Raw genomic sequence first — 72089 nt, 5'->3', positions numbered from 1 at the left:
ATCGTCCCTTCGAATGCTAAGGTATCCTTACAAATGTTGCCTTCCATGACCAAACGATGACCCTACGATGTCCCTTTACATCCAAAGGGATAAGACTACTTACTTCTCAGTAGTAAGGACAATTTTACCCTCATAAGGATAGGAAATGCCCATAAAGACCTTGGGTAGGTATAATTCCTAAATGCTTGCTCACAGCTTAAACTACTTTTCACACCTCACACTTTTCAAAACCTCTATTAGAAAATCACCACTTGGTATACATTCGTACTAGAATCATTGTCAAGTTATATTTTTCTAAACAACTTTCAAAATTAAACGAGATAAATACTTTGTATATATTCGTACAAGAATCATTACAAAGTTAAACTCTCTTTTCAAAACATTTTCTAAACAGCTCTCACACACTTTTTCAGACAAGAAAAACATAAGTGATCAAGCAATTAAGAGCCCATGGATAACCATGGATACAAAGGGTGCTAACACCTTCCCTTTGTATAATGTACCTCCCGAACCCAAAATCTAATTAAGGTCTTTCCTGTTCTTTTCCACCTTTCCTTATGGGATAAAAAAAAAGCCGGTGGCGACTCTTGCTATCCGCGACATTTGCTTTCCAAAGCAAAAACACACCAAAAGTCCAGTTCACCGTATGACAGAACTGGCGACTCTGTTAGGGACTTATAAAGAGAGGTTACCTTAAAAAACAAGATCACTTATTCAAATTGTCTAATTTACTTTTAAGGGATTGCTTGGGTACTCTATGCTTGAGTGAAAGGTCCTACACCCGGATCTAGTGTACCTTAGGTAAGTAGCAATAGATCATCGCGACTATCCGGCGTATACTGGAATGGTTAAAATGATGGCTACGGTTAATGTGACACTTTGGATGTCCTGATGTTCCTCATGTTTACTTGAGGAAAAATTTGGTGTCCGCGTGGTGTCATCAAAGCATTAACCAGACCTTTAGAACCCTAATTGACTCATCCTAGCCATTAGAAAGTAGTGAGATAACTGACTTCGGTTCCGACTGGGGTTGGTTGAGACTCGATACTACACTCTTTGAGATTGGACTTTAGGGAAGCTCCGGTCAACCACTTGGTGTTGCAATGAAGTGGACTTAAAGGAAGGTCAATGATTTGAGATCCTTCTAGAACCCGGTTACTATTCTAGGACAGGTTGAACCAACCAAACTTCAGTGGGGAGGGTATTTACCTATGGAACTCATGCAAGCCTTAAAACCTAAGAATGATTGTTGTGTGACTTGTTTGTGCTTGTTATTTATTTAACATCATAACATCATAACATCATAACATTGTACTAACCATTTCAAGGACTTAGGGATTTAGCTTTGCTCTGTTAAACAGGTTATGGCTTCCAGGAAGACCATCCGGATCAATCTTGTAGTGATCTCTCCTCAACTCAAGGATTTAGTGTCAGAACTTCCCGATCACGCTCAGTTCATCAAGAGACATGGTTCCCTCCTCAATTTGGTTACTACTGGTTTCAAAGAAGATATGATGAGAGTTCTATTCCAGTTCTTCGATCCTAAACATCATTGCTTCACCTTCCCGGATTATCAGTTGGTGCCCACGTTAGAAGAGTTCTCCAGGCTGCTTGGGATACCTATCCTTGATCAAACACCTTTCAGTGGTTTGGAAAAGATTCCGAAGCCTGAAGAAGTGGTCGCGGCTTTACACATGACAAAGTCCGCTATTGAAACCAACTGGGTAACAAGAAGTGGAATTAAGGGTTTACTTGCCAAATTTCTGATAAATAAGGCCCGAGAATTCCTAAAAGTTATGAATGTCCATGCTTTCGAAGATGTTCTAGCATTACTAATCTATGGTTTGGTGCTATTTCCTAATCCCGACCAATTCGTAGACATGAATGCTATTAAGATATTTCTCACTCATAACCCTGTGCCCACCTTGCTTGGAGACATTTTGCATTCCCTTCACACTCGTACTATGAAGAGGCAAGGGACTCTCATGTGTTGCATACCTTTATTGTCTAGGTGGTTTATTTCACACCTTCCTCAATCAGTCTTGAAGAATGAGCAAAATCTGAAATGGTCTCAAAGGATAATGTCGCTCTCCCATTCAGACATCCGTTGGTGTCCTCATCTCAAAGAAAATGTTATCATCATTGACCGTTGTGGAGAATTCTCTAACGTACCACTCCTGGGGATAAGAGGAGGTATTACTTATAACCCAACTTTAGCCTTACGCCAGTTTGGTTATGCTCGAAGAGATGGTCCACATGAAATAATTATTCAAGGCACTATGTTTGACTATGACAACGAATCCCAAGGTCTCCGTCAAAGGTTTGTACGAGCTTGGGGCATGGTGAAAAGAAGCGTTTTAGGACAGAAAAACTCCATTCCTATGGAACCTTATCTCAGATGGGTACGCGCAAGAGCTCGTGAACTTGGCATGCCATATCTTGCAGTCGAACTGTTGATTGTTGAGCCAGAAGTTGAAGGAGGTGTTTCTCAGATCATTCCTTATCCAGATATGCCTACCAATGTTAAAGAATTGAAGAGATCCTGGATCCAGTTAAGAGAGGAAAGGGATACTTTTGAGACTCAGTTCGTTGCAGAAAGGAAGAAAGTATTAGAGCTCACCAGCCAGCTTAATGAGGAACGAAGACTCAATGCATATCTTCGCCCAAAAAGAAGCCGTCCCTGGGACACTTGAGCTTTCATTGTATTTTTATTATTTCCTTTTGTAATGAACATTGGTTAAAGAAATTATTAATAAAAGTTTCCCTCTTCTTGGTGGTTTACGCAAAGTTAAATTCCAAAAGTCCTTGAAAACATTTCATACATTACATAGCATGACATAACATTGCATAACATTGCATAACAGGTATTCTAAAAGATCAATATTCTCACGGTCTTCCTATTGCAAACAGAAAAATGGCCCTCGAACAAACTGTCAAGGATCTCCAGGCTCAAAATGCTCAATTCCAGGAGATGATCTTGAGCTTATCCAAGGGACAGGAGGAACTGAAGGCTCTCTTGCTCGAGCAGAAGAAGGACAAGAAACCTGTGAGTTACATTAACCCGGGAAGAAGGCTTAAAGGACAGGCTGCAGGAGTCAAGATTAGAATTCCGAAGGATCAAGAAGAGGGGACAGATTCAGAAGAGGAGAATGCTGATCCTTTCAGCTAGGAGGATGACAATGAAGATTATGAGAATGAACAGTACTCTCCAAAAGATGATAAGTATAAATTGCTGGAAGAACGCATGCTAGCTATGGAGGGTCAGAAGGCGCCCGGTCTGGATTTCGAAAGCTTGGGACTGGTCTCTGATGTGGTCATTCCTCGCAAATTCAAGATCCCCACTTTCACTAAGTATGATGGTGCGTCTTGTCCTCAGATGCATCTGAGAGCTTATGTGAGAAAGATTCAGCCGTATACCACTGATAGGAAACTATGGATCCATTTCTTCCAAGAGAGTCTGTCTGGCACACAGTTAGAGTGGTACTACCAGCTCGAGAGCTCTAACATCCGCACCTGGACTGATTTAGCGACAGCTTTCTACAAGCACTACCAGTATAATTCTGAATTGGCGCCTACTCGGCTACAGTTGCAGAGTATGACTATGGGATCTAAAGAAAGCTTCAAAGAATATGCTCAAAAATGGAGAGATTTGGCTGGCAGAGTCAAACCCCCTATGACTGATCGAGAATTAGTAGACATGTTCATGGGCACACTGACTGGCCCATTCTACAGCCATCTATTGGGAAGTTCCTCATCGGGTTTCACTGAACTTATATTGACAGGTGAACGTGGAGAGCGGCATTCGAAGTGGAAAGATACAGGCGGCTACCTCTGCAAGCAGCAAAAAGTCCTATCAGGGGAAGAATGAATCAAATGCTGTGTACGGTCAAAGGAGTCATAACAAGAAAAATCGTGACCATGCCATTGGAGCAGTTACGATTGCAGCACCGCCATCTCAAAACTTCCAGCACAGGCAAGACAGGCCAAGAAGGCAGTTTACCAAGATCAATATGACTTTAGCGCAAGCACTGCAGGGTATGCTAAAGGCGAATTTAATTACCCTCAGAGGCCCTCCTGCAAATGTCAACACTACTTCTCCTCGTTATAATCCCAATGCCAGGTGTGCATATCACTCCGATAGCCCCGGGCATGATACAAACGATTGTTGGTTGTTGAAGAATAAAATTCAGGATATGATCGACGCTGGGGAAATTGAATTTGATCCTCCGGAGACTCCTAATGTCATCACTGCTCCTATGCCTAACCATGACAAGACTGTTAATTTTGTGGATGACAATTCTCACATTGCTAATGTAGCCGACTTAGTGTCTCCTCTCCTGACCATCAAGAAGAATTTATTGCAAGCTGGTTTATTTCCAGGTTGCGCTGAAAGTTGTGATCTCTGTATACTTCGACCCGATGATTGCCCGAAGTTGAGAGATGGTATTCAACGGCTGATGGACGATCGTACAATTCTCTTCGAAAAGATTCCTAAGGTAGGAAACCCTATTGAAGAAATATCCGTGATTGCTAGGTCCAAAGTCCCAGTGAAGATTACCGCTACTAGAGTGCCTGTGAAGATTACTGCTGAGCCCAAGGTAGCTCCCCTGATCATTACTGCACCTGGCCCAGTACCGTATTCCTCAAGCAAAGCCATCCCGTGGAATTATGGAGGTGATGTTTACATCCATGGCGTAAAGCAGGTTGGTAATTCTGCTAATCCTAATGACATTGTTGGGACTAGTAGAATTACCCGAAGTGGAAGGATCTTTTCTCCAGAAATCTCACCTCCCGCCCCTGAAACCCGAGGAAAGGAACCAGTCAACCCTTCTCAGTCAGGGACACCCGTCGAAGTTACTACTGAAGATGTTGCCAAACAAGAAATGAAAGAAATGCTGAAAATCATCCGCAAGAGTGATTTTGATGTGGTAGAACAGCTGGGGCATACCCCGTCTAAGATCTCGATGTTATCCTTGTTGTTATCTTCTGAATCTCATGCCAATGCACTGATAAAATTCTTGAAGACTGCTCATGTACCTCAAGAAACATCCGTTGATCAGTTCGAAAATTATGTTGCTCATCTGGCTGTTGACAATGGCCTAGGCTTTTCTGATGCTGACCTGACACCAGCAGGAAAGAATCACAATAAAGCTCTGCATATCTCCATTGAGTGTAAGGGGATCACCTTGTCTCATGTGTTGATCGATAATGGCTCTTCTTTGAATGTGCTACCGAAAGCCGTGCTCGATAAACTTGACTGTAAAAGCATTGAACTGAAGCCTAGTGACATTGTGGTGCGTGCTTACGATGGTGCGAAGAGTGTTGTCCATGGTGAAGTGGTTCTCCCTATCAAGATAGGACCTCAAGTCTTCAACACTATCTTTCACGTAATGAACATTCGTTCGGCCTATTCCTGCTTGCTGGGACGCCCTTGGATTCATGGGGCAAGTGTTGTAGCCTCGTCTCTCCATCAAAAGCTGAGGTATCCAATAGAGGGCAAGATTGTCACTGTGTGTGGAGAAGAAGAATATATGGTCAGTAGTGTGCAGGCCTTCAGATACGTCGATATGGATGGCGAATTCTTCGAGACTCCTTCTCAGTCATTTGAAGTGGTTCCTCCGCCCAGTCATGTCCTTAAGCCAACTCCCCTTGTGCCCAAGGTTATTCGTGCTCCCCCTGCTATGATTTCTCTGAAAGACGCTCGAGCCGTGGTTGAAGATGGTGGTCGTACTGGCTGGGGTCAACTGATCGATGTACCGTACAAGTCTGATAAGTCTGGCCTGGGGTTTAACTCTGAAAAGATAGTCAAAGATCAGATTAATGCTGTAGAAGATGCTGATAGCGATTGTGACTTGGATAGCTGGATTTTCCCAACAATTGGTGACGGACTCAATAATTGGAAGGCTGAAGACACTATCCCGATTTCCTTTAGTCAGGAGTAATTGTTATTATCTATTTTAGTGTTGTAAATTTTTAAATTGAACTTCTTAAAGCATTGTGTCTATGCCCGGGGCACAATAGCTAATTTGTTAAGGGTTTTGTCATTTTCATAAGCATATTCACATTCAATAAATCAATGGACGTTTTGCATTCAAATATTGCGCTCTTTATCTTTCCTGTCATCTTTCGAACAAGCTATGTTTTCTTACACACACTCACGTAACGAATTGCAGCTCCATATCCACTCTGGATCCTGTTGATAATAGTTCTGCTACTGTTAATTATGACTTTGAAAATCCGATCTACCAAACCGAGGATGGAAGTGAGGAAGATTGTGAAGTACCTGAAGAGCTTGCTAGACTGGTACTGCAAGAAGAAAAGACTATACAGCCGCATGAAGAATCAATCGAAATTGTAAATCTGGGTACTGAAGTGGACAAGAAAGAAGTCAAAATAGGAGCAGGCTTGGGAAACAGTGTCAAGGAAAGATTGATTTAGATGTTACATGACTATATTGAGATTTTTGCTTGGTCTTATGAAGACATTCCAGGACTGGATACTGATATAGTAGTACATCGTTTGCCGATGAAGGAAGATTGTCATCCTGTTAAGCAAAAGGTTCGTCGCATGCGTCCCGAGATGTCCGAGAAAATCAAAGCCGAAGTTATGAAACAGTTCAATGCCGATTTTCTAGCCGTTACTTCTTATCCCCAATGGGTTGCTAATGTGGTACCAGTGCCGAAGAAGGATGGTAAGGTGCGAATGTGTGTCGATTACAGGGATTTGAATAAAGCGAGTCCCAAAGATGACTTTCCACTTCCGCACATCGATGTTCTGGTAGATAACACCGCTCAACACAAAGTATTCTCCTTCATGGATGGATTCTCAGGTTATAACCAGATTAAGATGGCACCTGAAGACAGGGAAAAAACTACGTTTGTGACGCAATGGGGCACTTTCTGTTACAAAGTAATGCCATTCGGTTTAAAGAATGCCGGGGCAACGTACCAGCGTGCTATGGTGGTTTTATTCCATGATATGATTCATCATGAAATAGAAGTATATGTGGATGACATGATAGCCAGATCTCATACTGAAGAAGAACATCTCGACCATTTGTACAAATTGTTTGAGAGGTTGAAGAAATACAAGCTGAGATTGAACCCGAACAAATGCACCTTTGGAGTAAGATCCGGTAAACTCTTGGGATTTATTGTCAGTGGCAGAGGAATTGGGGTTGACCCGGCCAAGGTGAGAGCTATTCAAGAAATGCCAGTTCCCGGTACAGATAAAGAAGTCAGAGGTTTCTTGGGACGTTTGAATTACATTGCCCGGTTTATCTCCCATTTGACCGCTACCTGCAAACCCATCTTCAAGTTACTGAGGAAAAATCAAGAGATGATATGGAATGATGAATGTCAAGAAGCTTTTGACAAAATCAAGAAGTACCTCCAAGAACCTCCAATTCTGATGCCACCAGTTGAAGGAAGACCTCTAATTATGTATTTGACCGTGTTAGAAAATTCAATGGGGTGTGTGTTGGGGCAACATGACGAGTCTGGTCGAAAAGAGCATGCCATATACTACCTTAGCAAAAAGTTTACCGACTGTGAAACAAGATACTCACTGCTCGAGAGAACTTGTTGTGCTTTGGCCTGGGCTGCTCGCCGAATAAGACAGTATATGTTGAATCATACCACTTTATTGATTTCTAAGATGGATCCTATCAAATACATATTTGAGAAACCTGCCCTCTCCGGAAGAATAGCAAGATGGCAGATGATTTTAACAGAGTATGATATCCAATATACTACCCAGAAAGCAATCAAAGGAAGCGTGCTAGCTGATCATTTGGCTCATCAAGCAGTGGATGATTATCAATCTATGAATTTTGAGTTCCCAGATGAGGATGTCATGCTTGTTACTGATTATGAAGAACCTGAACTGGATGAAGGACCCGAACTGGGATCCCGATGGACTATGGTTTTTGATGGATCTTCTAATGCTTTGGGCAGTGGTGTTGGTGTTGTAATCATTTCCCCCAAGGGTTGCCATACTCCTTTCACTGCTAGACTATGCTTTGATTGTACCAATAACATGGCTGAGTATGAAGCCTGTATTTTGGGACTCAGAGCTGCTATAGACCTAAGAATCAAGTTTTTAAGCGTATACGGAGACTCAGCCTTAGTAATCAGTCAGATCAAAGGAGAATGGGACACTAAACATCTGAATCTCATCCCTTATCGAGAGCGGGTGTTGACATTAATCCCATACTTTGAAAAGATTACATTCGAACATATTCCACGAGAAGAGAATCAGTTGGCAGACGCGTTGTCTACCATGTCATCTATGTTCAGAGTTAGATGGGACAATGAAGCTCCCACGATCACTATTGAAAGATTAGATGAACTAGCATACTGTTATGAACTTAACGCTGATGAAGTAGAAGAGAAACCTTGGTTCCACGAAGTAAAAAGATATTTAGAAGCTCAGGAATACCCTGAAGGGGCATCCATCAATGATAGAAAATTTCTGAGGAAGTTCTCCGCTAAATTCTTTCTGAGTAATGGAGTATTATACAAACGTAATCTTGATTTGACTCTGCTGCGCTGTGTGGATAAAAAAGAATCAGAAAAGATTATGGGAGACATGCATGACGGTATTTTTGGGACTCATTCTAGTGGACATACAATGGCCAAGAAGATTCTGAGATCAGGGTATTATTGGTCTACCATGGAAGCTGATTGCCACCATCACTCCAGAACTTGTCACAAGTGTCAGATCTATGCGGATAAAGTACATGTGCCTCCTGCCCCATTAAACGTGTTGACAGCCCCTTGGCCCTTTGCAATGTGGGGCATTGATATGATCGGAGAAATTAAACCTACTGCTTCTAATGGACATCGTTTCATCCTTGTTGCTATTGATTACTTTACAAAGTGGGTAGAAGCCACCTCATTTGCTTCTGTCACCAAGAATGTGGTGGCACGATTCATCAAGAATAATCTCATTTGTCGATACGGCATTCCTGAAAGAGTTATCACTGACAATGGCACTAATTTGAACAACAAGCTGATTACTGAACTCTGCACGCAGTTCAAAATAAAACACCATAACTCTTCTCCGTACCGGCCAAAGATGAACGGCGCCGTGGAGGCTGCTAATAAGAATATTAAGAAGATTATACAAAAGATGACAGTGACGTACAAAGACTGGCATGAAATGTTACCATTTGCTCTTCATGGTTATCGCACTTCAGTACCCACTTCGACAGGGGCAACTCCTTTCTCTTTAGTCTACGGAATGGAAGCCGTCTTACCTGTGGAAGTTCAGATTCCCTCTCTAAGGATCATGAAAGAGGCAGGTTTAGACGAGGATGAATGGATTCAGACTCGACTCGATCAGATGAATTTGATTGATGAAAAGAGACTTGCGGCTGTTTGTCATGGGCAGATATATCAGAAGCGCATGACCCAGGCATTCAACAAAAAGGTCAAGAGACAGGTGTATCAAATCAGCGACTTGGTGATCAAGCGTATCATTCTGCCACAAAGTGATCCCAGGGGCAAATGGACTCCCACATACGAAGGGCCATTTGTAGTTAAGAAGGTATTCTCTGGTGGACCCATGATACTTGCTACGATGGATGGCGAAGACTTCCCACATCCCGTGAACGCAGACATAGTTAAAAAATACTATGCATAAAAGAGACCCGCTAGGTCGACGTACCTAGGCAAAAGTAAGGGCATCCCGGCGAACCAAAAGGGTTCGGGCAAAAATTAGGGATAAACATCTAAAAATGTACACCCGGCAAGTCGAAAACCTGAAAAGGCGGCTCGGGCAAAAAAGGGTATCCTGGTGGACTGAAAACCTGAAAAGGCGGTCCAGGCAAAAATTAGGGATTAAAAGCGTATGACTATGTCCCGTTCTCAGACAACTTCACCCAAGTCAAAGGGACTGAACAAGCCAATCACTTCTAATCCGACAGTAGGAGATGAGATGCTTGAAGACGTAATGACAGTGGCATAATTAAAACCAATAGGACTTTTTTCTTCATAGCTTTTCTTTGGTGTCTCGACGATTTCCTCTTACTAGGATTTCTGTCTCCTTGTACACAAATTGCCTGTTTATAGGCCCTCTTTCAAAATCAATATAATTTTATTTCCAAAAAGATGCTTTTGTTTTACTTTTTCTGTTTTGTTTGCGTAAACGTCCATTGATTTAATTTGAATTAATATATGCATTTGAATATGATCGATGTTTACCAAAAATGCATGTATAAAATAGAAATAACGATTACTACAAGACTTCAGGATCGAGGAAAAGGTCTAACCATGCTTTCCAATGAATCCGTTGCTAATTCTATTCCCCAGCAAAGCCAGTTATTCCCCAGAAGCAATTGGCATTACTAGACAAATTGGTCATCTCTTCCACCCCCAGCCAGGCTTCTGTTGAACATTTCTACCATCAGACCGAAATCCAATACCCCCGACTGAGAAAGGGTCATCAATACAAATATCTTCAACCAGGATATGGGGATTTATTTTCCCCTGGCAAAATTCTCAGACGCATAATTCATTCCATGCATCATTTCACATCACATACATGCATACAATGTTCGCAGTTATTTTCAAAAGCATAAAACATCTCATGCATCATGACATGGCATGAAGCTAACTTTTCTTTTCAGGTTAATTATCCTCCTGATATAGTCAAAATAAAAGATCCATTCAGACGGACATCCTTATCAATTACATTCAAGATTCAAATACAGCTTTCAGATATACTCCATATGAACATTCATTCTGGCAAGCATTCTGGCATCTTCCTATTGATGGCATCTTTAAGCCCATCCCAGACATTTACTGCAAATACAACTTTCTTTATCAGATACAGCCTAACGTACGGTTCATTCTGATTCAGCCCAACATATGACTCCTCCAACTCAGATACGATCTAACGTACGATCCATTCTGATCCTTTCTTCGTCAGATACAGCCTAACGTACGGCTCATTCTGCAACTCCAATACGGTCTAGCGTACGACCCATTTGGACCTTCAAATCCTCAGATACTGCCTAGCGTACGGTACATTTCGGGGTGTAGTCTAGCGTACGACTACTTTCTTCTTCAGATACAGCCTAACGTACGGCTCATTCTGCAACTCCAATACGGTCTAACGTACGACCCATTTGGATCTTCAAATCCTCAGATACTGCCTAGCGTACGATACATTCCGGGGTGTAGTCTAGCGTACGACTACTTTCTTCTTCAGATACAGCCTAACGTACGGCTCATTCTGCAACTCCAATACGGTCTAACGTACGACCCATTTGGATCTTCAAATCCTCAGATACTGCCTAGCATACGGTACATTCCGGGGTGTAGTCTAGCGTACGACTACTTTCTTCTTCAGATACAGCCTAACGTACGGCTCATTCTGCAACTCCAATACGGTCTAACGTACGACCCATTTGGATCTTCAACTCAGATACGATCTAGCGTATGATCCATTCTGATTCTACCTTCGTCAGATACATCCTAACGTACGACTCATTCTGCAACTCAGATACGATCTAGCGTACGATCCATTCTGATCTTTCATCCCCAGCGAAGTCACCCGCCTAATGGATAACTCATTCTGCTACTCAGATACGATCTAGCATATGGTCCATTCTGATCCTTTATCCCCAGCAGCGTATGATCCATTCTGATCTTTCATCATCAAACTTCCTGGATGGCATCTTTAAGCCCATCTCCATCGGAAATAACTTCTGATTAACAAGTGCAAATTTTTGGGGCATTCTTGTGTTCAATAATCTTCCACCTCCAGACCACGAATGGCGTACATACCATTCTAAATCTCTCGGTTCAAGAATATTGAACAGGGGCAGCTGTCATACCCCAAAATTTTCCCGTTGATATTACAAGGCATTTCTAAGGCACTCCAACTTATTTTTCAAGGCATTGATCTTAAAAGAACAAGGACCCAACACACAGATGATAAAATCCAGAAAATGGCCTAAACTGGTTTGCTCGCTAGGCGAGCAATTCCTTCGCCTAGCGAACCCTTCGCTACGCCACTCGCCTAGCGAAGCTTGCGAATACCAGAAAATTCTGGGCTTCATTCTGAGCCCATTAGGTCATAAAAAGAGCATTATAAATACCACAACTTCAGTCAGAAAGGGGGAGAACGAAAACAGGAGATAGAAAGAAGGCACAGCAAACCCTGGAGGCTAACCCAGAGAATTCAGAGCAACCCTAAAGGAAACCCTGAGGGAAACTCATCTGCACCAAGGTTACCTCCGCCCAACTCAACCCGACTTGCCAATTCAAGGTTGCAATTCAATTGCAAACAGGTTTGCATTACTATTACCGCTTTATGTTCTTAATATGCATGTGGCATCATGATTGAATTTATAAAAATATCTTAAGTTTTGCATGTGAATTTAAGTATCATGAATATCTTGAATGTTTAACCATGTAATCTCTGTAATGGATGCCATAGGATGTGAAGCTTGCTGAAATTATACTGTTATCAAAACCAGAACCCGCAACCGCTCGCTAGCCCATCGCTAAGCGAGCATGTAGCGAGTATTCGCTAAGCCTTCGCTAGGCGAGGCAGGAGCGAACGTGACAGTCGCTGACTTTTCTGTTCTGATTTTTGCTCATCTGACATGTTTTATCATAGCCATGCATTGTTTACCTGACCCTATTACTGTTGTGATTTCTTTTGTGGTGTAATTCTCGATTGCACCCTGATTTGGTATTCTGACCTGTTTGCTGAATTTTGTAAGGGTTCATATACTCCCGGAAAAGGTAGCTTGCTAGGTATTCCACTTTATTTGTGGGATACCCTTGTGGAGATTCATCCTAATTACTTAATTGATTTTAATGTGGAGATTCATCCTAATTACTTAATTGATTATAATATGGACCTAATTACCTAATTGATTACAACTACCTAATTGATTACAAAATATTGCCTTTGAATATGTGATCTTGGACCTCTCTTTGTTGCCTCACGATATTACGGTATTACGGTCATGTCCCGCGAATGTGGGGATACACTTAGCAAAGACCCTTCGATTAAATCATCATGTTCCTATAAAATAAACCATTGTGCCTCGGATGTTGCCTGCGAATATACGATTTTGTCCCTCGATGACCCTTTGTTGTAACCGACGGTTAAATGATGATCGTCCCTTCGAATGCTAAGGTATCCTTACAAATGTTGCCTTCCATGACCAAACGATGACCCTACGATGTCCCTTTACATCCAAAGGGATAAGACTACTTACTTCTCAGTAGTAAGGACAGTTTTACCCTCATAAGGATAGGAAATGTCCATAAAGACCTTGGGTAGGTATAACTCCTAAATGCTTGCTCACAGCTTAAACTACTTTTCACACCTCACACTTTTCAAAACCTCTATTAGAAAATCACCACTTGGTATACATTCGTACTAGAATCATTGTCAAGTTATATTTTTCTAAACAACTTTCAAAATTAAACGAGATAAATACTTTGTATATATTTGTACAAGAATCATTACAAAGTTAAACTCTCTTTTCAAAACATTTTCTAAACAGCTCTCACACACTTTTTCAGACAAGAAAAACATAAGTGATCAAGCAATTAAGAGCCCATGGATAACCATGGATACAAAGGGTGCTAACACCTTCCCTTTGTATAATGTACCTCCCGAACCCAAAATCTAATTAAGGTCTTTCCTGTTCTTTTCCACCTTTCCTTATGGGATAAAAGAAAAGTCGGTGGCGACTCTTGCTATCCGCGACATTTGCTTTCCAAAGCAAAAACACACCAAAAGTCCAGTTCACCGTATGACAGGTTGTCCTCGGAGTTTTTGAGTATTTGATGTGCGACGTATTCGTCGATCTTTGGTGGAAATGCACAAGACCCTGTATACGATTAGTGATTATGAACACGACCACAACAATTGTACAATCTACAGTGTGAACCCCCGTGGGTGTTTGGTTGTCAAGAGAGATATCCAGAAGTTGATGGATGATAATGTAATCTAGATTCAACAGTCAAGGGATATAGATGATGTCAACGTAATAGTGCCAGTGTTCAAGACCCTTGAGCGGGTGGTAATTCAGTTTAATAGTTGCAGTAACAACATCAACAGATTGGTATCGCCGTTAGTGATACGGTTAACGGGTCCAGTCCCGTATGCATCCGATAGAGTTGTTCCGTATCAGTATAATGCAACAATGATGGAGAACAGTCAAGAGGTCCTGTTGCCTACGACTAATTCTGTTGTGAACATTGTCGATATAGCGAAGGTGACCCGTAGCGGTCGTGTATTTGGTCTTGTTTTCCCGAGAGATGTAGAGGATGTTGGTAAGAAGGTGGAAGTCCCTGGAGCAAATCCGGATAGTTCTCCAAAGTGTCAGTCTGGTGAATCCATCAGTTTGAATCCTAATGATGATGATGAGGTGCTTCGTTTGATTAAGAAAAGTAAATTCAATGTGGTGGTGCAGCTACTCTAGACTCCTTCCAAAATTTCAGTGTTGTCTTTGCTTATGAATTCTGAAGCGCACAGAGAAGCATTACAAAAGGTATTGGAGCAAGCTTATGTTGAACATGATGTAATAGTAGATCAGTTTGATCACATTGTGGCTAACATCACTTCTTGCAACAATCTGAGCTTTTGTGATGAATAACTTCCCGAGAAAGGCATAAATCATAACCTAGCATTGCACATATCAATGAATTGCAAGGAGCATGCGTTGTCAAATGTGTTGGTTGATACGGTTCTTCATTGAATGTACACCCGAAGTCAACTCTGTCCAGATTGTCGTATCAAGGAGCTCCGATAAGATACAGTGGCATGATCGTCAAAGCTTTTGATGGTACTCGCAAGACTGTTATTGGTGAGGTGGACCTTCCAGTGAAGATAGGTCCGAGTGATTTCCAAATTACTTTCCAAGTAATGGATATCCACCCGGCCTATAGCTGCTTGTTAGGAAGGCCATGGATACATGAGGCAGGGGCTGTAACATCCACTCTGCATCAAAAGTTAAAATTCATGAAGAATGGTAAGCTCGTCATCGTGGATGGAGAGAAAGCTCCGTTAGTAAGTCATATGTCGTCTTTCTCGTATGTTGAAGCTGAGGATGAGATTGGAACTCCGTTCCAAGCTCTATCCATTGCTGAAGAAAAGAGAGATGAGGCACCTATGTCCTCCTTTAAAGACGCTCAGAAGATTGTTGAAGACGGTAATTCTGATTAGTGGGGCCGGATGGTAGAGGTCGCCGAGAACAAGAGCTGAGCCGGTTTGGGATTTCAGTAAGGATCTTCTGATGTTAAAGTTGAAGATGTGCAACCTAGTTTCCGTAGTGGAGGGTTCATTCATGGTAATGAACAACACTCAGCTACTGTGATTGAGGATGATGAAGGGGAAGACTTCACCAATTTTGTGACGCATAGAAAAGCTTGCAATAATTGGATCGTTGTCGATGTTCCTGTTATTGTTCATCGCTCTAAGTAATTGTTTTATTATTTTTGAAAATCCTTGTCCTATGCCTAAGGGAGAAGTGAACATTGTCAAACATCTTTCAATTTGATCATTAATAAAATGCAACTCTATTCATCCACATCTATGATGTTTTTATTTTTACTTTTTGCCTTTCTGAAAATGGTAATCACAAAAAAACATAAATAAACAATAATTGCCCATCTGCATAATATTTGGTCGTAATTCACTTCTCTAAAATCAAAATATCAAATCATTGTGCAGGTTGGTTTCTAAACCCATTGAATACAATGATCCTACTCGTTCTCCAAACTTTGAATTCCCTGTGTTTAAGGCTGAGGAAGAAGATGATAAAGAAGTGTCTGGTGAATTGACTCGTCTACTTGAGCATGAGGAAAAATCATTCAGTCGTTCGAAGAGCAGATTGAGTTAGTCAACTTGGGTTCCGAAGATGATGTGAAGGAAGTTAAGATTAGGTCTCAATTGCGTCCAGAGGTTAAGAAGGGGTTAATTGATCTTCTTCGAGAGTATTCAGATGTGTTTGCCTGGTCCTATCAAGACATGCCTGGTTTGGATTCTGAGATTATGGAGCATAGATTGCCGTTGAAGCCAGAATGCCCGCCAGTCAAGCAGAAATTGAGGAGAACTCATCCTGATATGACAATGAAGATCAAAGAAGAAGTGCAGAAGCAGATCGACACCGGTTTCCTTGTTACTGCTGAGTATCCTCAGTGGGTGGCCAACATTCTGCATGTTCCAAAGAAAGATGGAAAATTCTGCATGTGTGTTAATTATAGAGATTTGAACAAAGCTAGTTCGAAAGATGATTTTCCTCTGCCACACATTGATATGTTGGTAGAAAATACAACTAACTTCAAAGTCTTTTCATTTATGGATGGATTTTCCAGATATAATACGATCAAGATGGCACCTGAGGATATGGAGAAAACCATATTCATTACACCCTGGGGAACATTCTGTTATAGAGTGATGCCTTTCGGTCTAAAAAATGCTGGTGCAACTTACCATAGAGCTATGACCACTCTTTTTCATGATATGATGTATAAAGAGATCGAAGTCTATGTTGATGACATGATTGCTAAATCCAGTGATAAAGAAGAACATGTCGAGCATTTATTGAAGCTATTCCAGCGTTTAAGGAAGTATAAACTCTACTTGAATCCCAATAAATGTACTTTTGGTGTTCGTTCTAGTAAGTTGTTGGGCTTTATTGTCTGCGAGAAGGGTATTGAGGTTGATCCTACCAAGGTCAAAGCAATACAAGAGATCCCTGCGCCCAAAACTGAGAAGCAAGTCAGAGGTTTCTCGGTCGCTTGAATTATATCTCAAGATTCATTTCGCACATGACAGCCATATGCACGCCTAAATTTAAGCTTCTTCAGAAAGATCAGTCTTGTGATTGGACCGAAGATTGCCAGAAAGCTTTTGATAGTATCAAAGAATATCTTCTTGCGCCTCCGATTCTATCTTCGCCTGTTGAAGGAAGACCTTTGATCATGTATCTGACTGTGCTTGAAGATAGTATGGGTTGTGATCTAGGTCAGCAAGATGAAACTGGAAAGAAAGAGTATGATATTTACTACCTGAGTAAGAAATTCACTGACTGTGAGACTCGGTATTCTATGCTTTAGAAGACTTGTTGCGCATTGGCTTGGGTTGCTAAGCGTCTGCGTTAGTATATGTTGAATCATACCACTTAGTTGATATCCAAAATGGATCCAATCAAGTATATTTTTGAGAAGCCTGCTTTAACTGGGAGGATTGCCCATTGGCAGATGTTGTTATCAGAGTATGATATTGAGTACCGATCTCAAAAAGCAATTAAGGGTAGTCTCTTGGCTGACCATTTGGCTCACCAACCGATTGAAGATTATCAGTCAGTGCAATATGATTTTCCTGATGAAGAGATCTTATACTTGAAGATGAAAGATTGTGATGAACCATTGCTTGAAGAAGGGCCAGAACCTGGTTCCCGTTGGGGCATGGTATTTGATGGAGTTATTAATCAGTATGGTAATGGCATTGGGGCAATGATTATTACTCCTCAAGACCCTCATTTTCCGTTTACAGCTAGATTGACTTTCAAGTGTACAAATAATATGGCTGGGTATGAAGCTTTCATTATGGGGCTTGAAGAGGCCATTGATCTCAGAATCAAGTACTTGGATGTTTATGGAGATTCGACTTTGGTTGTGAATCAGATCAAAGGTGAATGGGAGACGAATCAACCCGGTTTGATACCATATAGAGATTATGCGAGGAGGATTTCAACTTTCTTTATAAAGGTTGAATTTCATCATATCCCTCGAGATGAAAACCGGATGGCAGATGGTCTTGCAACGTTGGCTTCAATGATTGTGGTGAAGTATTGGAATGAAGTTCCCAATTTGACTGTGATGCGTCTTGATAGGCCAGCTCACATGTTTGCTGTCGAAGAAATCAAAGATGAGAAGTTGTGGTATTTTGATGTTAAACGTTTCCTCCAAAGTCAGATTTACCCGCCTGGGGCATCTTTGAAAGATAAGAAGACTTTGAGGAGATTAGCTGGCAATTTCTACCTAAATGGTGATGTGCTGTATAAGAGAAATTTCGATATGGTTCTGCTCAGATGCATGGATAGACACGAAGCAGACTTATTAATGACTGAAGTCCATGAAGGTTCCTTTGGTACTCATTCCAATGGACACGCTATGGCTAAGAAGATGTTGAGAGTAGGTTACTATTGGCTGACAATGGAATCTGACTGTTGCAAGTTTCTGAAGAAATGCCACAAGTGTCAAATTTATGTAGATAAGATTCATGTCCTCCGACATTGTTGAACGTCATTTCCTCTCCATGGCCCTTCTCCATGTGGGGAATTGACATGATTGGCATGATTGAGCCCAAAGCTTCGAACGAACATCGTTTCATTTTGGTGGTTATTGACTACTTCACAAAGTGGGTTGAAGAGGCATCGTATGTGAATGTAACTAAGCAAGTTGTTGTGAGGTTTATCAAGAATCAAATTATATACCGGTATGGTGTGTCAAGTAAGATCGTTACTAATAATGGATCGAACTTGAATAACAATATGGTGGAAGCTCTTTGTAAAGACTTCAAGATTGCACACAATGATTATTCTCCCTACAAACCTAAGATGAATGGGGATGTTGAAGCTGCAAATAAGAACATTAAGAAGATCATACAGAAGATGGTTGTGACGTACAAGGATTGGCATGAGATGCTCCCATTTGCTTTGCATGGGTACCGTACATCTATCCGCACTTTAACAGGGGCAACCGCTTTCTGACTTGTTTATGGCATGGAGGTTGTGCTCCCGGTAGAGGTTGAGATCCCATCACTACGTGTGCTGATGGAAGCCAAGTTGATTGAAGCTGAATGGTGTCAGACCAGGTATGACCAGCTGAATTCGATTGAAGAGAAGAGGTTAACTGCCATGTGTCATGGTCAGTTATATCAGCAAAGAATGAAGAAAGCATTTGATAAGAAGGTCATACCTCGTGTGTTCAGAGAAGGTGACCTTGTGCTCAAGAAGATTCTATCATTCAAACCAGATTCTAGGGGCAAATGGACTCCTAATTATGAAGGCCCATACGTTGTTAAGAGAGCATTCTTAGGCGGAGCTTTGATTCTTACAACTATGGATGGTGACGAGTTCACTCGTCCTGTGAATGCTGATGCAGTCAAGAAATACTTCGCCTAAAAAGAAAAGAACAACTCGCTAAGTTGAAAACCCAAAAGGGCGGCTTAGGCAAAAATGAGCGTCTCAGTGGATTGAAAACCCGAAAGGGCGATCCAGGCAAAAGTTAGAGACATAAAACAGAAAAATTATCCCAATAAATTGATTACCCCACCTTGGGGCAATTTATGTAAAAATTAGGGATTATGGCAAGTAACTACAAGTTGTTGATCTTCAGTCTTGAAAACTTTCTTGAGCACAATGTTCGGTTCTGATTCATCTTCAACCAAAGCCAAGAGCACAGTGGATATTGAAGGCGGTAGAAGGATTAGTGATCATTGTATTCAATGTAGCCCTTTTCCATGTAAATTACCATTTTTCAACTTTTGTAAAGATCTATGGAGTCTTGTCATTTAGAGACTACCATCCTATTAAATAAAGTTGAGCTTTTATCCAATTGTTTCTACTCTTATTTATTCAACTAAATAGAATTAAATTTTATTGTGATCATTTTGAAATTAAGGTTTTAAAATAAAAATCATGTTTTCTTAAATAATAAAGGCAATTACTTTAAGAGCAATCAATTTCATTTAAAGGATGCCCATAGCGGTCTAAGGACAGGTAAGCCCTAAAATGCGAAGCATTGTTGGTTTTCCCCAAGCAGTTGGTGTGATCTCTATTTCTTTGTCAGCAACTTTTCAACATCTCCAGCCGAGTTTTGTTTGTTTCCCCAGCTGAGTTCGTAATTGCCTCCCTCGAGTTGTAGGTGCGTTATTGCAACAGGTTGCATAGATTCAACAAATTTTGTTTCCCCTCAAGTCGCCGGCGGAATTACCCCTATTAGCCCCGATTCTTGAGCAGTATTTTTTATCCTCTGCAAGGTTGTCTCCCATTTGATATGGTGTTGACCTAAAATTCCCCGCAGGATTGATGGTGCAGATTTTCGGCAAACCTTCTCCTTCTCTCCATCCAGGTTTGAGCCTTTGGGATAGATGATTCTCGTTCATCCTTTACACCCATTTTCTCTCCAGCAATTGTTTTCCTTCCCGTGAGGATTGGATGAGTATTGTAACGGTGATGCAGACCAGTGACATTTGTATCTTTTGTGATTGTTTTGTCAACATAATCATCATATATACATATACATATACATCCATTTCATCATTACATTAATAATGCACTTTGTAATTCATTATTTCTCTGATCCTCTGGTACAGTGATATCTTTTCCCCCCACGCAAATTTGGTACGTCTGTTCTCTTTCAATTATAGAGTGTCAGCCCCTTAAGTAAAAAGAATTTAACCTCTCTCATTCCCCACTGAGTTACTTCCTCGCGGATGATCATTATTTCAGTTTCCTCCCCAGTTGATTATCTGGATGGAATCACTCCCCCTGAGTTATATCCTCACTAGGTTGAGTCTTTGATTGATTGTTTCTTTCTAGATCTTAGCTAGATAGATGATTTTGGTCCCCTGAGAGTCTATTACCCAGTAACTAGTAGTATTCTTCTCAATTTGCAAGTATTTCACTTCTGCCCCAATATCCGGTAAAAGTAACCCTTTTCTCCCCAGCGGATTCGTTTTCACGTTCTCTATGAAGTTTATCCTTGATATTTTCATCCTAACCGATGACAAATACTCTTTCCCTTCTGAGTTTATCCTTGTTATGTTCATCTTAACCGATGATGGATATTCTAATTTTGATATTCTACCCAGTAAAAAGGTAGTTGTAATCCCTACTTTGTTCCCCAGAAGGTTAATCATTGATATGTTCATCCTAATCGGTGACAAATTTCCTTTTCTTTACGGTTTTCTGCCCAGTAACCGATAGTTGTAAATCTTGCTTCCCCTTTTGTAGAGTCTATCCTTGATATGTTCATCTTAACGATGACGAATATTCTCTTTCCGGTATTCTATCCAGTAACTGATAGATGCAATCCCTTTGTCTCCCCTCGGAGTCTATCCTTGATATGATCATCTTAGCCGATGATGGATATTCTCTTTTTGGTTTTCTATCCAGTAGCCGATAGATACAATTCCTACTTTTTCAGGCAGTTTATCCTTGATATGTTCATCTTTATCGGTGACGGATATCCTTCCTAATATCCCCAGGTGAGTCTATCCTTGATATGTTCACTTTAATCAGTGATAGATATTCTCTTTCTTTGCGGTCTTCTGCCAAGTAACCGGTAGTTGTAAATCCTATTTGGCTTTTCCCCAGCAGGTTATTCTTACCCAGTAACTGGTAATGAATGCACTTCATTTTGCCCTCAGCGAGTCATCCTTGATATGTTTACCCTAACCGGTAATGGATGACCTCCTTGTCAGATTTTGTTATCCCCTTACCCAGTAACCGGTAGTGGATAATATACTTCTGTTACTCTTGTGTTTAAGATAATTTCTTCCCCAGTTGAGTCTGAGTGCGTATTTCCTCAATGAGATCGCCATTTCCTGTTTGGTTCGAGTGTTTCAACTTTGTTCTGATCTACCCGTTACTCCTGCAGATGTTCCTTTTATCCCCCAGCAGTTTTAAAGTTGTAGCCTGGCCTACGCACAACCCTTTTTATCCTCTAGAGTCTCTGTCTCCCTAGTGAGTTTTCCTTGTGAAATGCATTATGCTCCTGCAGCCTTTCAGTCTCTCCGATTTCTTTTCCTTTGTGGAAACATTTCCCCCACTAAGACTACTTTTAACATTTCATATCATATGCATCATGAGGTATCTTAGGGACCAAAAATTTGCTTCTATGTTGTTATTTAAGTCCATTCTACTGAGTCGATACGAAGATTTTAACCTTCATCTCCCCAGCTAGAACGTCCTTAAATAAGGGCTGCTGTAAGACCCTAATTTTGACCCTAAAATCCCTCATGATTGTATCATACTTTGTTTTTAATTCTTTACTAACCAAAATACCAAAAATATGCCATTGTATAGTTTAACTCTTTTGTAGGTAGTGTGTATGCTCACCTATGCTCTATCAAGCTCATATATAGGGTTTAAGACCCTTAATCCAAGGAGCTTAATCAAGAAATGGTTTACGATGGCTCTAAGTATCATATATGGATCCCTATGATCTTCACATGTTATTTTGATCAAGAAATCATCAAGAGTTTGGAGTTTGTTTGCCTTGGAAACGCTAATTCATCTGGGTATCTTGTGTGACTTCTTCAACAAGTTTCTTCAACATTTGATCAAATATTTCAAGGGATACCTCTCATTTAATCATCTTATTCATATATGATCCTCCATGATTCCCAAAAGTCAAGAGAATGTCAAGCTAGCAAGTTGGTTCATGGTGGTTGACTAGAGGAATTGAATTGGTCAAAACTGGGGTTCCTTAGACCCTATCTCCTACAATTTTTATCATATGAAAATGATTCCAAGAGTAAAGTTACTCTAAATGACATTCCAAACAACTTTAATGTTGAGGTCAAGAGCTATTTTTGCTTGGAAAGTTATTTTTTATGGTGAAAGATTATAGGTCATTTTGTCTAAACCCTAATTTGGAGGTCAACTTCCCAAGACCATAACTTGCTCATTTTTAATGAGATGAAAGCCATTCAAATTTCATGATAAAATTTAAGATGTCTACTTCAACCTTTATGTTTGGAGGAAGTGCAAATTCAACTTGAAAATACATGTGCTAAGAGGAAACATTATAGGTCATTTTGGGCCAATACCATTGAACAAGTGATTTTCCTCAACTTCTAAAATGCATAACTCCTTCATGCTAAATCCAAATGAGGTCAAATTTAATACCAAATTTAAGTGGTATGAAAGAGCTACAACTTTGATGAAGGAACATTTCTCATTTGAAGTCCATAGAAAAAGTTACTCAAGATGGAAGAAGTGAACATATGACTTGATACTTAGATTTTTTTTTTGATATGTTTGATTTTCCAAAATTCCACCTCAAAATTCATCATGATACAAGCTTCAAATGAAAACGTGTTCAACATGGAAGTTGTTCCTCTTGATCTAACCTTTCCAAAAAGTTCAAGATCATGTCATTTGGACAAGGTATGAATAACTTGCGCATGGCTTAAAGTTGAAGGACCATTTGGAGGATTTGAAGTTCCATTTTTTATACACAAATGCATGGCTTGTTAACATGATTTCAGCATTGCTTACTGTCGCACCTCAAAAATGATGATAATGCGATCCCTCGCGATAGGACGCGGAAAAAATGTTCGAAACAGAGTCGCCACCGAACTTTATTCATTCCAATGAAGGAATAGGAAAATATCGAGAAAACCTTTAAAGATAAGAATAATGGTCGTCGCAACCATATTCGGGTTCGGGAGTCGATTACGCAAGGGGAAGGTATTAGCACCCCTTACGTCCGTTGTACTCAACGGGAACCTTTTAGTCTGATTTTGCTATTTGACTGTTAATTGACTGTTTATCTGCTTGCTTCGAGTGATCAGAATTGATGATAGATATGGATGAAGACCTCGGGAAGGGGGAAAATGGGAGGTTTTTTATTAGTATGCTCGCGAAGATACAACAATCTCCTGCCTACGTATCCTTATGGTGCAATAAGGAAATCAGAGCATTCGTAGTTCGGGCAACTACGAATATTTGGTGGGTTTTGTTTTGATGAACGACTGTGTAAGTCGGCGTTCTAACGGCTAAACGCTGGCATGTCTACTCTCGGGGGAGGCTCTAGCACTGGTTTGTTGTGCGCATTAGAAAGGATTGACAGTGTTCTTTTTGAAGGGTTTTGGTCACGCGGGGTGACAAGTTGAATTGATGTGTTTGGGTTTGATTGGTTGGTTTCGATCGCTCGGGGGCGAGAAATTAGGTTGATTTGTTTAAGGTGTTTTTGGAGAACGACGAAAGGTTGAGCAATGTGGTGTACACCAATCGTCCAATTCTTTCGAGGAATAACAAGGCGTCCGCCTTCTATTCCTTTTTCGTTCAAATTATTTTGAAAGTTTGTTTGCGGATGTTAAATATGCACGGTAGTGAGGCGTACGCCTCCTACTTGCTTATTCAAGGAATAACGAGGCGTACGCCACCTATTCCCTTATCCAAGTTTATTTAGCGTGTTTTAGTCGGAAGTCGATAATTTGTGCAATATGGCGTACGCCAATTATTCAAATAATCGAGAGATTGTGAGGCGTACGCCTCCCATCTCTTATCACCCGAGGTTTAAATTGTAAAATATGTGTCTAGATGTTTGTATGTGATTTACGAAGACAAGTTTGAATTTGAATTGGTAGGTTTGGATTTGTCGATGATTTGAGCTTATTTAATTGTGGTTTAAATTGATGACGAAGATTCGAGCAATGTGGCGTACGCCAATTATTCGAATGATCGAAAGATAGTGAGGCGTACGCCTCCTATCCTCTTTTCATCTGGAATATGGAATAAAAAGGATTTGGAATTTGTAGAAATGATTTGGAAGATTTGATTTGAAATTTAATCGGGTGACAAGAACTTGCGCAATATGGCGTACGCCAATTATTCAAGTGCTTGAGAAATAGTGAAGCGTACGCTCCCTATCTCCTTTTCAACCCAAATTCTTTAGAAGTTATATTTGATTTGAAAAATGATTTGAATTATTTGAATTTGAAAAGTGATTTGAAATTGTGAGTTTTAAGATTTGATCGGGTGACAAGAACTCGCGCAATATGGCGTACGCCAATTATTCGAGTACTTGAGAAATAATGAAGCGTACGCTTCCTATCTCCTTTTCATCCCAAATTTTATGTTTAATGGAAAATTCTTTTGGAATTGAGTTGGTTTGGAAAAGTGATTTGAATTTGTGTTTATAAATGAAAATGAATTTTTATTTAGTGTATTATTTCATCTACTCGATTATTCAATAACCAAGTAGGTTTCATTGTAAGAAAGCCCAAGAGTAAGCTATGTGAGGTTGGTGGCGATGCGAAGAGCAATCGACTTACAAGGGTATTTTTAAAATGGGCTCGATATTAAATCGAGAATTATTGTTTGTGCTTTTTGAAATTGGTTTGTGTTGGATGATGAAATGAAATTGAAAGTCAAATTGAAAGTGGTTTATGAAAAAAAAATGGTTTGATGAGAAAAATCCTTCAATTATTAACTCATTAAAATTTGGTTAGTCTAATTAATTGAAATGAATTCTTTAAACAAAAGTCTAATTAATTATAATTTTAAACAAATAAGAATAATAACAAGGTTGATTTATTTAATTTTAAATTGATGGTGTTCGAACCGGTTTACGCTAAATAGAGCGAGCCAAAATCCTCAATGGCAATCAAATGGAGAACGTGCAAACGGTATACAAATAATTTTCTGAAACATCTTTTTTTTGAAATTCACAGCAGCATCCTGGCATATGCTCACTCATACGTTTATCAACTTCATTCAAACACACATAAACTTAATCTTAACAAAATTGATTCAATCTAAAATCCATCCTAGTATTAATAAAAACCTTTAATACCACAGTAAAGCCTATTCTCATTAAACTCTGTATAATAATGAAACAAACCAAACTCAATGAGAAAGCCAACCGGAAATTTGATTTACAGCATGAATTGGCTTTAACGGCAACACATCATTAAGCACATAATCAACAAGCAACACCAATATCAACAATTTGAATGACAATAAAGTGGACAATTGGAAATTAAGGACATATTCGAAACAAGATTTATGACTTTAAACGTACAGCATCAAACAGCGGGATTAAATCATGTTTATCCAAAACACTAGAAGAAAATAATGCCGTCTACAAATAACTCAGAACATACCAACACAACCTGTTTTGGAATCAAAATCCGAATGGTAATCACCACAAACAGTATAACATCAAGGCAATTGAAATGCACACCGTTATCGTAACCGACCGACACACAAAATTTATCTACTCATTCTACTTTGTGCAACAGAATTTTAAACAAAAATATTTCCACAATGTGATGTCTACACCCTATCCAAATATCAGATTACAACAGCGGTGTTTCAATAACACATAAGCAGGAATTCAACAAAAGAAACGCAACTTATTTAAATTAAGAACCAGCCATAACGATGTACTCATCACAGTAAGCAAGTCTAGAGATAGCGTTACCAAAAAAAATGTAGATTCTTCACTGCTACAGGTTACTGACGCGTTTGGCGGTGCTTCCGTTTTGCTATCAATGGGATTATCGAAATGAAGACAGAAACGTCATGTGGTTATTGAACCTTTTTGGTGCTTCCTCCTTCGTCTCCGCGACAAGCACTTCGGTAGCCTATGAACCTCATGGAGGAATTTCTCAAACTCGCGACCTGCACGGAAACAGTCAATAATCTGACGAACTTCTCGATTTCGATTTCATCGAAGCAAAGTTCGAATTGAAGGATGGATTTGCTCGTTATTAGGTGTACAGATCGGTAAAGCTTTAAGTCTATGGAGATTTAGTGGTTAACGACGTTGGATGAAGGTGATTTTGACGGTGGATGTGGTGGTGGTCGCGATTTCGACGGTGTTTGAGGGACGATGGTTGAGAGAGATGGAGCGGCGAAGGTTTTGGGTGGGTTGCAAGCTCGCGGCTTTTGGTGTCGACGGCGGCGGTGGCTTGGTAACGGTTTGAGAGACGATTGAAGATGAACAGTGACGAGGGTTTGTGTGCGGTGGTAACGAACGAAGGTTAACGGATGTTGGTGAGGGTTTCGGTGAGCGGAGGTGAGTTTGGGAGAGGGTTTAGCGGCGCGAAGGAGGTTTTGAAGGGTGGAGGCGATGAAGAGCGGCGAGTGTGGGGCGAGAGAGGAAGGGGATTGTGTGAGCTCAGAGTTGAGAGGAATTTGAGAGATTGTTCTTTGGTCTGAGGGAGCGGAAAAAATGAGAGAGAGATGTGAGAGTGAACAGTGAATTGTTTTTGTAGGTGAGAGCAGAGAGAGAATCAAATGGTGAGGTGTCAGTGTGTGAGTGGAATGAGACGTTGGGAGTGGATTTTGTTGAGGGATTTTTCAGAGTTTGTTGGGAGTGGAGCAGGGACAATGGAGAGAGACGTTGGGAGATTTTGTTTTTTATGGAAGGGTATCCAATGTTAACATATAATATACATAATTATTAAATAAATAAAACTAATTAATATTTTAAAAATTCTAACTAACTATTATTAAAAATTAACTAAAAAAAAAAACTAACTAACGCTTAAACTAATTAACACTAAAAAACTAATTAACTGTTAAAAAGAAAAAATCTAACTAATATTTGAAAACTAACTAATATTTAGAAAAACTAATTAATATTAAAAAAAATACTCTAACTAATATTTTACAAAATCTAACTAATATAAAAAACTAATTAATATTTAAAAACTAAAATTAACTGCTATTTGAGAAAAAATCTAACTAATATAAAAAACTAATTGTTTAAATTAACTAAAATTTAAATATTTGACCAGTTAAAAAATAGAAATTGAGTACAAAAAGAACTGGTCACACTAAAATTGTCAAGACAAACCATACTTATTAAAAATACAGTATTTTCCTCAAATTCGACGATTCAACCGATTTTTCTGTATCTTCAAAGAAGTCCAATCTGACTGACATTTTAGGTGTTTATTCATGATGCAAATGTATGTCATGCTATGCGTATGATGCAAAAATGAAACTGAAATTAATTTTGAAAAAATTAAAGTAAGCCCGGACAAAATTGGGGTACGACAGCTGCCCCTATTTAATTATCTTGAATTAGAAGGTAAGAATGACAATGTCATCATACATTCGTGGTGGAAGGTAATTAAATACGAAAGGATCCGAATTTTGTCCTTTGGAATGCAATGGAGAGATGCAAATGAAAATGCAATGGATTCTAACAGCACCAAGGTAATAGGGGTAGAATGCCAAATCAATGCCAACCCTCGAGTCAACACTCAAATCTTGCCCAGGTCGTTTCTGATGTAAAGACAAAGGTGGACGTGCTTTTCTGACACCAAAAGGATGACAGTGGAGTTAGTTGCTATCACCAAAAGGATGACAGTAATTCACCACGATTGTCAAGATTGTCATCATCAAAAGGATGATGGATAGGCTGAGCTTCCGAGGTAGTCATCACCAAAAGGATGATGGTTACAGTGGCCACAACAAAGATCGCTATCACCAAAAGGATGAGGGTTATTTTGATACAGTTTCCCATTACCAGAGAGTGTAATATCAAGGCTATCACCAAAAGGATTATAGTTGACTCATCAACTTCAAAGATCACCATCACCAAAAGGATGAGGGTAAGATCCAACAACAAAACTTGTTACCACCAAAAGGATGATAATAAGTCCAATAACTTCCATGATCACCATCACCAAAAGGATGAAGGTATAGTCGCACAACAAACTTGTTATCACCAAAAGGATGATAATAAGTCGGAACTCAATGATCACCATCACCAAAAGGATGAAGGTGTAATTAAAAACACAACTTGTTATCGCCAAAAGGACGATAATAAGCACTCAACGCAATTGATCTCCATCACCAAAAGGATGAGGGTAAGATCAAGACAAACTTGTTATCACCAAAAGGATGATAAGAAGCACACACGCAATTGATCACCATCACCAAAAGGATGAAGGTAGGATCAAGACAAACTTGTTATCACCAAAAGGATAATAAGAAGCACACACGCAATTGATCACCATCACCAAAAGGATGAAGGTAGGATCAAGACAAACTTGTTATCACCAAAAGGATGATAAGAAGCCAACAATCACCATCACCAAAAGGATGAAGGTATTGTCAAACGACAAAACTTGTTACCACCAAAAGGATGATAATAAGCACACACACAATTGATCACCATCACCAAAAGGATGAGGGTAAGATCAAAACACAAACTTGTTATCACCAAAAGGATGATAAGAAGCACACACGCAATTGATCACCATCACTAAAAGGATGAAGGTATGATCAAGACAAACTTGTTATCACCAAAAGGATGATAAGAAGCACACAACTCAAATGGTCACCGTCACCAAAAGGATGAAGGTAAGACCAATCAACAAAACTTGTTATCACCAAAAGGATGATAATAAGTCAATAGTCACCATCACCAAAAGGATGAAGGTACTACAAACAACAGAACTCGTTATCACCAAAAGGATGATAATGAATCCACAATCACCATCACCAAAAGGATGAAGGTGAGATCATAACTTCAAAACTTGTTACCACCAAAAGGATGATAATAAGTTATAATAACTTCACATATTGCTGACTCCAAAAGGATAACAGTGGGATTGGACTTTCCAAATGTCACCATCACCAAAAGGATGATGGCTTAAACCAAGCTCCATAATCTCTATCACCAAAAGGATGATATTAGATTGAACTGGACGTCATCACCAAAAGGATGATGTTTGAACCAGAATGACAAGGATTGCTTATCACCATAAGGATCGCCGACACCAAAAGGATGACGGTAGGCTGTAATAATTGCAGAGGTCATCATTCACCAAAAGGATGAAAGTTGGACCAAAACTCCAAGGATCTTCGACACCAAAAGGATGACAGTAAGATCACAAATGTCAAGGATTTACCACTACCAAAAGGATAACGGTTATCGTAAACAGGGTGATGATTAATATTATTCCTCAATGGACTTTCATCAAAAGGATGATAGTGAGAAAAATATTGGAAAAGTAAGGCTACTGTCAAAGTTCAGTAAACCTGACTTGTTGGGTAGTATTGGAATATTGTTGGGTAAGACTTGTTTGGGGTGTCGACAACAAAAGGTTGCAGAACAAATATTCTCTGGGGAGATGTAGTTCTTATCAACAAAAGATTACAGGAAGCGACTTGTTGAGGGATGCTCAACGCGACACAAGGTAAGTGTTTGGAGAAACATTGTATGACTTAGCTGAGGATAACATTTTATCAACAAAAGGTTGAAGGATGTAACTCAATGGGGAACGCCCAACAATACGAGGTAGGGACTCACTCAGAGGAAGTGACAATGACTCAACTGAGGGTTGGCCTGGACGCCTACGACTAAACCTTGGATTTTGATTTGTGTTATGTACATGAATGATATGTATGTGTTATGTATGAGGTGATGCATGTGATGCATGTGATGCATGTTTGAATGCAAAGGATGATCGATTTGTTTGGGATTGGCCCCCCCTCTCAAAGGCAGTGTATCTTCTGGAAACCAGTGTTGGTTGTATTTGTTTTTGTGAAGGTACCACCAAGGTGGGCTTTGGGTTTTCTGGTAGTTGTCAATGTGGGTTGGACCACTGATTGGTGGAAAGGATCTGACTTCCCGACACTCGGTAGTTGATGATGTGATGAACACGTAATAGATGCGGATACTCTTGGTGCCCCAAGTTTGATCTCTTGTTGATATGTTGTGAATTCGTCTTTGAGAAGATCCCGACTTCTTCTTTTGATGCGTTTGGCCAGCCCATAACTGAGCATAGCGACGTGACCAACGCATGATGGTTGTGCTTTTGACGTTCCCCAAGGATTCTTGTCAAGGTATGATGTTGCCCTGGTATGAACTTTCGACACTTTGATTGTGAATTCAAGCAATTACTACTGTCTGACGCAATCTGCTTGACTGACTTGAAAATATGAAGGGAATTTGCCCCTTGCAACTTGTCTTGCCCCTGACTGTAGGGTGTTCAAAGGATTTCTCCTTGCAAGGAAACCTTAGGAGTGATTATCCCATGACATGGTCTGAGTTTGTTTTCTGATGTCCAAATCTGGCTATGGTCTGCCCCTGATTAGCCTTTGGGGACTTGCCTCAGACGGACTGAGTACTGAAGTGTTTTTTCCTCCTTGATCAACTGATGCTTGGAGATTTGTCTTATACTGACTGCTTCTTATGTCAACATAATCAAAAGATGCTATGCCCCTGATTCATAGGATGGTCTTGATTCGTGTTAGCACCAATGATCAAGTGCCCCTTGAATTACCCCTTGTTGGAATTTACTCGATGTCAAGTACTTACTGACAATTAAGAATTGTTATCCAAGAAATGGTGATTTTAATGCAACAGTTATGCAAGTTTTGAAAAACAATCATTCATTTGGAATGTTGTGGTAGTGTGTGACGAGTGGACCAAGAGTCCAAACGCGGTGCTAATTCAGCTATCGTGTGAGTGACACGGTGAGAATAGAATATTAGCAAATATCTAGGAGTCAGTTTACTCAACCTTGCTATAGTATGCTTTCAGAATGAACCCTACTTCAATTGGGTCTTTTGAGGGTTGTAACGTGGCTTGGTTCATGGTTATTGAAAGAAAAGGATATAAGGCTCAAAGTTTATTTTAACCCACCCCTTCTTCATGATGATCTCCAATCCTATGTTCAGTTAACTCACACACATTCGTCTTTTGCAGGTGTAAGGATAAAGATGGTGATTCAAGGTCTCTTGGAATGGCAGCCACCTTATTTCGTTTTTTTTTTTGGGATGTCAGTGACCCTTTGATTTTGTTATGGTGGTCACTGAATCTTGTTTTGTTTTATTGGAGACTTTCATTGTCTCTTTTGATTCTTGTTTTGATCCCTAACTTTTGCATGGACCGCTTTGTTTGAAGCTTTGATCCATCGGGATTTCCCCTGTTTTTGCCTAAGTCTCTTTTCAGGGTGTTGGACTTAGCGGGCTCTTTCTTTGACTTTTTTTTTGAAATCGTGACTGCCAAGTCATTGGTCATTGAAGATCAACCGACATACAATTTGGATTTGTATGGTTCCTTAGACACTTCAGGATGTGTGCGAAGAATGTCATGTGGTTGATCCTTGTATGGGATATTTCATCTTTGTAATTCGAAAGTGTAGTCAAGTCAACTGAACACTACCCTGCCCCAGGTTAAGCATAAGGGTTTGTAGATCCGAAAGAAACTCCTACTTCTAGGCTCGAAGTGGTTGACTAGGGATTAACTCCTTATCTCTCCAGTGTTTGGGGATTTGAAACAATGCCTTTACATCATCAGTAGGATTTTATCTGAAAGCATACGATCATCAATTATGAGTATTTGTTTTCGTCATCCTCCTTCCAACATTTACTAACGATAGTGTGATGAAGCAAGTGAGGTGGAGAAGTATGTGTTTGTGATTTGCAAATGTGATAATATGAGTGAATATGAAAGATTGATTCAAATCATGCATAATCATCCCATTAATAAGACCAAATACAAAATAACAATGTTTTAAAGCATACAGTACTTAAACATGCAAGATCAAATTATAAGAATGTGAAAATGGTAAAATTGGCATAATGATTGCCTTCATTCAAATGAACAAGCCTTCATCTTGATTGCTCTGCTAATCAGGTTGGTGAGGAACATTATCTTCGAGCTTCACTCGACTCTGCATGCGCTGGCATGGGGTTCGTTGCAACGTTTGGCCTCACTGGCGTGAATGTAAGTGCCTTACTATCAATCAGGTCCTGGACCTTGTGCTTGAAGGCCTTACAGTTCTCTATTGTGTGTCCTGGAGTACCCATGTGATACTCGCAGTGGGCATTGGCGTCGTAGCCTGGAGGATATGGTGGAGTTGCAGGTGTTATCTCCTTCAGAACAACCGATCCATCCCTTAGCAGGTATGGAAGGATCTTGCTGTATGACACTGGCAAAGGATCGAAATGTCTTTCAGGCCTCCTTGTCCTTTGCTGGTTAGGCTGACGTTGTGGAGCACGTTGCTGTTGATTTTGATGCGGATAAGCTGGTTGTTGATAAGGCTGTTGATATTGTTGTTGATGGGGTTGCTGATATGGTGGCTGATATGGTGTCTGGATGACCGCAGAAACCTGATCGTAAGGCATAGGAGCATATGGACGTGTCCTATATCCTCCTCCTCTCATTACAGCATTGGTCTGACCTTCTGGCTTCTTTGGGAGATTGGGATAGGGTTTCTTCATCCCACCTGAAGCGTTAGCAGCACAAGGTAGCTTTCCCTTCTTGATTTGGCTTTCAATTCGTTCTCCCACGGAGACAACCTCAGCAAAAGTTGGGAAGCTGGATCCTACCATTTTCTCCATGTACTGGGTGTGCAGAGTTCCCATAAACATGTCAATTAGCTCTTTGTCAAGGAGAGGAGGTTGAACACGAGCTGCTAGCTCTCTCCACCGCTGTGCGTATTCCTTAAATGACTCGTTGTTGCGTTGAGTCATGTCTTGCAGCTGTGTGCGATTGGGTGCTAGATCAGTATTGTACTGATAATGCCTGAGGAAAGCTTCAGCAAGGTCTCTCCATGATTGGACCTGACCTCTCTCCAGCTGCATGTACCACTCCAAGGATGCCCCACTGAGACTATCTTGGAAGTAATGAATCAGGAGTTGATCATTACTGATGTGGGCGGCCATTTTGCGACAGTAGGCTCTGAGGTGAGTTCTCGGGCAGCTGATTCCTTTGTATTTGTCAAAGTCGGGGACTTTGAATTTTTGTGGAATCACGAGTCCTGGCACCAGGCACATATCGACGGCGTCCAAACCGGGAGTAGTGTGAACTTCCAAGGACTTAAACTTTTCTTCCAAAGCATGGAGTCTATCAACAGCGGGGTCTGGGAGACCTCCAACAGCAGGTTTGGTGGGTTGTGGCATGAAGAAGGCATCATATGGATCTTCATCACCCATCATTGATCCATGGCGAGCATATGTAGCAGAGTGCTCATGGGGGTTCGTGTTGTCCATGGGAACAAGAATGGGGATGGGTCCTCCTCTAGGCTGATTAGGGTTACCATCAAGGTCGATCACTCCAGGGATACTGAGCAATGGTGATCCAAACTGGGCAGCAATTTTCCTGGCTTCGGCGTTAGTCTCAGCATCCTTCTCCTTCTGGGCCAGGAGTAACATGGTCTCAAGCAAGCGATCCATCTTTGCCTGCATGGAGTCAATGTCGGTCCTCATTGAAACTTGGTTTGCTTCCAACTGTTCAAGTGTCATCTTGTAATTGCGGCGTGTCTCGTACCGGTGTCGAGTAGTCAGCGTTTACTGGACAAAGGGTAGAATATGGTGTAAGCTTTTGGTTTTGGAAGATGATATGCAATGCATGTTGATGATATGAAAATGCATGAAGTTATGCCATGTTTTTTCACAGAGGAATACAGACTCAAAATTATTCACACGTCGGGTACGTCAGGATAACAGGAAGAAGCACGGGTCTCTCTGATTAGAAATTCCCAAAGGTAGGTTCTAAAGTTATGTTTTCAAGGAAGGAACTTAGACTCACTGATCAAGTTCAAAACTTCCTCGCAATGGTGGGCTAGCCACATCGTGATGGAAGTTCTGAAATGATCTAATCTAAGTGGGATTCTCGTATTGCACGAACAGGGTGTACACCCTTCGGCTCAACACTACATAATCACCGATCATGAAAACAAAACTTGGTTTTAAGGCGAGGTCCCTAGAGTCACGGATCGTGTTTAGAACCTCCACCGCAATGATGGGCTAGCCATATTGTGATGGGAACTCCAAACAGATCTACTCCAGGTGGAGTCTTCGTATTGTCCCAATAGGCGTACGCCCCTCGGTTCAATACTACACAACTCCGGGTTCTAAGTTTTTTCTCGAAGCTCGGGTATGAAGCTTATCTCACAACATATACCAAGTCCCATATCAAAGTATCAAGATAAAATACATACAATACAAACAATCAAAAAATAATACAGAGAAATAAGTATGGAAGAAAGAATATCTTCCAACAGTCATAGCAAAATCAGACTAAGTTAGGCTAGACTCTCTCTTGCTTGGAGCAGGGTCCCCAGCAGAGTCGCCAGTCTGTCGCACCTCAAAAATGATGATAATGCGATCCCTCGCGATAGGACGCGGAAAAAATGTTCGAAACAGAGTCGCCACCGAACTTTATTCATTCCAATGAAGGAATAGGAAAATATCGAGAAAACCTTTAAAGATAAGAATAATGGTCGTCGCAACCATATTCGGGTTCGGGAGTCGATTACGCAAGGGGAAGGTATTAGCACCCCTTACGTCCGTTGTACTCAACGGGAACCTTTTAGTCTGATTTTGCTATTTGACTGTTAATTGACTGTTTATCTGCTTGCTTCGAGTGATCAGAATTGATGATAGATATGGATGAAGACCTCGGGAAGGGGGAAAATGGGAGGTTTTTTATTAGTATGCTCGCGAAGATACAGCAATCTCCTGCCTACGTATCCTTATGGTGCAATAAGGAAATCAGAGCATTCGTAGTTCGGGCAACTACGAATATTTGGTGGGTTTTGTTTTGATGAACGACTGTGTAAGTCGGCGTTCTAACGGCTAAACGCTGGCATGTCTACTCTCGGGGGAGGCTCTAGCACTGGTTTGTTGTGCGCATTAGAAAGGATTGACAGTGTTCTTTTTGAAGGGTTTTGGTCACGCGGGGGTGACAAGTTGAATTGATGTGTTTGGGTTTGATTGGTTGGTTTCGATCGCTCGGGGGCGAGAAATTAGGTTGATTTGTTTAAGGTGTTTTTGGAGAACGACGAAAGGTTGAGCAATGTGGTGTACACCAATCGTCCAATTCTTTCGAGGAATAACAAGGCGTCCGCCTTCTATTCCTTTTTCGTTCGAATTATTTTGAAAGTTTGTTTGCGGATGTTAAATATGCACGGTAGTGAGGCGTACGCCTCCTACTTGCTTATTCAAGGAATAACGAGGCGTACGCCACCTATTCCCTTATCCAAGTTTATTTAGCGTGTTTTAGTCGGAAGTCGATAATTTGTGCAATATGGCGTACGCCAATTATTCAAATAATCGAGAGATTGTGAGGCGTACGCCTCCCATCTCTTATCACCTGAGGTTTAAATTGTAAAATATGTGTCTAGATGTTTGTATGTGATTTACGAAGACAAGTTTGAATTTGAATTGGTAGGTTTGGATTTGTCGATGATTTGAGCTTATTTAATTGTGGTTTAAATTGATGACGAAGATTCGAGCAATGTGGCGTACGCCAATTATTCGAATGATCGAAAGATAGTGAGGCGTACGCCTCCTATCCTCTTTTCATCTGGAATATGGAATAAAAAGGATTTGGAATTTGTAGAAATGATTTGGAAGATTTGATTTGAAATTTAATCGGGTGACAAGAACTTGCGCAATATGGCGTACGCCAATTATTCAAGTGCTTGAGAAATAGTGAAGCGTACGCTCCCTATCTCCTTTTCAACCCAAATTCTTTAGAAGTTATATTTGATTTGAAAAATGATTTGAATTATTTGAATTTGAAAAGTGATTTGAAATTGTGAGTTTTAAGATTTGATCGGGTGACAAGAACTCGCGCAATATGGCGTACGCCAATTATTCGAGTACTTGAGAAATAATGAAGCGTACGCTTCCTATCTCCTTTTCATCCCAAATTTTATGTTTAATGGAAAATTCTTTTGGAATTGAGTTGGTTTGGAAAAGTGATTTGAATTTGTGTTTATAAATGAAAATGAATTTTTATTTAGTGTATTATTTCATCTACTCGATTATTCAATAACCAAGTAGGTTTCATTGTAAGAAAGCCCAAGAGTAAGCTATGTGAGGTTGGTGGCGATGCGAAGAGCAATCGACTTACAAGGGTATTTTTAAAATGGGCTCGATGTTAAATCGAGAATTATTGTTTGTGCTTTTTGAAATTGGTTTGTGTTGGATGATGAAATGAAATTGAAAGTCAAATTGAAAGTGGTTTATGAAAAAAAAATGGTTTTATGAGAAAAATCCTTCAATTATTAACTCATTAAAATTTGGTTAGTCTAATTAATTGAAATGAATTCTTTAAACAAAAGTCTAATTAATTATAATTTTAAACAAATAAGAATAATAACAAGGTTGATTTATTTAATTTTAAATTGATGGTGTTCGAACCGGTTTACGCTAAATAGAGCGAGCCAAAATCCTCAATGGCAATCAAATGGAGAACGTGCAAACGGTATACAAATAATTTTCTGAAACATCTTTTTTTTGAAATTCACAGCAGCATCCTGGCATATGCTCACTCATACGTTTATCAACTTCATTCAAACACACATAAACTTAATCTTAACAAAATTGATTCAATCTAAAATCCATCCTAGTATTAATAAAAACCTTTAATACCACAGTAAAGCCTATTCTCATTAAACTCTGTATAATAATGAAACAAACCAAACTCAATGAGAAAGCCAACCGGAAATTTGATTTACAGCATGAATTGGCTTTAACGGCAACACAGCATTAAGCACATAATCAACAAGCAACACCAATATCAACAATTTGAATGACAATAAAGTGGACAATTGGAAATTAAGGACATATTCGAAACAAGATTTATGACTTTAAACGTACAACATCAAACAGCGGGATTAAATCATGTTTATCCAAAACACTAGAAGAAAATAATGCCGTCTACAAATAACTCAGAACATACCAACACAACCTGTTTTGGAATCAAAATCCGAATGGTAATCACCACAAACAGTATAACATCAAGGCAATTGAAATGCACACCGTTATCGTAACCGACCGACACACAAAATTTATCTACTCATTCTACTTTGTGCAACAGAATTTTAAACAAAAATATTTCCACAATGTGATGTCTACACCCTATCCAAATATCAGATTACAACAGCGGTGTTTCAATAACACATAAGCAGGAATTCAACAAAAGAAACGCAACTTATTTAAATTAAGAACCAGCCATAACGATGTACTCATCACAGTAAGCAAGTCTAGAGATAGCGTTACCAAAAAAAATGTAGATTCTTCACTGCTACAGGTTACTGACGCGTTTGGCGGTGCTTCCGTTTTGCTATCAATGGGATTATCGAAATGAAGACAGAAACGTCATGTGGTTATTGAACCTTTTTGGTGCTTCCTCCTTCGTCTCCGCGACAAGCACTTCGGTAGCCTATGAACCTCATGGAGGAATTTCTCAAACTCGCGACCTGCACGGAAACAGTCAATAATCTGACGAACTTCTCGATTTCGATTTCATCGAAGCAAAGTTCGAATTGAAGGATGGATTTGCTCGTTATTAGGTGTACAGATCGGTAAAGCTTTAAGTCTATGGAGATTTAGTGGTTAACGACGTTGGATGAAGGTGATTTTGACGGTGGATGTGGTGGTGGTCGCGATTTCGACGGTGTTTGAGGGACGATGGTTGAGAGAGATGGAGCGGCGAAGGTTTTGGGTGGGTTGCAAGCTCGCGGCTTTTGGTGTCGACGGCGGCGGTGGCTTGGTAACGGTTTGAGAGACGATTGAAGATGAACAGTGACGAGGGTTTGTGTGCGGTGGTAACGAACGAAGGTTAACGGATGTTGGTGAGGGTTTCGGTGAGCGGAGGTGAGTTTGGGAGAGGGTTTAGCGGCGCGAAGGAGGTTTTGAAGGGTGGAGGCGATGAAGAGCGGCGAGTGTGGGGCGAGAGAGGAAGGGGATTGTGTGAGCTCAGAGTTGAGAGGAATTTGAGAGATTGTTCTTTGGTCTGAGGGAGCGGAAAAAATGAGAGAGAGATGTGAGAGTGAACAGTGAATTGTTTTTGTAGGTGAGAGCAGAGAGAGAATCAAATGGTGAGGTGTCAGTGTGTGAGTGGAATGAGACGTTGGGAGTGGATTTTGTTGAGGGATTTTTCAGAGTTTGTTGGGAGTGGAGCAGGGACAATGGAGAGAGACGTTGGGAGATTTTGTTTTTTATGGAAGGGTATCCAATGTTAACATATAATATACATAATTATTAAATAAGTAAAACTAATTAATATTTTAAAAATTCTAACTAACTATTATTAAAAATTAACTAAAAAAAAAAAACTAACTAACGCTTAAACTAATTAACACTAAAAAACTAATTAACTGTTAAAAAGAAAAAATCTAACTAATATTTGAAAACTAACTAATATTTAGAAAAACTAATTAATATTAAAAAAAATACTCTAACTAATATTTTACAAAATCTAACTAATATAAAAAACTAATTAATATTTAAAAACTAAAATTAACTGCTATTTGAGAAAAAATCTAACTAATATAAAAAACTAATTGTTTAAATTAACTAAAATTTAAATATTTGACCAGTTAAAAAATAGAAATTGAGTACAAAAAGAACTGGTCACACTAAAATTGTCAAGACAAACCATACTTATTAAAAATACAGTATTTTCCTCAAATTCGACGATTCAACCGATTTTTCTGTATCTTCAAAGAAGTCCAATCTGACTGACATTTTAGGTGTTTATTCATGATGCAAATGTATGTCATGCTATGCGTATGATGCAAAAATGAAACTGAAATTAATTTTGAAAAAATTAAAGTAAGCCCGGACAAAATTGGGGTACGACACTTACACATAATTTTGGACCTAAGTGCATCATTTGATGGGGCTATCACACTCCCATGCAAGTGAGATTTCTAACTCTGGCCAAAAATGGAAGTGTGCAATTATCAATCTCCTTGGCTATAAATAGAAGCTCCCTTGCTCAGAATTAAGGACCCTGGCGCGCAAGCTTTGAATTTGCAACCCTAAACCCTCACATTCAAAGGATAAGCTTGAAGATTTTCTTTGAAAATCGAGTTTAAATCTCCCACTAATTTTGATATTGAAACTCCAAGTGTCCATCCCTTTCCTTGATCCATTTCTACTCCATCAAGCATCTGAAGCAAGGCCAAGCATAATTGAGAGCAAGATTGTGCCAATCTGAAGCTACAATGAATGTGATTTTCAGAATTTTTCATCTCTTCGATTCTCACTCAATTTTCCACTATTCTTGTTAATTTTTGGTTGTCTGAAATTCTACCAATGCAGGCAAGAAGATTGAGTTGCTTTAAGGTCAAATCGAAGCAACTCAGATCATGATCCTCAAAGTTCAACTCCCTGTATCTTTCTATATACTTGGAGTTAGATAAAATTGAGGCTAGATTCGAGCTCCTGAGCATTTTTTCTTTAAATTCATGTCCTCCTTTTTTATTTTGGTGATGGATGAAGGTGGACCAGTCCGGTGAGGTCCACCGGAGAAGAAGACCGAAGCTCTGGCTCCGGCGGTGTGTTGGCACGCTTCTGAACCACATGATCCTTTAAATTTGTTTTAATCTGGAGCGTTGGAAGTGATTACCACGCATGCCGCACGCTTGACTTGGTGTATGATGGAGTGCACGCTGTAGCGGTAAATTCATGATCATCAAGCTATGGATAAACGAGACATCAAATAACAAGAGTCGCCACCGCACTTTTATTGTTTCCAAGGCAAAAGGGAAAAGTACGAACAAAACCCAAAAATAAGAAGTTTTCAAATCAAAACTAATAAAATGTCAGAGATTACAGGTAAGGGGGTTGGTTACACAGAGGGAAGGTGTTAGCACCCAAAGTGTCCTAGGTACTCCTAGGGAGCCCTTTCTTGTGTGCATATGTATTTTTGTACAAATGATGTTTGCAAACAAATAGAATGGGGGATGAGAAAAGAATTCATTAATTATATTTTTTATGTTTGACAAGACCTTCAGACTTGCGCCTATGTACCAACATAAAAATGAGGGATGAAAACCTATTAGTTCGTGATATAAATTTCAAAGTGGATGCATTGCTTTTAACAAAGATTTAAGTTTGAAAGGCACAAAGGCCTAAAAATGGTTTGAATGAGTTATTTATTTTTGGGCTTTTGAAAATTTCAAGTCAAGTATAGTTAATACTTATTTACAAGTTGATTAAGTAAAAGAAGTTTGAAAAGGCAATGGCATAAGGCCAAAGTTTCTAGTTTGTAATTTGGTCGAAGTTTAGAAATCAACAAACACAAGCAAAGAAGATTTTTGAAAGGAGAGAGAGATTTTTAAATTAAAGAAATGGGGGAAGAGATGAAGAGACTAATCCTAAGCATAAATTTAAAAGTTAAGAGTTGAAAAGATCTGACCAATGGGCTGCAATCCAATAGACAAGAATGTCATATAGAAACCCAAATTCACTTGGACATTAGAATCAAACAATAAACAATGCATAAAATATCAACTTGAAGAGAAAGTCATCAAATAAAGATAGCCACATCCAAGCTTAGCAACTCCATGATCTTTCTTCAAATTTGCCCATGTAGCAGATGAATTCCTCAATGCCATAAGTCAGAGGTTCAAAATAAAAACTTCATAATGACCATGTTGCAGATGAACTCAAATGGATCTCCAATGATGTATCAGATGAAGTTTCAAATTTGCAAGCACTTGGTTACATGAAAGTTGGCATTGGTCAAGTCCTCTGCATAGGGATTGTTGCCTAAATTCTAAGTCCAATTGTCTCAGATCAAACCAACAGTCTACACAAGATGTTTTTTTATGGTTTTTGTTCTTATTATGTACATTAATGAGCAAAGACCACACAAACAAACACAATAAACACAAGCAAAATATATCACAAAATATGGTCCAAATGGACAAAGTGAAAATGAAATTAACATGAACAATTAAAATGGTATGAATAATGGCAAATGAATAGAGCTTAAAAAATAAAGTGCATTTAAAATAAAGGACTTGAAAATAAATGTTAGTTATTAATGAGTTAGAAGTTAGTATTGCTTTTGCTTTTGTTTTAAGTAAATCTTTGGAGAACACTCAACCCACTTGTCACAAGTATGGATCCTTGAACCAAAACATCTTCCAAAGGAAGGAAAAAAGGCCAAGTTTCCACATAATACCATGAAATGGGGGAGACTTACAATATCACTAACTAGAATGTTATGCCTTTTGTGTCAAAATTTAGCGCTATGTTAAGCAATCGTAATTGAACTTATGTAGAAGTCATAACTATTTGAGGTCGGGCAATAGAATTTTGGTGTTAATGCATGTTAGAGACATAGTATAATGGACTATGCTCATGAAACATACCACACACAAAAAGAATAGGAAAAAGTGGTGGCCTAATCTCATCCATACGTATGTTGATTTTGCAATCAACTAGCCTTAAGATGTAGAGATATCATATGTCCATGACAATTGTAAGTTGTAAAAGCGCCTAAGAGGGGGGGTGAATTAGGTGGTTAAAACTTCTTCGAACTTGTTTCCGGTTTTTTTGGTTATTTTATGTTTAAGTGCGGAAAGATAAATTGCGGAAAGTAAAAAAGACACCGGAAATTATAGTGGTTCCCTTCACAATCCAAAGGTACATCCACTCCCCTTTCGACTCGAAAGAGATTTCACTATAGTTAGAATTATGGTACAGCCTACTCACACCAATGGTGATGCTTACTATCTAACCTATAGGTAAACAAGTGTATGAAGAACAATCCTCTTCAACACTAACCCTTGTGTCCAACAATCCTGGATCACAAGTCAAACAGAAATAAATCTTTTTGATGATTTTAACAAAGTGTAGTATTATCAATCTTCTCTTGATTGATCTTCTCCTTAGATAAATAATTCACTCAATGAATAATATACAAGTGTTCAACAAAAATGGAATGAGATGAAAATTTGATTATGAACACTTTTATGAAATATTGAACAAAATATGAAAGAGTGATTATCTTAAGTTTTTATGAAAATTCTTGGAGGTGAAAATTCATTTTGAAAATTCAAGAATTTATATTGCCAAAACACATTTTCAAAGAGGTATAAATTTCTCATAAAAAGTGATGAAAAGGTACAAGTTTCTGGAAATTATTTTTCACTGAAACGAACAGTGTTAACCGGTTAACCAAATGGGTTAACCGGTTAACGCGTATAACATTAACAGAGAATTTCAAAAAACTGGGCCGTTAACCGGTTAACCCATATGGTTAACCGGTTAACACTGTTGAAATGCAGAAAAATACTTTAAGAAAAATGTGTCTTTCATTTCAACATGTTAACAAATGGTTATGTTAAAAATGCAAATGCAGATCATGATTGTTGAACACTTGTATACTAATCTAAGAGTGAATTAGATATACCTTAGAAGTGAATCAACAATCTTGCAAACGGTTGACTTGAAAAAGAAGCTTGATCATAATGTTTCTCATGCATATGTGGCTTGATTACTTTGATGCTTGAATTATCTTTGAAGCTCTTCTCTTTTTGCATTGATACATGTTGTATTCATCAAAATACTTTTTGGATTGAAGCTTGCTTCTATAACATGAATGCATAAAGAAGGGGAATAAGATGGAGGGGGAGGGGAAGTGGATCAAACTCAAATTGGACAAATGAGGACTTTTACCAAATTAAGATCATTCGTTCATTTTGGGAGATGGAATAGACATTCCATCAATCTCTTAAATCCAATGATCTTAATCTAACAAAGTCAAATCAACATTGACCAATACCCAACAACATAAGTCAAACTTACACAAATCAATCAAAATGGCTCAACACAATTATTTGGCATTTATTCAATTTAAAAATCCTAAAAATAATGCATTAAATTAAATATGGTTTGTCAAATTCCTAAAATCTCATCAAAACACCCAAAGAAATGGCCATGAGATTTATCATAGGTCAAACAATGTCAAAGGACCTTGGAGAAATTTTTTCAGAATTTTTGGAAACTTAAAAGCATTTTTAAACAATTAAAAATAAACACAAAATCAATTAAATCATGAAAATATTAATAATGATCCAAAAAATAATTTTAATTCAGAATATGAAAGAGGATTTTATTTAAATTTTTTTGGTGAAACTCTCATATTTTTTGGATCAATATTAAAATTAATATGAATTAATGAAAATCAAAGGAATAAAATGAATATCAGAAATTACAAAAAAACGCGGACCACTTGATCTCCCTCATTAATTGAGGTGGCAGATCAAGTGGCCACAAGCGCGCGTTCCATGATGGAACTTAGTCAGCGCGCTGCACATGTGGTCATCCAACCCAACGTGTGAGATTAAAACAATTTAAACTGGATCAATGACTCTGAACCTTGCCACCTCGCTGCCGGAGCAAATGGTCGGTCACCTTCTCATGCGAACCTCGCTGGACTAGTTCAGTCATCACCATGATAAAAATAAAAATAGAGGACATGATCTGAAAGAGAAAATGGCGTAGAGCACAAATCTGACCTCAATTTTAACTAAGTCCAAATATATAGAAAGATATGAGGAGTTGAATTTTGAGGTATGTCAATTAAGTTGCTTCGATTTGACCTCTAAGCAACTCAATCTTCTTGCCTACATTGGTAGGACTTCAGATAACCAAAGATCCAAGAGAATTGATGAGAATTGAGTGAGAATCAAAGAAAAGAAAAATTCTGGAAAATACCTTCAATGTTGTGTAGAACTTGCTCTTCCTTGCTTCAATTCTTGTTTGATCTTGCTCCAATGACTTGCAAAAGTGGATTGGGAATGGTAAGAAGCTTTGGATCCTGGAGTTTTTGAATCTCCAAACAGTGAGATTCAAAAATCAATTTTCAAATGAAAATTATCAGGTTTTCCTTTGGATTGTGAGGGTTTGAAGAGAGGGAGCAAAGATGGCGCGCAAGGATCCTTTGAAATGAGCTCATAGGGTCTCTATTTATAGCAATTGGAAGTGTTATTTGCACACTTGAATTTTCTTCCAAAATTGGCAATTTCATGCACAAGCTTGCATGGGCGTGTACAGGCCCATGAAGCAACTCACTAAAGTCCAAATGCATCTGTTCTGAAGTTGGAATGAAGCTTGAATGTCAAGGCAATGTGAAATGGTCATTTGAACTTTGATTCTTACCAATGATGCAGGCCTGTTAACACCATGTGCAGCCCTAGCAATCTTTGTCAAAAATTAATGAAATATGACTCTTTGGAAAACTTAGATCAAGAGGAACAATTCTTATGTTGAAACTTTTCCATTTGGAACTTGGATCAAGGTGAATCTTGAGGTGGAAGTTTGGAAATTTCAACATGTTGAAATTTTTTCTAATTGTCAAGTCATATACTTCAATGTTCCACCTTACTAAACTTTTTATGTGAGCTCCAAATGAGAAAAGTGTCTTCATAAAAGTTGTATCTCTTTCAAAGACCTTAAAATTTTCACCAATTTGACATCATTTGGATTTAGAATGAGAGAGTTATGCGTTTTTGAAGTTGAGGAGAATCACTTGTTCAATGGTATTGGTCCAAAATGACCTATAATGTATCCTCATATCACATGCTCATAAAGGTTGATTTAGCTCTCACTCCAAACATCAAAGTTGAAGTAGACATCTTGAATTTGATTGTTCAACTTGTAAATATTTCATCTCATAAAAATTGAGCAAGTTATGGCTTTGGGAAGTTGACTTTTAAATTAGGGTTTAGACAAAATGACCTATAATGTTTCAACATAGAAAATGACTTTCCAAGGAAAATTAGCTCTAGACCTCAATATGAAAGTTGTTTGGAATGTCATTTAGAGTAACGTTTATCTTGGAATCATTTTAATATGATAAAAATTGTAGGAGATATGGTTTAGGGAGACCCAGTTTTGATCAGATGAATTCATCTGGCCAACCACCATCAACCAACTTGCTAACTTGCAATTCTCTTGACTTTTTAGGCTCATGGTAGATAATATATGCATAAGATGATGAAATTTGAAGTGTCCCTTGAAAATTTTGATCAATTGGTGGGGAAGCTTGTTGAGGAAGTTACTCAAGATACCTAGACAAACTAGGGTTTCCAAGGCAAACCAACTCAAAACTCTTGAAGAAAGCTTGATCAAAATAACATGTAGAGATTATTGGGACTCATATATGTTGCTTTGAAACATTGTGGACCATTCCTTGGTTATACTCTTAGCCATGAGGGTCTGAAACCCTAAATATGAACTTGATAGATCGATGGGGATCATGCCCTACCTACAAAAGAGTTAGGCAAATGCAAAGATATATTTTTGGTATTTTGATTAGTAAAAATGATAATATACAAGTATGATACAGTCTCATGGTGCTTGATGATATCTCCCAAAATAAACCCAATAAAATAGGGGTAAGGAGGCTGCCAAGGTATGACCTCAATGCTTATGCATATGATGAAATTGCATGAGGGATCTTAGGGTCAAAATTGGGGTCTTACACGCGCTGTGGACTATTTGATTTGGCACCTCAATTAATGAGGGAGATCAGATGGTCCACGTATTTTGTAATTTATGAATTTATATTTTAATTGTTTTATCTTCATTAATTCATATTAATTTTAATATTAATCTAAAAAATATGGGACTTTCACCAAAAAAATTCAAATATTTTTCTCATTAATTTTCTGAATTAAAATTATTTTTTGGATCAATATTAATATTTTTCATGATTTAATTGTTTTTTTGCATATTTTTAATTGTTTAAAAATACTTTTAAGCCTCCAAAAATATTGAAATTTTATCTCCAAGGTCCTTTGACCTTGTTTGACCTATGATAAATCTCTTGGCCATTTATTTGGTGTTTTGAAGAGATTCTAGGTTCTTGATCAACCATAATTTAATTTAATGCATTTTTAATTGATTTTTAATTGTTTAATTGTGAATAAATTGTGTTGAGATATTTTTATTGACTTGTGAAGTTTGACTATCGTGTTTGGGCCTTGGTCAAGGTTGATTTGACTTTGTTGGATTAAAATCATTGGATTTAGGGGATTGATGAAATGTACATTTCATCTCCCAAAATGAATGAATGATTTTAATTTGATAAAAATTCTCCCATGACCAATTTGTGTTTGTCTCATTCCCCCATTCCTCTTCATATTTAATCCCATTCTATCCCATCCATTTCATTGACCTATGATATCTCTATATCCTAAGGCTAATTGGTTGATAAACCAATACAATTATGGATGAGATTAGGTCCACCCTTTTGCCATTTTCTTTTTAAGTGTGGTATGTTTTAGGAGTATGGTTCATCATACCATATCTCTAACATGCATTAACACTAAAATTTCTATTGTCCGGCCTCAGATAGTTGTGACTTCTACATAAGTCCAATTACGATTGCTTAACATAGCGCTAAATGTTGATCCAAAAACATAGCATTCTAGTAAGTAAGATTGTAAGTCTCCCCCCTTTCATGGTATTGTATGGAAACTTGACCTTTTTTCCTTCCTTTGGAAGATGTCTTGGTTCAAGGATCCATGCTTGTGAATAGAGGGTTGAGTGTTCTCCAAAGAATGACTTAAACAATTGAAGAGCAAAAATAATACTAATATCTAATCAACTAACATTTGACTAACTTTTATTTCAAGCCATTTACTTTTATGCACTTTAAATTTAAGCCATTTATCATTTGTCATTATCATACCATTTAACTTGTTTATTTTAATGTCATTTTCACTTTGCTCACTTGAGCCATATATTGTGATTGTATATACTTGTTTGTGTATTTTGTTTGTGTTTGTGGTCTTTTGTTCTTAATGTACATAATAACAACAAAAACCCCTAAAAAATTTATTTGTGTGGAATGTTGGATTTGATCTGAGACTTGGACTAGAACTAGGCAACATTCCCTATGCAAAAGGACTTGGCCAATGCCAACTTTTCTGAAACCAAGTGCTTGTGAATTGAAATTTCATCTGATGCAAGTATTGAGATCCCTTTGAGTTCATATTCTACATGGTCTTGATGCAAATGTTACTTTAAACCTGTGTCTAATGCCCTATTCTGAGCCATTCAAAGAGTATGTCATCTGATGCATGGGAGCTTAAGAAGAAGACTATGAAATTTCTAGCTTAGGATGTGGTTATCTTTATTTGATGCCTTGCTCTTCATCTTGCTATTGGTGTATTGATATTGCTTGATTCTAAAGTCCAAGGGAAAATTGGGTTTCTATATGACATTCTTGTCTATTGGATTGCATCCCATTGATTAGATCTTTTCAACTCTTAACTTTTAATTTTTGCTTAGGGTTAGTCTCTTCATCTCCTCCCATTTCTTAAATTTCAGATCTCTCCCTCTTTTTCAAAAAACCTTCTTTACTTGTGATTTCTAAATTTAGACACTTTTGCAAATTAGAAACTTTGGTCTTACGCCATTGCATTTTCAAACTCTTTCTCTTAATCAAACTTGTAAATGAATCTAACCATATTGACTTAAAATTTCAAAAGACAAAAATAACTAACACTCATTCAAACTCTTTTAGGCCTTTTGTGCCTCTTTCAAACTCAAACTTTTGTTAAAAGCAATCAACTCACTTTGAAATTGATACCACGAACTACGAGGTTTTGATCCCTCATTTTTATGTTGGTAAGTAGGCACAAGTCCGAAGGTCTTGTCAAACACAAAAACATAATTAATGAATTATTTTCTCATCCCCACACTCTACTTATTGCAAATATCTTTATACGAAAAACACATACACACATAAAAAAGGGCTCCCTAATGAAGCTAGCGGAAATATACCCGAACGTATCGCACGCTCGAACATACAACAGAGTCGCCATCAAACTTTATTTATCCCCAAAGGGAAGGGAAAACATCAATAAAACCCCGGGGAAAAGAGATATGTTGGGTAAGGAAGTCGGTTATGCAAGGGGAAGGTATTAGGATCCCAAACATCCATGGTACTCCATGGGAACCGTTTGGATTGTTCTCGCTTGAATAGGTGTTATAACTAAAGATTACTCGCAAAAGAATGGGAAAAGGAAAGGAAATAGATAAAGTGCTCAGTGAGGATTAGGGCCCTCATGCCTACGTATCCTCATAGTGCAATAAGGAATTCAGAGCTTCGTAGTTCAAGGAACTAGAGGCGGGAGGTGGAAAGAAGTGTGATAGAAGGTATGATTTGAGCCAAAGGATAATGTTGTTTGAACTCCAACAAGGGGTGAAAATGTGAACCCAAGAGTAAAACTAGTGTGAACTAACAAGTGAGGGCGTATAGCACTTGTATCACTGTATTGGAATAATCGAAAAGAAAGGGGTTGCCTAAGTACGACTGCAAAGTAAGTAAGGAGATGTTTGTCTAAGCTACAGGGTCTGACAAGACGAACAAATCGGCTCTTGGTTCACAAAAAGGGTACAAGATAGAGAAAAAGCGTATAGTGTATTTGGCTCAAAGAATAGGTATCACATGGAGTGAAAGAAAGTAGTATGAGTGTATCATGGGATGAACGGAATGAAGTGACCGAAGTCACAGAATTGGGTATCTGGTGATAAGTGACTGAAGAAATATTGTTTGAAATCGAAAAGTGAAATTATATTGGAATCCATAAGAGAAATGGGGTTTCTACCATAGAGGGAAACAACGTTAACCGATACATGGACTAGCAGGCCGCCACTGTAGGGTTTTGGCTAAAAAGGAAGGAATTAAGTGTTTTGGGTTGTTTGCCCAAACAACTCTAGGTAGAAAGACGGACTACATCAGGTGTCCTAAAAGGATGTATATGGAATTCCAAAGAAGGTGTATTTTGATGTCAAAGAGACAGTATGTCACTGGGTGAACGATTTATGATCGAAGGGTAGATAATGGATCATGAAAGATATGAATGATGCCCTAAGGCGAAGGAGGAATAATTAGGAGTATGCTCGCCAAGGACTCGCATCCTCGTGCCTACGTATTCTCATTGTGCATTGAGAAAGTCAGAGCAATCGTAGTTCGGAACTACGAGAATAAAGGGAGAGAGATGTTTATCTAAGCAACAGGGTCTCACAAGACAAACACCAAGTCAAGGAATGATTGGAGTATTAGAGTGCAAGGAGTTGTGGGTCACTTGCTGGGGAATCGACAATTCGAGATCAAATAAGGATAGTATCTTGGATCCAAGAGAAGGATGGACTCTTAATCGAAGAGCAAGGTAGGAATTTACCAATACGTGGACTAGCTGGCCGCCACTATATGGTAAAGCCAAAAAGAAAGACTGAATTAAGTGTTTGGGGTTGTTTGCCCAAACAACTCTCGATTGAGGAGGTGGACTGTCATCAGGACGTCCTAAAAGGATTGACAAGGAGTCCAAGGAGAAGTATGATTGATCTCAAAAAGATGGTATAGATTGAATTGGATAAATAAGATAGCTCACGAAGAAACCGGGTTCTCGTGCCTACGTACCCTCATCGTGCAATGAGGAAATCAGAGCTTTCGTAGTTCAGCCCACTAGGGCTGAAAAGAAATTGATTGGAGGCAAGAAGAAATGGATGGTTGAGATTGAAATGATTAGAATGGAATGATTGAGAATCACACTAACTTTCAAGTGGAGAGAGAATAGTCTTTGTAGTTGTTTCTTGTAGTGATGATGAAGACCTTATCAATCGTTAGATTTGAATTGCACTAAAGTCTATGAATAGAGGTGAATACGATGAGCGCTGGGTCATACGTCCCATATCCAAAGATACTCGGAATGGGGGTAAGAGTACTCTAGTCCCACTCCTTCTTCATTACTTAAGGCTCGTATCGTACAACTTGATTCATGATTGATAAGTTGTTGACGTTGTCCTTGCTTTTGTTATTTTTGCCTTTGTGAAGAGAGACTTGTCAATTATATGATTAGAATTGTGCTAAAGTCTATGAGTAGAGATGAATATGATGAGCGATGGGTCATACGTCCCATACCCAAAGATACTCAGAATGGGGGTAGAAATACTCCAGTCTCACTCCTTCTCTACTTCTTAAGGCTCGTGTCACACTCTTCTAACTTTGATTTAACAAGTGTTGAAGATGCCACCTTTGATGTGCTTGAATAATCTGCTGCTTGGTATGACTGAAGATGCCTTGATTGAAGATCTTGTCTTGAGGCCTTGAACTCCACATCTTGGAAGAAAAGTCTTATTAAGTGACCAAGGGTCTTTCAGTTACTCAACTTAGACTGGGGGATTATACTAGTTCAAAGGATTTAATTAATCAAAATTGCTTTTGATTAATTTAATCGGGGGTTTGGTTTTAGTTTTGAAGGGAACTAATTCTGGATCTAATTGAAGCTAGTACTTGTTAGAAACTATCCTAAGGGATCATGCATTAGGAGTTGATTGAATATTCTAAATTAGAAGTTGGAAATCCTAAGGGAGAATGTCAAAATATTGATTAAAGTCATGATTAAAATTCTATGTTAAGTCCTACAATTATTAGGAAATGATTGAATTCTAATCTTAAGGGGAGCATGCAATTTTAACACAAAAATACCAAAGTAAGCCTAAAAGGGGCAAAATGGTCATTTCCTAAAATATGTCTAATTTTATTCATGGCCTAAAGTTGAGAAATTAACCTAATGTTGAGAAAATGAGGTAATTCTAAATTTAATCAAACCTAAATGTCTCTAATCAAAATCTAATTAAAAGTCCTAATTAAAATTCTAATAAAAGTCCTAATTAAATCCTAATTAAAACCTAAAATGTGAATTAATCCTAATTATATTCTAAAACATGAATTAATCCTAATTATATTCTAAGTAAAACAATTAAGAAAACAAAATAACAGGGGGTGTGGAACTGGAAATGGAGTTTAAAACAGAATTGGGTTGATGGGCTTCAGAAAGATCCCAATACCGTTTTTGTGCAGGTAGCAAAGTCCCAAAAAATGGTGTATGGAATAAAAACAAACATGGGCCGCGTCTGGGCCCAATGCCAACTCCAGCGTTTCCAGGGGGTGCATTAGGAACACGCGCGACGTTAGTAAAAGGTGCTAATGGGCTCGGTTGAGCCCAAATCTACTTTCTTTCTAACAGACATTGGGGGTGTAGTAGTAAGTGAAACTGTGGTGAATTAGTGAAAACACTAATGGGCCTCATGAAGCCCGTTTTCAATTCCTTTAAAAACTACCGGGGGTGTATTAAGAATATCGGGTGATGTAAGGAATGAATTACTATGGGCCTCAATGGTTGAGCCCAAACCATTCACCTCTATTGACTTGTACAAGTCAACAGAATTTAAACCCAAAGCAAACGCACGCTCAACTACCGCCGCTCTCCGCCTTGGTTCATTGCACCGGCGGCTGTCGCCGGTGCCGGTGTCAGCGTAAGGCCCTAATTCCTACCTCAATTTAATCACTGAGTCATACTGAACACATAAATTGAGGTGAATCGGAGAGACGCTCCTTGCACTGGCCAAATCGCGCCTCTAAAGGGAAGAACCCTAAAGGTTATGAACTAAATTAAACGGCGTATGCTACGAATCAAACATCACAACCATGGGGATTTCACTCCTTATTCCAAACACTACCTATTGGTGAACACAAATCAAGAAAATGTGATTGAAACTGATATTACATACCGGAGAAGACGATCAGAATAATTCGCCGGCGAGTTTTCTGACCTTGATTTCTTCTTCTTCTCCTTGCTTCGTCTCCTTTTCTTTCTCTGGCTTAGAACAACGGAAATGAAGAACAGTGTGGCTTAGCTCAAAGAAAATTGAAGCTTCAATGGCTTTTGTGAGAGAATGGGAGAGCTTTGGTGAGGGTGAGGGAAAAAGTTGAAGAGATAATTCACACCAATTCAACAGGGTTCCAAGGGTTCTAAAAATGAGAGTGATGCATTGTTTAAATAGGTTTTAGGTTTGGGAATTTGGTAGCTTCTGACTCAGGTTTGGAGTTAGTTAGTGTTGGCTTGAAATTGGTTAGAATGAACTCACTGAGTTAACTCCAAACTCAGTTAGTTAGAGAGTTAGTTAATGAATCCAAATTAGTTGGTTAGCTCATTGAGTGTTAAATCCAATTATGCTTCTGACTGTCTATTGCAGGTTACATTATGATTGGGGTTGGCCTTGCAACTTGGTTGGTGACTTGTAGAATAGGTTCCCACTTGGTTAGTGAATTGGATTAGGCAAGTGTTATTAGTTTGGCTGGTATACATTGCAAGCCCATACAGGTTTAGGTCTCCACTGTTTTTCATATGCTTGCTTTTGTTTCCTTTGAACTGCATTAGCTTGTTGTGACTTGTTTAGACATTGTGTTATGGGTTTTGTGGTGCAGGACTTGTATACAGTTTGGTGTAATGTCATGACCAGTATACATTGTTGCAACACAAGCAAATTCATTGCAAGTCCACTGTGTTGGTTTGTGAAATTGTGTCTGGCATTGCTTAATGACAGGTTTTGGTGGCTTGATGCAAGCTTCACATTATTGCAGGAAGGTTCTACAATTGGGTTTATGTGATTACTGCCTTGTATATATTCGTGTTGACCATGTTTTGAACCACAATATGCATTGTAGAATTGTTTATGTATTTCTATTCTGACTTATAGAGTGGCTGCAGATTTTTGTTTGCTTTGAATTGATGTTTGTTGAGAAATGAATTATGGTTTGTAGAATCGATTGCTTTGCTTACCTTGGCCTCATTGGCTTTGTTGCAGCATACTTGAATGGCCTTTGAGTTGCATTAACCAAGTTAGGTATGTGACATCTATGTATTTCTTATGGTCTTGTTTTGCAATAGATCTGCAACTCTGATGTACAAGCTTGATAGGCATCATGCAGGTGGTTATGTTTGATGTTTTGTGGACTGGTTCAGGGTCATGATGCCACTGACTTATAATTGGCTTCACTGCAGGATGATCTTGGTTTGCCTCATGTCTGATGTTGTGCATAGCTAGTTCCACTCATGGGTTGACATGCTTCATGTTGTAGGACTGCCTTGTTTGGCTTGTGGTGAGCTTTCAGTTAATTGCTGGTTGGCTTTTGCATTGCAGGATGTTTTCAGTGTTAACTTTTGGATGAATTGGCATGTATGACCTTGTTTCTCTCATAGGTTTGCTATGTCAAGACTTGTGCACCTGTAGCACGATGAAGCTAGCTTCAGCTCTGGCTTTGCAACATGTATTTCCCCTTTATCCTATACCATTATGGCTCTGTTTTATTGCTTATGTTAGGCATGGCTCCAAGTGTGCTGGCTACAGGTTCATGATGGTTCTTGGTTGGTTGAATTTAGGGACCATGTTAAGTAGTGTCAGGTCTGGTGTTGTGAACTGGTACAGGCCAAGAAGGACCATTGTAGCAGGCTGGTTTTGGCTTTGGTCAAAGGACAACTGCAGAAGGTTTATGGTTGGATGCTTGGTTGATTGTGTAAAGCTCAGGGTGATTTAATAGTTTGTGATGTTGCTACTTTGACTATTGTAGAATGCAGGATCAGTGTATTACCAATTGCACCTTGCTATACCAGTTTGTAGGGTAATGCTCATAAATCACTTCCAAATTCCTGCATCATAGTCTTGCCACCCTATTATGGTTTTGGCTTGGTTATCGGCAGGTTTATGGCCAATGCATTGGATGCTCAACATGGTAGCAAGTCTTGCAAACTCACTGCTTTGATGTGGTCTCATTTGGATTATTGCAGCATGATGTGGTGCTGCAAAGACTACAGGACATTAATGCTTTGATGCCCATTTTGGTAACAGGTGAGCTGGTTCATAGGCGCACTGGTGTATTTATGCAGCAGGCTGCTACTCAGGTTTTAGCTCAGCTTATGCTTGATGATGCTTGGTGCTAATGTCCATTGCAGGGTCCTTTACAAGTTCCTCATGACCTTGTTCAGTTGCAACAGAGCAAGGTAGTGGTGTGCTGCAAGATGTTGAATGGCTTGCTGTAGTAGCAGGGCCAGAACTACTATGCCATGGATTCTCAAGTAGTGAAATCATGCACTCCATTGGATTTTCCTGTGGTCTTTGGCTTGAACAATGAATGGTGGATCACAAGGGATGGCGTTGTGATGTATTAGAGCTCTTTGGAGTTGATTTGGGGCAGACCAAGGACAAGGGTTAGTGAGTCAAAATTTCAAAATAAGCATGGTATACACAATGTCATTTACTTGGAAATGAAGCAATCGAGAGAAAGCACAACCAAGCATGAAGATTGGGTGACACATCAAAGCAAAAGGCTAGGTCAAGTTTGGATGGTCAAGAGCAAGTGAAAGTTGACTTTGGTCAAAGTTGACCAAAAAGTCAATTGTTGACCAAAAAGTCAATTGTTGACCAAAGTCAACAAATGGTCAAAATTGTATTTTCTTTGTAATTTATTTGTAAATGGACATTGAATCAATGGTTAGGGTGAAATTTAGGGTTTTTGGATTTTGGGTGGACTTTTGTCAAAGTTGATCAAAAAGTCAACTGTTGACCAAAGTCAACAATTGGTCAAAAATGCCAAGACTTGTACTTTTTTGTGTAGAATCACATGTGATGGTTTAGAATGATGTGAAATGGTTTGAAAAATGATTTGAAATTGGTTTTACAAAAGATTTTTTTTATGACTTGAATGCTTGACTTTGAAAAAGAACATAACTTGACTGACAATATATGTTAATAAGGCCATGATATGAGGGTATAAGATAAGGGTTTGAATGAGATATCCATGAATCAAATGGCATGATTAGCAATGGGCCTGTGTCACAAGAATACTGGTTGTTTGGATGACCAAGGCCATAGGTGTATCCACAATCACCTGAGCAATGCCATGACTTTAGGCCAAGACTCATGCCCATAGAAGACCAAAGTAGAGTTAGGCCAAACATATTGGTAAAGGGTGAAGATTGATGGGTCATGGATGCATAGTTAGGCGACCAAGTTTATCTGATTCACCATCTCCCAAATTAGGGTTTCCCTGAGGCTTACCCCTCAAGCAAGTCTTTTGAATCAAGCCATAAGCTCCAACCATCAGTCCTCTAGTGTGTGAACCTGCATTAGGGTTTTGAAGACCAAGGCAAGGCCTAGGGAAGCTTCATGAGATCATGTCTTGAGGAATTAGGGTTTTGAAAGCCCTATATTATCTAGTCACACCTTTGTTGAAATCACATTTACCACTATCATTAGGGTTTCACATCTCCTATGCTGATGATGTGATCAAACCATGCCTTTGGACTTTGATATCTGTGTAAACCCTGGCTTTATGAGCCCAAGTTTCTTCTGAATCCATGATGGATGATGCATGTGGATGAATTATGAATGTGTGCAAGTCATCTCCTGATCTAGTGATTGGATGCATAGGTGGGAAAGGGGAGGGCAAATTTAGGGGTACAACACCTATGAGTACCTAGGACACTTTGGGTGCTAACACCTCCCTCTGTGTAACCATACCCCTTACCTGTAATCTCTGGCATTTTATTAGTTTTGATTTGAAAACTTCTTATCTTTGGGTTTTGTTCATACTTTTCCATTTTTCCTTTGAAAAGAATAAAAGCGTAGTGGCGACTCTGGTTTTATTGACGTTAAGTTTATCCATAGCCTAATGGTCATGAATTTACCGCTACACTATCCAAGTTAATTAAATTCTTTTAGCAACAAAATAACATTAATCTTCATAGTTAAATTAAGCATTAGTAGAATAATCATAAGGTTTAGGTGCTTAAATAATCTTTTACCTCTCTACCTTTTTGTCATAAAAAAAAGCTATAAAAGATAAGGGAAAGAAAAGAGACTGAATAGAAATAATGTATGGGAGAAAAAAAATTATGAATAAAATGAGGTAAATCTAGCGGGATGGTCATTTTTGCCTAGATTCACCTTGCGGCGGTTAATCTAGCGGGCTTGCATCATTTCTTTTTAGGCATAATATTTTTTGACTATGTATGCATTCACTGGCGAGAAATCTTCCCCATCCATTGTTGTGAGAATTAGAGACCCACCTGGGAAGGCCTTTTTGACTACGAAAGGTCCCTCATAGTTGGGAGTCCATTTGCCTCGTGGGTCTGAGTGAATGGCGGAATACCTCTTGAGTACGAGGTCTCCAACGTGGCACGTACGAGGAAGAACCTTCTTATCAAAAGCTTGTTTGAGACGTCTTTGGTATAACTGACCATGACAGACGACCGTCAAACACTTCTCTTCAATTAGATTCAGCTGGTCATACTGAGATTGAACCCATTCAGCTTCATCAAGATCTGCTTCCATGATGACCCTGAGTGAAGGAATCTCGACTTCGATCGGTAGGACGACCTCCATCCCATAAACCAGAGAGTACAGAGTTGCCCCAGTGGATATGAGGATTGAGGTTCTGTAACCATGCAAAGCGAAAGGTAACATCTCATGCCAGTCCTTGTATGTCTTGACCATCTTCTGGACGATTCTCTTGATATTCTTGTTAGCTGCTTCTACGATGCCATTCATCTTGGATCGATATGGTGAAGAGTTATGGTGCTCGATCTTAAATTCTTTGCACAACTCCCTCATCATAGTGTTATTGAGGTTACTAGCATTGTTAATGATGATCTTGCTAGGTATCCCATAGCGGCAAATTATCTCTTTCTTGATAAATCGGGTAACCACTTGTCGAATGACGTTAGCATATGAAGCAGCCTCGACCCATTGGAAGCTTTGGGCTCTATCATCCCAATCATATCGATGCCCCACATAGAAAAGGGCCATGGAGAAGTTAGAACATTCAACGAGGTTGGTGGCACAAATATTTTATCACCATATATCTGGCACTTATGGCATCTTTTCAAAAAGTTGTAGCAATCAACCTCCATTGTCGTCCAATAATAACCAGCCCGAAGAATCTTTTTGGCCATAGCAGGACCCTTCGCATGTACACCCTCGCAACCCTCGTGTATTGATAACACGAAATTATATCATATTTTAGGACTTAATTCCATTAAATTCTATGACTATTTATTTCGGTTTACTGCATTTTATGAGATATTACGTGGTATTTTCTTCCTATTTGTCGCAGGTAGTCTATTTTGAAGAACAAGTGAAAATGGAAGAAAAGGAGGTGCAAAAAGGAGAGAAAAGGAACCAAATGCCAAAGCCCAGCCCAAAGCGCACAAGTCACCAACGCTGTGCCTGTGACGGACGTCACAGGGTGCATGACGAGCGTCACGCAAAACAACCTTGTGACGGACGTCACACATGGTGTGACGAGCGTCACACCATTCCACTACCTTTTTGGCGCAAGTAACGCCCTCAGAAGACTTGAAGAGACGTTGAGGAGTTTGTGTCCTATATCCACGCCGTGCATTTAGCCACGTTGAAGACCTTGGGAAACGAAAAGCAGTTACCAGCACCAATATAAATAGCTACTTCAAAAACCTAAAAAGGTTCCTCGGTTTTTCCACGCTCACATTGCCGAAGCTTTGCCAATTTTCTTTCTTTTCACGCTTTTGCTTATTTTCTTTTCCAGCAACTTAACCTTGTTTATTTATTTCTTTTGCAAGTTCTACATTCTTTTTTTTCCCTTGCAATTTACCTTTCCCTTTTTAGCATTTAGATATTTTTCGCATAATAGTTTCTACACCGGAAACTATTGTGCAACTTTTTATCGGATCTAACCTTACGTTAGATTCTAGTTTTATTTCCTTGGTTTAATTTATTGTTTAATTGAAGATTCCAAGAACAAATCCTACCGGCTTGTGGTGGAGTGTTCAAGACTATTGTATTACGCATTCAGGTTCTTTAATCATTATTTAATGTTTTGTTTTATTATTTATCTATATTATCTGCCTGGAATGAGTCTGTTTATGCATGATATGTATTCTTGTTTATTTAGCATGTCTGGCTAATTCGCCTAGATATCGGTATGTAAAGTAAGCAGAATAAGGGATCAAGACTGAGTCGGTCTATTTAAACTTAAAATTAAAATCAATCTTTTTACGGTCTCAACTTACAGGTTTAATAACAAGATTTTTTACAAAAGTAAAGGACATAAAGAAGTTAAAATCAATAGAGCGAGAGTTTGAGGTTTTAACTGGACAGTGTAAGTTAGGCATTAATTCTAGATCAGGGCGAGAGCAAGTTTTAGAGTTAATTAAATTATGACCTTTTCCAAAAAGTATTTTTAAAGATTGAATATGAGGACGAGAGTTAAGCATTTGGATTTAATTATATAACCTAAGTCAACAGAGCGAGAGTTTGAGATAAGGGTGTTTAAAACGGTCAGTGTTTTCTTAAAAAGAGTTTCTGCAACTTTATTGCTTTCAAAATATGGTTTTTGACTTAATTATAAGTGACAGCTACATTAATATAAAATCATGGTTTATTCAACAGAGCGAGAGTTTGAGATAAAACCTTTAACCAATAAAGTTAACTGAAACGATTTATTTTAAAACCAAGAAACCGACAAAGACTTGATTCCCTAGTTTTGACGAACTACATACCGATATCCGTTTTATTAATATTTAATCTAGATCTTAGTTTAGCTTTTAGTTTTTCCCCAAACAATCAAGCATTTTTCACCTTAGCTTTACGTAGTAACCTTAGATAACGGTATATCGATTCATAAGTCCCTGTGGGATCGATATCTTTTAAAACTACGCGATAGAACTGTGCACTTGCAGTTTGTATCCCATTCTCGACTCACACAGTCGAGCGATCAAGTTTTTGGCGCCGTTGCCGGGGACTTTTATTTAATCGATATCGTAACTCTTCCGTTACGCTGTAGAGACTAAGGTTTCTTTTTCTTCTATTCTTTCTTTCGTTGATTTGTATGCCACGCACTCGCTCACAAGGCGAACCGCTCTATTTACGAATCAACGATATCGAACTGTATCTCCGAGTCTTACGACGAATTCGGGAATACCGTGCTGAAAACAATCTCCCTCCTATCGAATTTCCTGACCTCAAAGATCTTCTTCTTTCACCCGAGATGGCAGAACCAGCTCGTGCTCTTAGAGATTACGCCGCTCCATCGCAAGATGAGCCGCATTCAAGTATTGCTCCGCCCGCAATCGAAGCAAACAACTTCGAACTTAAACCTTCGCTGTTGCAGGCTGTGCAACAGAACCAATTCTCTGGAAATCCTACCGAGGATCCAAACCTTCATTTATCTGTATTTGTTCAATACGCTGATACTGTTAAAGCTAATGGTGTCACTTCAGAGGCAATTCGACTTCGTCTTTTTCCTTTCTCATTAAGAGATAGCGCTAGAAGATGGCTTCAATCTCTCCCTTCCAACTCAGTCACCACCTGGAACGAGTTGAAGAAAGTTTTTCTTGCCCGATACTTTCCGCCAAGCAAAACAGCTATGTTAAGAGCCCAGATAAACGGATTTAAACAGAAAGACAACGAGTCTCTTTTCGAAGCATGGGAAAGATACAAAGACATGATGAGACTTTGCCCACACCATGGTTTGGAAGACTGGTTAGTAATTCACACATTTTATAATGGTCTCTTATACAACACAAGGTTAACAATAGACGCCGCTGCAGGTGGTGCACTAATGAACAAACCTTATGCTGATGCTTACCAGCTTATCGAGAGCATGGCCCAAAACCACTATCAGTGGGGAACCGAACGAACAACGGTGGAAAAACCTCAAACGAAAACTGGCATGTACGAGATAAGTAACCTTGATCACGTTAATGCAAAAGTGGATGCTTTGGTCCAGAAAATTGAAAGTTTAAACGTATCACCCCCAGCCGCCGTGGTTGCTATAACTCAGAATTGCGAGGTCTGTGGAATCCAAGACCACACTCCTACGGACTGTCAACTCTTGACAGGAATCCAAGCAGAGCAAGTAAACTATGCTCAAGGAAGCCCCTATTCGAATACCTATAACCCAAATTGGAAGAACCATCCAAACTTTTCATATAAGAGTAATAATGCTTTGTACGCACCTGGACAGTCTCCAAATCAAGCCCCATCTATACCTCCGGGATATCAGAAACCGAACCCATCCATGCCTAACAATAATACCCCTAGAAAATCCAACTTGGAAATCATGATGGAAAACTTTATAGCTTTCCAACAACAAACCAATAAAGATTTCTTAAACCAGAATGTACACACTGGCGAACAACTTAAACAACTAGCAAGCAAAGTAGATGCCTTGGCTACCCATAACAAAATGCTGGAAACACAAATATCACAAGTAGCTCAACAACAAGCACCTACTGCTGCCCCAACTGGTACATTCCCTGGACAGCCCCAACCTAATCCGAGAAGCCAAGCTCATGCAATTATATTAAGAAGTGGAACGGAAGTGGAAGGACCGTCTGATCCAAGGATAGAAAACCAAAACCCTAAGAAATCAACTGAGGAAAGTGAACCTAAGGAAAAGGAAGAGAGTAATAAGGAAACCCTAGAAAAGAACAAACCTTATGTACCTCCACCACCTTACAAACCACCTATACCTTACCCTCAAAGGCTTGTTAAAACCAAAGATGCGGGCCAATTTAGAAAATTTGTTGATCTCCTTAAACAATTAAACGTTACAATTCCGTTCACCGAAGCTATTACGCAGATGCCCTCATATGCTAAATTCTTAAAAGAAATCCTTTCTAATAAGAGGAAACTTGAGGATAGCGAAACCGTTACACTCCCTGCCGAATGTAGCGCAATAACCCAAAACATGCCTCCTAAACTCAAGGATCCGGGTAGTTTCTCTATACCCTGTCACATAGGAAAATTTGTCATCGACAAAGCTTTATGCGATTTAGGAGCCGGAATTAGCGTTATGCCTTTATCCATATGTAAGAAACTGGAAATGGGAGAATTAAGACCGACCAAAATGTCTGTGCAACTAGCAGATCGTTCCATCAAATATCCTGTAGGAATCCTTGAAAACGTTCCCGTACGCATAGGTCAGTTTTACATTCCCACTGATTTTACAATTATGGACATTAGAGAAGATGATATTACACCCATTATACTGGGAAGACCATTCTTAGCAACTGCCGGTGCAATCATAGACGTAAAACGAGGACGACTCACCTTCGAAGTAGGTGAAGAGAAAATTGAATTCATTCTTTCCCAATTCTTGAAAGCACCTGCAATAGAAGATACATGTTACTTCATGGATATCATCGATGAATGCATAAAAGAAGCAGAGTTAGGAGAAGACAAATCATCAGACTATCTTTTAGAAGACAAACCTAACCAATGTTTAGCAATAACACCGGACCCTACGCAATGTCTTAACAAACCAACCCCTGAGCTGAAGACACTTCCCAAAAATCTGAGATATGAATTCCTAGACTTAGAACTTGAACGACCTGTGATAGTTAATGCAGATCTAGGAAGACTCGAAACAGAAAAACTCCTACATATCTTAAGGAAGTACCCCACCGCACTAGGATACCACATCACCGATCTTAAAGGAATAAGCCCTTCTATTTGTATGCACCGCATCATGTTAGAAGAAGACTGTAAAACCTCTAGGGAACACCAGAGAAGACTAAATCCGATCCTGAGTGAGGTAGTAAGAAAAGAAATAACCAAGTTATTGGAAGCAGGTATTATATATCCTATATCCGATAGCAAATGGGTTAGCCCTGTACACGTTGTACCAAAGAAAGGAGGCATAACCGTTATTGAAAACGAAAAAGGGGAAACTATAACTAAACGAATCGAATCGGGATGGAGAATGTGCATTGATTATAGGAAACTAAACAAAGCAACCCGAAAAGATCATTTCCCTTTACCATTCATTGACCAAATGTTAGAACGATTAGCAAAACATTCACATTTCTGTTATCTAGACGGTTATTCAGGCTTCTTTCAAATACCAATTCACCCTGATGACCAAGAAAAGACAACGTTCACGTGCCCTTTTGGTACCTTCGCTTATAGACGAATGCCGTTTGGTCTGTGTAATGCCCCTGCAACCTTTCAAAGATGCATGATGGCAATATTCGTCGACTTTCTCGAAAACATCATGGAAGTATTTATGGATGACTTTTCTGTATACGGACAAAGTTTCGAAGAATGCCTTGAAAACCTAGAAAGAGTCCTTGAGCGATGTGTAAAAGTAAACTTAGTACTTAACTGGGAAAAGTGCCACTTTATGGTACAAGAAGGAATTGTTTTAGGACACATCATCTCGAACAGAGGAATTGAAGTAGACAAAGCCAAAATAGAGGTAATCGAAAATCTTCAACCCCCAAGAACCATGAGAGAAGTACGAAGCTTTTTAGGACACGCCGGTTTTTACCGACGATTCATCAAAGACTTCTCTAAGATAACTAAACCTTTAACCGGACTATTGATGAAAGATGCCGAATTCATATTCGACGATAACTGTTTAAAAGCATTTCAAACACTTAAACAAGCATTGATCTCCGCACCCATAATGCAGACACCAGACTGGAATGAACCATTCGAAATAATGTGCGATGCCAGTGATTATGCTGTAGGTGCTGTTTTAGGACAACGAAAGGATAAAAAGCTTCACGTAATATATTACGCAAGCAGAACCCTGGATGAAGCGCAAATTAATTACGCCACTACCGAGAAAGAACTCCTAGCAGTGGTATTTGCGCTAGATAAATTTTGTTCTTACTTGGTAGGAGCCAAAATAATAGTCTACACTGATCACGCTGCTATCAGGTACCTTTTAACAAAAAAGGATGCTAAACCTAGACTCCTAAGATGGATCTTGTTGCTACAAGAATTCGACTTAGAAATCAAGGACAAGAAAGGAACTGAAAACGTAGTAGCAGACCACCTCTCTAGACTTGAGAACCTTGAACCGGAAAGAACATCAATTAATGATGATTTCTCGTATGACAAACTTATAGCTACTTTGGAAGAGAGCAACTCCGACATGCAAGTAGAAACCACCTTAGCTATATCCGTCACACCATGGTACGCTGATCTAGTCAATTATTTAGCTGCCGGAATAGTTCCACCTACTTTATCTTACCAGCAGAAGAAACGATTCTTCTACGACATAAAACACTATTACTGGGATGATCCCTTACTTTTCAAAAGAGGCCCCGATGGTATTTTCCGTCGATGTATACCCGAAGAAGAAGTAGAAAATATAATCCAACACTGTCACTCCGCTCCTTATGGTGGACACACAAGTACATCCAAGACCTGCTCTAAAATCCTACAAGCCGGCTTTTATTGGCCAACTATATGGAAGGACGTACATGCGGCTATTAAGGAGTGTGACAGATGTCAACGCACGGGAAACATATCTAGACGTGACGAGATGCCACAAAAAGGTATTTTGGAAGTAGAGATTTTCGACGTGTGGGGAATAGACTTCATGGGACCCTTTCCATCCTCTTTCGGTAACAAATACATACTCGTGGCAGTTGACTACGTATCAAAATGGATCGAAGTTGTAGCTTTTCCAACAAATGACACCCGAGTAGTAACTAGACTCTTTAAAAATATAATATTTCCGAGATTTGGCATCCCAAGAATAGTAGTCAGTGATGATGGATCACACTTTATATCCAAGGTACTCGAAAAACTACTACTTAAGTATGGAGTAAGACATAGGATAGCAACACCTTACCACCCTCAAACCAGTGGACAAGTGGAAGTATCTAACAGAGAAATCAAGCAAATACTAGAAAAAACGGTCGCCACTTCAAGGAAAGATTGGTCATTGAAATTACCAGAAGCTTTGTGGGCTTACCGAACTGCTTATAAAACCCCCATAGGGACGACCCCATTTAAGCTCATTTATGGAAAATCCTGTCACCTCCCGGTAGAATTAGAACATAAAGCCTATTGGGCTATTAGAAATCTAAATTGGAATTATAAAGCCGCCGGTGAAAAGAGAATCCTTGACATAAACGAATTAGAGGAACTCAGAAGAGACGCCTATGAAAATGCCAGAATCTATAAAGAAAGAACAAAACAATGGCATGACAAGCGTATATCGAGGAAAATCTTCAAGCAAGGCGACGCAGTACTTTTATTTAACTCTAGACTAAAGTTATTCCCGGGAAAACTACGATCCAGATGGTCAGGGCCTTTTCATATCACTAAAATCTTTCCCAGTGGAGCGGTAGAAATAAAAGGAAAATCTACAGAACCGTTCACCGTAAACGGGCAACGTCTGAAACACTATCACTATGCGGAAACCAACGAGGACTCGCAAATCCTACACTTAGACGAAACGCCCCCAGGACCTATAGATTATATTTAACAGTTTCTTTGTCGAGCTTGCGACATTTAAACAAAGCGCTTAGTGGGAGACAACCCACAAATTAGTTTGTTATTTTATTATTCTATTATTATCATTTCCCTATTTCTTTCTTAATTATTCTTTTAATTTCTGTTTAGCATTCATTCTTGATTTATTCAAAAAGAAAAAAAATATAATAATAATAATTTTTTCTTCTTTCGGCATTTGGCCAAATCCTGACTTAAACTCATGTTTTCTTTTCTCTAGCTAACACTAACCAGATGAGACATATTGATCGTATGGGTATCAAGTTCAGAGGAATGGCTCAGAAACAAAAGTTTGAAGAACTAGCCGCTAGAGAGATGCTACCTAGTTTATATGCTGATGATTGGGCTATGACTGCCCTTGGACTGAGACAGAGTGTCCTGTATTTGCTGAATCAGATTGGATGGGAGACATCCCCTATCCTGAGACATTTCACCACCTACCGGAGACTCACACTAGAATTCCTTAGCTCATTAATCTATCTACCCAGCCATGGAAAAGGAATTAGCAGAGGTTTTATCCAGTTCAGAATGTTCAATATGGAGTACCAATTTAATATTAGAGACTTCACCAACCTTTTGGGTTTCCCTACCTCCTTTGATACATTCACTGTAAGCCAGGAAGAACTTTTTGAATATAGAGAGCTTGAACACTTTTGGGGTAGGCTGACTGGAAATGATGAGCCCGAAGAACATGAGTTTCTCTCTAGAAACATACACAACCCGACCTTTCGCTATTTCCATAAGATCCTGACCCACATTTTATTTGGGAAGAAGCCAAATAGTACTTCAGTTTCACGTGATGAACTCTTCATCATATTTTGTGCTTCCCAGAACCGTCCAGTAAACGGTGCCACTTTTATGTTAGCTAATTTGGACCACCTTATCCAGGATGAGCGAGCACCCATTAGAATAGGCGGTTTGATAACTATGATAGGTAATGCTATTGGATTACGTCAGCCTATGCTTGACCTAAACCCTTTTTGTGGCATTACTACTATGAGTATACCCTTCCTCTTCAACACTATGTTTATAGCAAACCTAGGGACTGATGAGTTTGAGCTTATTATTGATAACCAGGTTCTCTGCCTATTCACCATGCCCGATCCTAGGACTAGTGTTCATAACCAAAGGAACTGGCTCTATAACCTGAATGAAACCCCAACTCCTGCTAGATCCACTGAATCCATCCAGGATTATGAGATTTGTAATGACTATGAGAATTATGTTGACCAGATCCCTCATGCTGAATCTGACCCTCAGACACCATCCGGCTATCATGATATTGACCCTCCTCCTCAGCCTGTTCAGACCGAAGAATCAGCCATACCTGACCTCCGACATCATATGCCCGGAACTGATTATAACACCGCCATTGAAGCTTTGATGTCAGAACAAGACGCCCTCAGAGGAGAATTTACTAACATGAGACACGAAGTTCTAGGATACATGAGCAGTATGACGAATCAGTTTCACGAGTTGCTACATCATGTTAACTCTTTTGCTCCTCCGGCCAGAGATCGTACAGAGGGATAGAGTTTAGTTATTTTTCTAAGTTATTTAGTTTTAAATTAGATTTTTCATTAATGTTATTTGAATTCGTGTTCGCATTTATTTTTTTCTTTCATTTCATTGTTTTCCTTTCCTGTATTACATTATGATCATTTTTATTGAAGCTGTTTATTTAATTTTATTATGCAATAGCTATTATGCTCTACTGTTGCTACCTATGAATTATTATTATACAAAGCAGATTAAGCGTGCACAATAAATTAAACTGCAGACTAAACTGATCATAAGCAAAACAAAACAAAATAAATAACAAAAATTAAATCCTATACCAAAGTGATTTTGTGAAACGCCACTGAAGCCTTTCCAAAAAGGAATGTGTGACGAGCGTCACACTATCCATAACGGACGGCACGCCTATTGCCTGTTACGAGCGTCACACCCCTGTGACGAGCGTAACACTACTCAGACTAGTGAACGTTAAGGAGCCGTTGGAGACGAACGTTACATCTTTAACTTTTTACCTTCCCCATTCATTTTTCATTTAACCACACTTAATTACTTTTCAACCACTTTTTCTTTCCACCTTCCAAATTCTTCTCCTATAAATACCCACCAAACCTTCCTTCATTCACCACAAACAATTCTCTCCTATCAAATACATTTTTTTTCTTCTTTCCAAATCACCCCCTCAAAATTCATTCATCACAATGGCGGGAAATCAGAATTTCGGAAATATCATCTTCCGATCCGAAGATGACAATTATCAAAGGGAGCAATTCGAGCGTTTCCAACAGCGAGGCGTCGCTTCCACCAGGTACCCCGATTTACCTTGTTTACAACAATTAGGCCTACTCCAAGGTATCGAATGGATGCTCCGTCAAGCCAACTTAACCTTCCTTTGCACTCATAATCAACCCACCTACCCATCCCTAACCTTAGAATTCTTAAGTTCATACGACTACACCACTCCCGCCGGTGAAGACGAATTTTTAACCGGTACCGCAACCTTCCGGATGTTTAACACCGAGTACTCCCTAACCCAAAACCAATTGAGTACCATGCTACAATTTCCCACAGAAGGTCTGCTGCACGCCAGAATCCCTCCAACCTCAAACTGGAACACAGTTGGTGTTTTCGGCCTTTTTAAGAAAATTTCCGGTATAGATACCTACAACTGGGAAGAGCTCCTTCTCTCCCATATACATAACCCCACTATCCGGTACTTTATCCGCATCTTGCAAAACACAGTTTTTGGAAGGCCAAACAACAGCAAGGTCAACTCAAAGGAACTATTTTTCCTCCAGTGCGTCTTCGAACCAGATACTCAGGTAAACGCCGCCTCCTTTCTCTTTCATCATATCCGCACCTTATGTGCTAGAGGCAGGCAACCTTTTATAATCGGTGGATTAATCACCACCATAGACTTGGCCTACACCTAGGGGATAAACTTCAAACTTTAGAATCCCTACCTCCCCTATCTATGGATATCAGCTACTGTCGATCCAGCCGCTTGGCCTGCATTAGCTTGTTGTGACTTGTTTAGACATTGTGTTATGGGTTTTGTGGTGCAGGACTTGTATACAGTTTGGTGTAATGTCATGACCAGTATACATTGTTGCAACACAAGCAAATTCATTGCAAGTCCACTGTGTTGGTTTGTGAAATTGTGTCTGGCATTGCTTAATGACAGGTTTTGGTGGCTTGATGCAAGCTTCACATTATTGCAGGAAGGTTCTACAATTGGGTTTATGTGATTACTGCCTTGTATATATTCGTGTTGACCATGTTTTGAACCACAATATGCATTGTAGAATTGTTTATGTATTTCTATTCTGACTTATAGAGTGGCTGCAGATTTTTGTTTGCTTTGAATTGATGTTTGTTGAGAAATGAATTATGGTTTGTAGAATCGATTGCTTTGCTTACCTTGGCCTCATTGGCTTTGTTGCAGCATACTTGAATGGCCTTTGAGTTGCATTAACCAAGTTAGGTATGTGACATCTATGTATTTCTTATGGTCTTGTTTTGCAATAGATCTGCAACTCTGATGTACAAGCTTGATAGGCATCATGCAGGTGGTTATGTTTGATGTTTTGTGGACTGGTTCAGGGTCATGATGCCACTGACTTATAATTGGCTTCACTGCAGGATGATCTTGGTTTGCCTCATGTCTGATGTTGTGCATAGCTAGTTCCACTCATGGGTTGACATGCTTCATGTTGTAGGACTGCCTTGTTTGGCTTGTGGTGAGCTTTCAGTTAATTGCTGGTTGGCTTTTGCATTGCAGGATGTTTTCAGTGTTAACTTTTGGATGAATTGGCATGTATGACCTTGTTTCTCTCATAGGTTTGCTATGTCAAGACTTGTGCACCTGTAGCACGATGAAGCTAGCTTCAGCTCTGGCTTTGCAACATGTATTTCCCCTTTATCCTATACCATTATGGCTCTGTTTTATTGCTTATGTTAGGCATGGCTCCAAGTGTGCTGGCTACAGGTTCATGATGGTTCTTGGTTGGTTGAATTTAGGGACCATGTTAAGTAGTGTCAGGTCTGGTGTTGTGAACTGGTACAGGCCAAGAAGGACCATTGTAGCAGGCTGGTTTTGGCTTTGGTCAAAGGACAACTGCAGAAGGTTTATGGTTGGATGCTTGGTTGATTGTGTAAAGCTCAGGGTGATTTAATAGTTTGTGATGTTGCTACTTTGACTATTGTAGAATGCAGGATCAGTGTATTACCAATTGCACCTTGCTATACCAGTTTGTAGGGTAATGCTCATAAATCACTTCCAAATTCCTGCATCATAGTCTTGCCACCCTATTATGGTTTTGGCTTGGTTATCGGCAGGTTTATGGCCAATGCATTGGATGCTCAACATGGTAGCAAGTCTTGCAAACTCACTGCTTTGATGTGGTCTCATTTGGATTATTGCAGCATGATGTGGTGCTGCAAAGACTACAGGACATTAATGCTTTGATGCCCATTTTGGTAACAGGTGAGCTGGTTCATAGGCGCACTGGTGTATTTATGCAGCAGGCTGCTACTCAGGTTTTAGCTCAGCTTATGCTTGATGATGCTTGGTGCTAATGTCCATTGCAGGGTCCTTTACAAGTTCCTCATGACCTTGTTCAGTTGCAACAGAGCAAGGTAGTGGTGTGCTGCAAGATGTTGAATGGCTTGCTGTAGTAGCAGGGCCAGAACTACTATGCCATGGATTCTCAAGTAGTGAAATCATGCACTCCATTGGATTTTCCTGTGGTCTTTGGCTTGAACAATGAATGGTGGATCACAAGGGATGGCGTTGTGATGTATTAGAGCTCTTTGGAGTTGATTTGGGGCAGACCAAGGACAAGGGTTAGTGAGTCAAAATTTCAAAATAAGCATGGTATACACAATGTCATTTACTTGGAAATGAAGCAATCGAGAGAAAGCACAACCAAGCATGAAGATTGGGTGACACATCAAAGCAAAAGGCTAGGTCAAGTTTGGATGGTCAAGAGCAAGTGAAAGTTGACTTTGGTCAAAGTTGACCAAAAAGTCAATTGTTGACCAAAAAGTCAATTGTTGACCAAAGTCAACAAATGGTCAAAATTGTATTTTCTTTGTAATTTATTTGTAAATGGACATTGAATCAATGGTTAGGGTGAAATTTAGGGTTTTTGGATTTTGGGTGGACTTTTGTCAAAGTTGATCAAAAAGTCAACTGTTGACCAAAGTCAACAATTGGTCAAAAATGCCAAGACTTGTACTTTTTTGTGTAGAATCACATGTGATGGTTTAGAATGATGTGAAATGGTTTGAAAAATGATTTGAAATTGGTTTTACAAAAGATTTTTTTTATGACTTGAATGCTTGACTTTGAAAAAGAACATAACTTGACTGACAATATATGTTAATAAGGCCATGATATGAGGGTATAAGATAAGGGTTTGAATGAGATATCCATGAATCAAATGGCATGATTAGCAATGGGCCTGTGTCACAAGAATACTGGTTGTTTGGATGACCAAGGCCATAGGTGTATCCACAATCACCTGAGCAATGCCATGACTTTAGGCCAAGACTCATGCCCATAGAAGACCAAAGTAGAGTTAGGCCAAACATATTGGTAAAGGGTGAAGATTGATGGGTCATGGATGCATAGTTAGGCGACCAAGTTTATCTGATTCACCATCTCCCAAATTAGGGTTTCCCTGAGGCTTACCCCTCAAGCAAGTCTTTTGAATCAAGCCATAAGCTCCAACCATCAGTCCTCTAGTGTGTGAACCTGCATTAGGGTTTTGAAGACCAAGGCAAGGCCTAGGGAAGCTTCATGAGATCATGTCTTGAGGAATTAGGGTTTTGAAAGCCCTATATTATCTAGTCACACCTTTGTTGAAATCACATTTACCACTATCATTAGGGTTTCACATCTCCTATGCTGATGATGTGATCAAACCATGCCTTTGGACTTTGATATCTGTGTAAACCCTGGCTTTATGAGCCCAAGTTTCTTCTGAATCCATGATGGATGATGCATGTGGATGAATTATGAATGTGTGCAAGTCATCTCCTGATCTAGTGATTGGATGCATAGGTGGGAAAGGGGAGGGCAAATTTAGGGGTACAACACCTATGAGTACCTAGGACACTTTGGGTGCTAACACCTCCCTCTGTGTAACCATACCCCTTACCTGTAATCTCTGGCATTTTATTAGTTTTGATTTGAAAACTTCTTATCTTTGGGTTTTGTTCATACTTTTCCATTTTTCCTTTGAAAAGAATAAAAGCGTAGTGGCGACTCTGGTTTTATTGACGTTAAGTTTATCCATAGCCTAATGGTCATGAATTTACCGCTACACTATCCAAGTTAATTAAATTCTTTTAGCAACAAAATAACATTAATCTTCATAGTTAAATTAAGCATTAGTAGAATAATCATAAGGTTTAGGTGCTTAAATAATCTTTTACCTCTCTACCTTTTTGTCATAAAAAAAAGCTATAAAAGATAAGGGAAAGAAAAGAGACTGAATAGAAATAATGTATGGGAGAAAAAAAATTATGAATAAAATGAGGTAAATCTAGCGGGATGGTCATTTTTGCCTAGATTCACCTTGCGGCGGTTAATCTAGCGGGCTTGCATCATTTCTTTTTAGGCATAATATTTTTTGACTATGTATGCATTCACTGGCGAGAAATCTTCCCCATCCATTGTTGTGAGAATTAGAGACCCACCTGGGAAGGCCTTTTTGACTACGAAAGGTCCCTCATAGTTGGGAGTCCATTTGCCTCGTGGGTCTGAGTGAATGGCGGAATACCTCTTGAGTACGAGGTCTCCAACGTGGCACGTACGAGGAAGAACCTTCTTATCAAAAGCTTGTTTGAGACGTCTTTGGTATAACTGACCATGACAGACGACCGTCAAACACTTCTCTTCAATTAGATTCAGCTGGTCATACTGAGATTGAACCCATTCAGCTTCATCAAGATCTGCTTCCATGATGACCCTGAGTGAAGGAATCTCGACTTCGATCGGTAGGACGACCTCCATCCCATAAACCAGAGAGTACAGAGTTGCCCCAGTGGATATGAGGATTGAGGTTCTGTAACCATGCAAAGCGAAAGGTAACATCTCATGCCAGTCCTTGTATGTCTTGACCATCTTCTGGACGATTCTCTTGATATTCTTGTTAGCTGCTTCTACGGTGCCATTCATCTTGGATCGATATGGTGAAGAGTTATGGTGCTCGATCTTAAATTCTTTGCACAACTCCCTCATCATAGTGTTATTGAGGTTACTAGCATTGTTAATGATGATCTTGCTAGGTATCCCATAGCGGCAAATTATCTCTTTCTTGATAAATCGGGTAACCACTTGTCGAATGACGTTAGCATATGAAGCAGCCTCGACCCATTGGAAGCTTTGGGCTCTATCATCCCAATCATATCG

At 39.2% G+C, this 72089-nt stretch overlaps 1 long non-coding RNA gene and 1 pseudogene across 3 annotated transcripts; one reads left to right on the top strand and one right to left on the bottom strand.

Annotated features, from left to right (window-relative positions):
• Positions 1 to 51770: 51770 nt before the first annotated feature.
• Positions 51771 to 54993, top strand: LOC127138444 (uncharacterized). Of its 3 annotated transcripts, XR_007808777.1 has the most exons (8): positions 51771 to 52686; positions 52791 to 53209; positions 53368 to 53465; positions 53566 to 53633; positions 53746 to 53851; positions 53934 to 53984; positions 54064 to 54211; positions 54316 to 54993. It is a non-coding gene; the product is annotated as an uncharacterized LOC127138444 (long non-coding RNA). The 3 variants fall into 3 exon arrangements; XR_007808776.1 differs by having other exon boundaries at positions 53792 to 53984; XR_007808775.1 differs by having other exon boundaries at positions 53746 to 53984; positions 54316 to 54991.
• Positions 54994 to 59772: 4779 nt separating this feature from the next.
• On the bottom strand, positions 59773 to 59872 carry LOC127077153 (uncharacterized; annotated as a pseudogene).
• Between the last annotated feature and the right edge of the window lie 12217 nt (positions 59873 to 72089).

Source organism: Lathyrus oleraceus, chromosome 4 (genome assembly GCF_024323335.1).
Source record: "Lathyrus oleraceus cultivar Zhongwan6 chromosome 4, CAAS_Psat_ZW6_1.0, whole genome shotgun sequence".
NCBI classification, from domain to species: domain Eukaryota; kingdom Viridiplantae; phylum Streptophyta; class Magnoliopsida; order Fabales; family Fabaceae; genus Lathyrus; species Lathyrus oleraceus.
Note: the sequence above shows the minus strand (reverse complement) of the source record. Positions and strands in the feature narration are given on the sequence as shown.